At 39.7% G+C, this 72,089-nt stretch overlaps 1 protein-coding gene and 1 long non-coding RNA gene across 3 annotated transcripts; one reads left to right on the top strand and one right to left on the bottom strand.

Moving 5' to 3' along the window:
• Positions 1-12,679: 12,679 nt before the first annotated feature.
• LOC140116652 (uncharacterized) lies at positions 12,680-27,529 on the bottom strand. Its single transcript, XR_011852885.1, has 3 exons — positions 27,427-27,529; positions 13,747-13,856; positions 12,680-12,921 (listed from the first exon to the last, which is right to left on the bottom strand). It is a non-coding gene; the product is annotated as an uncharacterized lncRNA (long non-coding RNA).
• A 4,138-nt stretch (positions 27,530-31,667) lies between these two features.
• Positions 31,668-59,858, top strand: FOXP4 (forkhead box P4). 2 transcript variants are annotated; one of them, XM_072137360.1, is made up of 18 exons: positions 31,668-31,836; positions 36,135-36,319; positions 39,617-39,706; positions 39,793-39,915; positions 41,628-41,714; positions 42,144-42,294; positions 42,475-42,667; positions 43,030-43,137; positions 44,013-44,100; positions 44,206-44,289; positions 44,383-44,584; positions 45,857-45,934; positions 46,078-46,154; positions 46,937-47,038; positions 49,709-49,830; positions 54,795-54,861; positions 56,600-56,754; positions 56,873-59,858. In XM_072137360.1, the coding sequence occupies exons 1-18, from the start codon at positions 31,833-31,835 to the stop codon at positions 57,009-57,011; spliced, it is 2,055 nt and encodes a 684-aa protein (XP_071993461.1). In that variant the 5' UTR covers positions 31,668-31,832; the 3' UTR covers positions 57,012-59,858. The 2 variants fall into 2 exon arrangements, with proteins under 2 accessions (XP_071993461.1, XP_071993462.1); XM_072137361.1 differs by lacking the exon at positions 45,857-45,934 and having other exon boundaries at positions 31,672-31,836.
• Positions 59,859-72,089: the final 12,231 nt, after the last annotated feature.

The following is a 72,089-nucleotide window of genomic DNA, read 5'->3' as shown; positions in this document are numbered from 1 at the left end:
CATTATATCTATTTATTCACTGTGTGAACTCATTAGTCTTCACAGTTTCCTCTAACGTGGTTTATTTTTATGTATCTCATTCTAAGTCATCAATGATCATCAATGTATATGCAATAGCATCCAATTCATTTATTGAAAATAAAAATACAGTTTGAGACTTCATTTGCTCTTATTATAATGACCTGCTCTATTATCTAGTCTAGCTGTGCACATTATCCAAAGAAAAGTCCCATAATAAGAAAAATGGTATGGAAGCAAATGAATATTCTTACCACATATGGCATGGATAGTTCAGCATAGGGAACCCTAACCATTTAAGCTTACAGCCTATCAGTGCTGTAGATTTGTGACAGATTAATGTAAACTAGGCTGTAACTTGTAAAAGTAGTAATTTGCAAAGTAGTTTTTTCAATAAATTGCACATTTATACAAGAGACTATGAGATTCATAATCAGAACTGAGGATTATTCTCACAGCAATAACAATGCCTGTGGCTGCTCTTGTTTCTTTGGGGTTCTGGTTGCTGTAAGACTTTAGACACACAAAACCTGAGTGAAAACAAAAAACAAGGAGAAAGTTTCTCTCACTCACCCCCTTCCCTTTTCTTTTAAATGTGGAGCAGTAGGAGGCCTGGACACAAGAAAGGAACACAAGAAGAAAAGCGGGAGAAGCTCCTTCCACAGGAGCTGGCTGTGAATTTGCTGAAGTCGATTTCTCATTCGGACAGATTTTTTTTTTATTCTCAAAAAAATAAACTTTTCTTTTACTGCGGTTAAGTAAAAAATGGCACCAAATTGCAGTTATCCTGCAAGAAAGTTATTGTCCTTCTTATATGATATTAGGAAAACATCAGGTCATGTATAAGACAGTTGTAAAAGGGTTAAATAGCTTTGGATGACAGTATCCAGACTGTTTAGACCCATAGAGAAAAGCTTTGCATAAAATGGTTGTAAATGAAAGTATGTGTTCACTGGTGAGTAAGCACACAAATGGTGACCTGGTGGGTAGAAGCACCACCAGTGTGGTGCTCATTTCATGTGTGACCTAATGGTGATATTTCTGCTTCTTAGGGTGGTTACACATTGGCATTTTTTTTAAATTAGTGATTTTTCACTGAACCCATTTTGGCTTATGGGCATATACAGATTGGTTTTCTTTTCCTGTTGTTTTTTTTCACTGGTCAGCGGTCAGTTTAAAACCAGTTCTATTTGTATTCACTGACAACATTGGATCAGTGGAAAAAAACTGAAGTGTGAAAAGGTCCATTGAAAAGAATGGTTCAATAAGGCATCAGTGAAAAATCGCTGAAGCCAGGAAGCGAAAAACAATCTGCATGTGTCCATAAGCCAAAATGGGTTCAGTGAGAAATCACCCTTATATTGGGTTCCCTATAAAAACTTATATACTGAATAAGACACCTAAACTGTGGATCAGTCAGTCACTCGGATAGCAGACAATTCTTGTATCAGCCTACAGAGGGCAGATACATTCAGTGAATTGAACAGAGTATGTCCGGTGAAGCTTAGGTTGCTCAATGTGCACTCAAAATGGCAACCCTAAATCCTTACATATAGCTCCTCATCTCATGAACAATAGCATTCCTGTGTCCATATGTCTTTAACCCCTTCCCGCAGCCCTTTTTCGATTTTGCATTTTCATTTTTCACTCCCCACATTCAAAAATCTGTAACTTTTTTATTTTTCCATGTACAGAGCTGTGTGATAGCGTAACAAATTACACTTCAAAATGGTGGTATTTAATATTCCATGCCATGTACTCGGAAGCGGGAAAAAAATTCCAAATGCAGTGAAATTGGTAAAAAAAACGCATTTGTGCCGTATTCTTGTGAGCTTGGATTTCACGGATTTCACTGTGCACCCCAAATGACATGTCTACTCTATTCTTTGGGTCAGTACAATTACGGGGATACCAAATTTGTATAGGTTTTATAATGTTTTCATACATTTAAAAAAATAAAAACCTCCTGTACAAAATTTTTTTGGGGGATTTTGCCATCTTCTGGCGCTAATAACTTTTTCATTTTTAGAACTGTACTACCTTGTGATCACTTTTTATAGAATTTTTAATTTTTTTTTAAATGGCAAAAAATTTTGCATTACGGGTTAATTGCAGTGAAAAACCGTTATCATATTTTGATAGATCGGGCATTTTTCAGACCTGGTGATACCTAATATATTTATGATTTTGACTGTTTATTTATATTTATATCAGTTCTAGGGAAAGGGGGGTGATTTGAATTTTTAGGTTTTTTTATTATAATTTTTTTATTTTAACTTTTTTTTATTTTTACTATTTTTCAGACTCCCTAGGGTACTTTAACCATAGGCTGTCTGTACTACAGTATGGCAGTATATGTGGATTTTACTACTCATACATTACGATGTGCTTACAGCACATTGTAATGAATGGGTTAACCCGAAGTAGCTTCGGGTCTTCGTGAGACCCGAAGCTACCATGGCGACAGATGGCCGCTCCCCGATGATGTCACGGGGAGCTACGATCCACGAAAGATGGCGGCGCCAGCACGCCGCCGTCTTTTTTAAGCCGCCAGCACCTTTGCCGGCAGCGATCAGCGGTAAAACACCCGCGATCGGTGCCGGCACCTATCGCGGGTGTTACCGGTAAGCCTTTGCTGCGATATGCAGCAAAGACTTACCGGCTATGGAGAGGGCTCGGCCCGCGAGCCCTCTCCATGTACCGGGACCCGACATGTGACGTACTATTACGTCACATGTCGGGAAGGGGTTAAATGTGTGTTCTATTCAGATGTTGTCATATACCATGCCTAATGAAGAGACCTAAGTAGTCTCGAAAGCTTGCAATTGTTATCATAATTTTTTTTTAGCTTTTTTAGGTATCAACAACTGAGGACTCACAATTTTTATCTATTTAACCACTAACACGGCACAAAGAATCTTTAAGCTAAACCATTCAGTATTCTGCAATTCTCACTCACTAAATCTAGCACAATGCAGTAATTGTAGCAATGACCACACTTGGGTGCCACACATGAGCTTATCAAAGTTGTGGAGCCATAAACACAAATAGTGCTCCGATAGAGTAGTGTCTTCATTTTTTAGGATAAGGTACAAATGGAGAAGATTTTAACTTCATCCCCATAAGGATGGAGGTTTACTAGAGAGTAAAGCATCACAAGGTCCTGGAATGATGAGATCTTCCAGAGTGGGCAGTGAGGAAGAAATAGGACAAAAAAAGGAAAGGTAGGTGCCAGAAACTCATGTCAGGTAGGTAAAGAATCTAAAGCATTTATTTGTAACAAAATGATAATGCAAAACACAGAGGGTGTTGTCAGCTCACCTGGGATGCAGCACTTCCTAAGACCAACAAAGACATTTTTCCAACCCCCCTTAAGACCCATTGTGGCTGGGGCTGGAATAGGTACCCTTACTGAGAAACTTAGCGAATGGATTGACCATCACCTTTAACCAATTGTTACTTCTCTTCCAGGCTACCTCTGTGACACAAAACATGTAGTGTCACTTTTGGATCGATTTCCCTGGAAAGACACTTACCGTTGGCTGACATGTGATGTTGTGGGTTTGTATCCCTCCCTTCTGCATAATATTGATTTAAAAAATATTTCATATTTTTTGGCTTCCTACGGTAATTATGACAATGTGGTGAAGGAATGCATTTGCACGTCCATGGAATTCCTATTAGCTAAAGATTATTTTTCCTTTGATGGCCTTTTTTTCTGCAACAATGTGGAGCGGCCATGGGGGGGTCAATACTCACCCTCCATGGCCAACATCTATATGGCTGTATGGGAGGATAATCAATTTCTCTCCCATATCAAGTGTCGTTATATCAATGACCTGCTCTCGATATTGGAGGGGACTGATTCTCAAGCTTTGGATTTTGTTAACTATTTAAACAAAAATGATATGAATTTAAAATTCACTTTGGGTTTGGATGCCATATTTCTCTTCAGGGGGATGATACAGTACAAATAACACCTTATATCAAACTCACTGCTACTAATTCCATTTTGGATGCCACATCTTGTCACCCTTCCCACGTTATAAATAACATCCCAGTAGGTGAGTTGTTCAACTGTTCAAATCCCACAGATTTCCATAAGGTTAATCAAGGAGTACATTCAGGGTTAAGAAAAAGAAGCTATCCTATGTGGATGCTACATAGGGCTACGGATATAGTTAATAATATTCCAAGAACTAATCTTATAAAGAACGAAGGCAGGAGGAGCAAAATAAACATGTCTAATACAGACTGTCCTATAACATTTTCCACGCCCTTTAGTTCACAGTATTATGAGATAGTTTGTATAATCAAAAAATACTTACCATTGTTGTACACTGACAGTTCTATTTCTAGCTCCCTGAAAACCAATATTAGATTCATATCTAAAAAAGCACCAACACTTGGAAACATCTTGTTACCGAGTCTTTTTATTTCAAAACAGGAAAGAAAGGATACTTGGTTGTCCGCAAAAGGTTTTTACAAACGTGGCCATAACAAGTGTTTGTGCTGTCATCATGCAGTTCCATCAAAAAATTTTCAGTCTTCTCACACTAAGCAACAATTTAACATTAGGAGTAATATTAATTGTAACACCATGTATGTTGTTAATTTGATTACTTGTGAGATCTACTCCAGTATGTAGTAGTGGTGCTCTAAAAACACCCATCAGATGGCATCTTCCTGATGCATAAAATATGGAAACAGTCAACATTTCTATGGCCTCAAAACATTTTCAAATGTTCCATGGCGGTGATTGTAGATCCTTCTCTTGTCTTGCAATAGAGAGGATTTGTAGACCACCGCGTGGAGGTGATCAAAAGACAAAAATGTTCAATCGTGAAACATATTGGATTTTTTGTTTTGAAACCCGTGTCCTGAAAGGGTTAAACTAACGTTTAGATGTCATTTGCCAGTTGTAAAATTGCAATAACCTTTTTGTTTCATGGCAAATGTGCTAGGTTACATATGTATATATTTTGTATTAATACATGTTCTTATTTTACTTTGTGTTTGTATGCTTGCAATGCAATTAGGTTTTAGATTGAATTGGTCGGCGAGCCAGTCAGAGCCTATTGGCTAAGATCGGATAAATGATCTATTTCTATGCCTTGTATCCTTTAACTCATTGCGGCTCACAAATTTTGGAGTGGAGTTTGCTCTGGAGCCGGATCTTCATGTTTGAAAATGATAATGCGTCTTGAGGGTGATCCACGCTCTTCATCAGATCTTGGCCGCAATCCAGTGTTAGTCTGTCATTCTGACTAATATAGGACTGCCCCCGGATAGAGGGTGGATCACTCTCATACCCATTATCCTTTTGTTACAGATAAATGTTTCAAACTCTCTAGCCAACTGACTTGACTTTCTGCTACCTACCAGTCCTATTTCTTCCTCTTTCTTTAGCTTATAACATAGAAACCCTTCCACATTTGGGGGCCTGTCATATACCATAACGCCAGTGATAAGGTCCATCAGCCCTCCCCTCTTTATTATTGAGGCAACATCAAGAGGTGGAGCGAGACCCAGGTTGCTAGGGGGAACAATGTGAGCTTGTCCTGTACATCATATTTGGTGCCTTGACATATTTGGGTGTTTAAGCCCTTATATGGTGCAGAAAAAACTGTAAAAAAATGTGCATATATTTGTTATTAATGCATCCATAATTACACAACTGTCGTGCAAAGTATCCTGCACAGTGAACATTGTAAAAAACAATACAATGGGGGACATTTACTAAAGTGTTACCACCAGATTTGTGGCGCTCTCACTGCGTGTTCTGCTTAGCGATCTATGTATTAGCTGGTGGTGCCAGAAAAAAATACTTTTTCCGGCTGCTCCGACAAGGGGCTTGGCTTTGGCGGAGTAGAAATTCCGACACAATTTATGGCGGAGAATAGAACAAAAGAAATTTGGTCTAGCAAGGACACAAAACCGTGCGATTGCACTTAGCTTTTACTAGCGAACCCGGACTGTAGGGAACTTGGTTTTGAAAAATGTCGTTTAAAATCAAATTGCGTTCCACTGCTATTGTAGATTTTGGAATAATTGTACGACAGTCTTTAAAATGAAGATGGCTGCTGGGATGCCGGAGGCAAAACACTCCCCACATTAGGATGTCTGCTGCTGGACGAGCTGTCGGACGATGTCAGCCACTGCTGCATTGCCAACTGCGGTCATTGCTACACTCCAGAGCAGAGTACTCAGCTTGTTCTCTGACTTCTAGACACATTTCTGGAGCTTGGGACAGATTTTGGTCCCAGTGACAGAAAATGGTCTCAGTGCTAGAAATACATCTGCACAGCTCCACAATATTAAATATGTATCTCCTTTCAGAGAGCAAGACCGGAACCAAGCCAGTGCAGACACCAACACTTTATGGAAATGACCCCCAATATTTATGGCTTTTGTCCGGACACAAAAAAGTTATAAAAAGTTATATCTACCCAAAAGAGAACTAACAATACTTATAGCTTTGATGGTACTACCTTAGTACAGATAATACCAGAGAATATTTACACAGTTAGTCATTATGAATTTATATGATAAAAAGATAAGGACAAAATTGATGTTTCTCTTTGTTTGTCAGTTGGTAAGAGTTGATAAAAAAAATAATAATCCATTCTATATATATATATATATACTAAAAATAGAGTGATTAATAATGAGCACAATGGTCCTCATATAGCGAAATTGATGTAAAAATTAAAAAAAAAAACTAGAAAGAGTTAATGAGAGCCACTGCTCCATAAACACCCTCTATAGGCAGATACAAGTAGTGTCAGCTATCCCAGTGACCCCAAACTCCTATACCTTGTCCTTATTTACTGACAAGCATCACTTCATGGAGCTAGCCGCAGTTTAGGTGTCTTATTTTCTAGTTTTCAGTTAGTCCAGTAATAGCTGGAGCCCGTGCACACTAGTTTCCCCATTCCCGGGGCTTTGTTATGGGAGTTGCTGTACATAGCTTATTACTCCCTGTTTGGTCTTTCTTTGCTCTCAGCCTCGGAGCTGGTGTCTTGCAGAGCGGGCGGGAGGAGGTGGAGGGGTGGAGGAGGGGGCCGGCACTGGATTGTCTGAGTGGGTTTTGGCAGGGGAGGGGGCTGTGAGCAGATACACAGAGGTGCAGCTCCGCTCTTGTCTTTGTAGTGTCACAGCGGGGGGGCGAGGAAGGAGTTTTGAGTTTTTTTTTTTTAATTTTTTTTTTTTTTGCTATTCCTCAGTCCAGTTAGTGTGCGCCTCAGGAGAAGCAGGGACAGGCGCTCGCTCCTCACAAGTTCCCATCCTGTCGGTGATTTTATTCTTTTCCCTTCTTCTTCCCTCGTTTCCTCCCGCAGTGTCTTCCACCTGCTCCTGGGGCACATACATCCAAGCGTGTGGAGGATAAGCCCGGACTGGGCGAAGAACAAAAACTTCTCCACAACTTCTGCTGTTGATCCTTTCATCATCTGCATGGATTTTCGCAGATCGTTAGTAGGAAGATCCTGTGGGCGCATCTAGAGGTGAGCTGGTGCCGGCCATATGTCATATCCCCTACACAAGGCTAGAGAATGTGTCTAGTCCTCTCCTTACATGTGATCTAGACAATGACTGATCACCAGAAAGAAGAGCTTCATTCTGGAGATCCCGGTGACATCTTCATGTGGAGCCATCCCACAGCACAGATGGCCAGGACTTGAAAAAGTTTACTAAACACTTTGGTAAACTTGTCTGTGATGTGTAATGTTACTGCCAGAAACACACCATATGCTGGGTACCCACCCTGGCACAGAATGCACATGGTGGTGGTGGTGGTGGTGGGGGGGGGGGGGGTCCTTTCTAGAGATGGCACCCAGTGCACTCTCTTCTTGAAGTTTTACAGTTTAGTTCACTTTGGAGCCAGATATATATATATATATATATACTTGTTTACAGATAGATTGTTAAAAGTTACCTCCCAGATATAATCCACTGCAGGAAATCATTTTAGTGTCATTTTCTGCACAATGTGTGAGATGGGTCTTCTTTCTCTGACTATGGCAGCATGGGTGCAGATTTTCGGAGACCTGCCTGTCAGATCCCCCCCAGCCGCTAACGAGGTGACAGTAATCAAGAAATGATTGCTTCCATTATCTGTGTGGGTGTCTCTAAGCGTGTGCTTGCTATGTAAATATATGGAGATACATTGGGAATATAGATGCCAAGGTCTTCTTGGTTATTAGTCCAAGTGCCAACATAATTTGCAATAACACACACATTTCTATGTGAGAGAAGTGGTGTAGTTGTGTATTTTTCTATTATTAATGTGGTAGGGCTGGTGTGGGCTCCTGTTCTCAGCCCGAATGAGTAAAGCTTTGAAGGATTCTCTTATCCACATGGCTCTTTTGTGTTGTCCTCCTCAGACATAACTTCTGTGATTGTGAGTGCTGTCTTGGGAGTGGCATTTTATGAGTGTACCCCTGAACTTTGATATACAGATGTGGTAATGGAGTTTCTGTAGTCAATATTGTATCAAAAAGATCACACTTCATAGATTTCTAGATGGAAAAAGTCTGAACTAGTCCCTCATCCATCTGAAGTGGGACATTTTTCCTGGCCACCTCTGTGTGACCTCTAAAGACTAAACCTTCATTTATGATCCTGGTACTAAAGTGACTGTTCCTTCCTAGAAAGCCTCTTGTGTGGGTTTTTGTTTGTGTACTGTCGTCAGGATGGCTAGTATGCACACCTCTGTTTGTATATAGGTTAATCATTACATGTATAATATGTAACATAGAAAATATTACTATTAAAGTAGGAAAAGATTGGGATATTTTCCCATGTACTAAAGATTTCTTTTATTAATTTTTTTTTCAAAATATAGTAGCATTTTGTGTCTATTTATATATAACATTTTGTGTCTATTTATATATAAAGTAAAATTTAGAGAGGACTCTGTACTTTAATGTTTGAGAACAGTATGTACGCCAAAAGGAGTTCATAGCATGTGCATTGTTTCGTATATATATAAAAAAATAGACTATTTATTACTTATATATTACTGTATTTATGATGTCTTCTATTTATGTAAAGTTAGTTGCCAGAACAGGACTGGGGTCATTAGAAAATCTATAGAATGTACGAGAGCAAAAAGTTCATGGGATCTGGGACGAGTAGAGTGCAGGTGGAAAGCTTCCTATTTTGTGAAAAACATATAATCCAGTGATTGGGATTCATGCACTTGTTTTCCTATATAACAATACAGAGCTTTGTGCTCTGATGCTAAACTAAAACCTCTCTCTATCTTTCCTGCCACTTGGAAAACTCTAGGACTTGTTGAGCTTTCGTGTTCCACTCAGAGTTTTAATTTCCATCTGAAAGAAATTCACGCTTATTATAATAATAATTATTGTTATTTAGTATTGTCTATTATTTTTTCTGTTTATACTATTATAAAATAAAACATTTTGATGGCTTTCTGGAACTTTAAGACAAAATAAATAATTTCTTAGTTCACATGCATTAGACAAGGTATTGGGGGAATCTAAAATCCAATCCAAATTGTCTTCTATACCAACATTTAAACGTCTCTTTTACAAAATGGTTATGATCTCAGGAATCTGTGCATAATGATCTTGAAAAGTTATCTGTCTGGTATTCCCTTTATCTTATGATCTTCACAGATGAGAGCATGACCATTGAACCATCATCACATAAAAGTAAATGTAAAGATGGGGAATTTGCCTGCAATACTGTGGTTTGTGTATATCAGATGGTTGTGCTTATGTCTAGCGTATAGAGTAATAGAAATAAAATATTTGTATTTCTTACAACTATTACAATATTACTTCACTTGATCACTGGATTGTATCCATTATGGAACCTTACTATTTGTTACTACTTAAAGCATCATGATTGAAATTTAATGCAGGCCCTAGAATTTTTCTTTGATGTGAAGTGGACAGGTAGTTTTTAAATTTTTGTAAAGAGGTGTGAAAATCACAGGATACTGAAACATACTTTAGCCTTTACATGTGTGCAGGTTGTATGTATTTGTGTATGATTATCTACAATGTATATATCTATTGTATAATATATATCTGTAGAGTAAAATGCATATATTAAATATAAATATGCATTTTACCCTATTACCATTCCCAGCATCATCCAATATATTTGATTAAAAGTATAGTTTCCCCCCTGTCACTCATTTATAGTTCTCTAGCTTTGATCTAGTTGGTTGAAATATAGGTCTTTATTCCATTTTATGTGTTTTCTAAAAATAAAAAAATTCTAATGTTTATGAAACAATGATCACCCGCATCTTTACACTGTGCTCCTGCGATATTATTTTATAGTTTGGTGCCTTATTGCATCTTCAAAAGTGTTCCTTTTCTATCTATGGGTAATGTAGTCTGATGGGCTTCAGTAGTTTTCTGAAACCCTTCCCAAAACTAATGGCAAAACGACCCCTTAATTTATTTTGACAGGGTGGCAACAGCAGTAATCTACCATCTACATCTAAATAATGCATCAAATATCCTAAGTATTTAAAGAATCAATTCTTTATTTGGGCATTAAGATGCTGTGTGTATTTTACTGTAAAAGCTTATTTTTATTGTTTTGTGTTTAGCATTGCAGAAGTACACGCAGCACATGTATGTGAGACACCTGCTTAGTTTTATGGATAGATATTTTTATGTGAAGAAAATAAATAACACCTGTTGAGTACAAGGGTCCGCTTTATGTAGCATAGCTGGGGCTTTGTCTGAAAGTTTGTCTACAAGTGTGCTATAGCAGCAAAATGAGTTTTTAGCCTTACTTCTGGATATGGGATAATTTTGCTATAAAGTTTATTGTTATTTGCTACAGATCGTTGCATATATACGTAAATTCTGTACAGCATGTGTGCTCACTCTTATTGTCTTCAATCACCAATGATTCACCTTCCTTTTCTGAGCTTTTACAGTAGCAGTAGTTATCTGAGCATCTTACAAATATGCAGATCAATATTACATCTGTCCTTACAGATTACAGGTTAGGGATATAGGAGTTGCATAGAGCTTTACAAGGCCAAATTGACCAGCTACTTATCCCTTTCGGAACCTGGAGGAATTTTAGGGGTTGAAGATGGGATGTTTACACAGCTGAGATCAGTAGGACTGCAGGGAGGGGGCCATGATACTGCACGATCACCTACAGCGGCTCTGAGACCCTATAACTTTGGTGTGTAATGAAGCAGGAAATGTGCCATTAAAATCCAAGTGTGTACAGGGAGGCCACCACAGTATGTCTTCTGCTTCCCTGTGTGAAATTGTGTGGGTGATCTTGTCTGTGCTTCATGTACTGTTTCCTGCAATACTTTGTGACACTGCTTGTTTTGTTCTATTGTGTGACATATTTTATGCAGAGATGAACACTTTAAGTGCCCCTAAGTTGGAGTATGACATCATATTTCCTTTCCCATCCAATGTCCAGTTAAATGATGGATTGTGTGAGTAGTGCTTTGAATTCGGCTAGACTGCCTACAATGTGTGTATAAACTAGCGATACACCAGAATGTAGATTTCATTTATTGGACTCCTTTATATGCTGTGTATTATGGCATGTTGTGCCATCTTGAGTTAAAAAGTAACTCCTCTCTAAATTCTTATATCTAATATCTGTCATTTTGTTGCGGATAACCCTCAACAACCATTCGGGTTTATTGACTTTAAGGCATCTTTAGAAGGAAGTGAGGAAGATTATTGGATCATAATTTTTATTTCTTCTTCATTTTAAGTAGTAAGTGCAGCAGTTTTGGTTTGGTACTGATGGAGAGCTGCTTTTGCAGGTGGATTTAACAGCATCTTTAGCTGAAGTGATACTATAGAAAATGCAATGGATGATGTTTCAAGTGTGATGTCTTTTAGGACACTGCTGATGTAAACTATGTAAGAGCATAAAAGCGTAATATTGTAATACATATCTGTATTCTTGCATTGAACAGTGACAGATGTCCTTGTACATCTGTTTCTCTATGTTTTATGTATGTGAATATCTGTTCTGCTCTGCTTCTTTGTCCTGTCCACTGTAAGAACTTGAATTGTTTTTGACAAAGTTGTAACGGTCAGAAATAAAATGCTCCCTTTGAAAATATGTAATTCATTCCATAAGAATAACATATTAATGTATAAATGCCTCAGTAAACGGAAGTACAGTCATAACAAAAGTGTAGATAATAATAGTGTAGATAATAATCATATAAAATGATCCTTGCATTGTGCTCTCCTTTCACTTTAGACAGGCCCCATATCACTAAACACTATAGTGGCTTATTTTCCTAAACTTCTAAAAGCCACCATTAGTATGGAACTAAGGCAGTGAGTATTATCATTTCAAGAGATACACTTTATAGATGACTTGTTAAACTGTCTTTTATTTTCGAAAGTGTTTTATTTATTTTGGACAACTGAGCTGTGACATAAAATGACCCAAAGGTCAGAATTGTAGAGTCGGTAAGCCACACCTGAATTCAATCATTTCATAATGATTTTTGGAGTGTACCATTCATTTCTAAAATTATACATTCTACTTTAATTGAATTTGTATGATAGTTATTATGCAACAAGCGTAATATCCAATACAAATAATGTATATAATGTAATAATTTTATTTTAAAACCAGAACAGTCCAAACAAATTGTCTAAGGTACACTAATTTTAATACTCCAAAATCAGGACTTACTACACTGGCTTACCTCCCTTCCCCATGAGGAATTTTGAAGATGCAACCCCTTTGCAAAAAGGGCTGACAATATTGGCGCATAATGTCATGTAAGAACAAGAACGATTCCACTATCATAGGCATTTATATGTAAATACTTTTCATGATGAAATGATCTGTAGACATATAATTATTAAAGTCCTTAGGTGTCTGTCATCTCTTCTCAATTCATTCTTTCTGCAGGATACAACAGAGACATGCAAAGTATTAAAAAGATAACAAATAAGAAAATGTGTTAAATAATTTTCTTTAATATTTAACAGAAATCGCAGAAAGCCTAATTCTGCTAAGCTGATAAAACACCTATCACCTATACATCAAAGAGACGAGCACCATACTCAATATCATACGCTAAGTCCCCCTTTAAATAAAATCTCTTAGATTTTTCAAATATTAAAAAAAATGTGATTTTCAGTTTATTTTACTAGGCTGAAGTCCTTTTTAAGAAGAACTGATGTTTTACATAACATCAGTGAAGAAAGCCTGCACTACTCCAAATACTGCAGTGTTAATGAACCCTTTGTCCCACATCTTAATTCTTTCCATATAGTATCTATACATCTCAGTCTTATCACTGTATGCTTTATTTTGTCTGTGTATACCGGCTGCACATCTGTTTCTTGTCTAAGCATTCTGGACTGTCCTTGTACATCATCCCTCTGCTTATTATATCTGTTTGTTGTGTCTGTATATCCCTTGTCTTGTCTACTTTTATAAGATGTCTTGTGCCTCATAAATACATAAGGCTGCTCTGGAGCAGATACCTAACATACCTTTTATAATCTGTATCACTCTACACTTCATATACTGTCTGCTTTTTATGCATTCTATGAACTGTCAGGACTGAACTGAAGATCAAGTTGTATGATCAATATGATTATATAGCTTTAAAGTAATGAGATGAATGGAAACTTTATAGTATGCAGAAGGAATTAATCCAGGAAATATGTACCTTGTTGCTTTCTAAAAAAAAATAAAATAAAGAGGACTATAACTATTTACCGTTAACAACTTTTCAGATGATACTGCTTTGGAAATTTAGGCTCCTTTCAAACATACCAGCTTAAGAAAGTTTATATAATGTGCTATTAAGCCAAAGCCAGGAGTGGATCCTAAAATGAAATAAAGGGATGAGTTCTTTTTATCAACTGTTCTGGCTAGAAATCAAAAACTGCGGCTTACCACTGTGTTAATCTGACCTAAATGCAATGATATGTCAGAGAGAAATATTAAATCGGTTGTCCAGAGGTTAAAAAAATTATAAATTGCTCTGGAGGGATCTGTAAGAAAATAATAAACAAATTATACTCACCTTTCTCTGCTCTCCCATTGAGCCAATGCACCGTCTGGCACTGGCTTTCTCTGTTTGCACACAGAGGGCAGCAGTGACATCACATCGACATTGTGCGTCTGCTACAGCCTGAAACTCCTGCTGTAGCAGGCAAAAGGCCAGCAGTGACAGACAGAATTGCAGCTGAACTGGAGCACTGGAGGAGATGAGTATCACCCCTATCATTTTTGTACTGCCTGGAGCCATAAATAAAAAGTTTTTAATCCCCATACAACCCCTGTAATGTTTTAATAATTAAAGCAAAATTCTGAAGCAGAGGTGTAGCTAGAAGAGGCATGGCCCCATAACAGACTTCTGTATGGGACCCCCATCCAACCTCAGAAAATACGCATATTTGTATACTCATAAATTTATACACTCTTACACAGATTTATACACATAGATTTATGCACTGATGAAGAATCTGTCACAGATCTATGCACTGGCCAAGATCTGTGCCATTAGCTGCTGACCACAGAGAGGAAATAGACGTCAGGAATTAGAGATGAGTTATCCCTAGTACTGTTGTGCTGTAGTTACCTCCCTTTTCCTCGACATTTTGTATCTGAGCTGCCGATTCATGCTGTGTACTATGGAAGATGTGAACTATATACATGTTATGCTTCACAATGTGCAACATAATATGTATATAATGGTACACATCCTCCATGCTTTAGTGTCGGGTCAGATGCCAGGCGCCTTGACACTGTGGGCCCCATAGCAGCTGCAATGGCTGCTACTGCTGTTATGCCGCTGTTCTGAAGTATCATTAAAAGAGGGTCTTCTAAAATATTTATTGTAAATGAAAAACCATCTCTGCCATCCTGCCTGCTAAACTGCTCAGTTCACTGGTTGGATCTGTCTTTAGAGAAGGGAGGAGCATACACGCAGACCTCTTGAAAGATATAACAATGAAATATATTTCTTATCAGAGGTTTACATCTATACTGAGGGGTGGATTAAGACTGCCATGGGCCCTGGTCTTTATAAATATTTTAGCCCCAAGAGTCTGGAATTTGCTTCCTACATATGGTACTGGAATCAAGCTTTAAATCTGTGAAGGTCCAAAAATGGCTCTTGTACACATGTGTATTGAGATCAGATGTACTAAGATTTCATGGGTGAAGCTCCTTCTCAGTATAAAATTCACTGGGTGGTTTAAGTGGCCCTGGGCTCCCGCCAAAACCGCCTGTGTTATAATCCACTACTGTCTATACTGCTTAGTACAAAAAACTGTTGAAACTATATTCTAAAACTTATAGACAGTTGCCACTTACGTTCTGTTGCATCCTGTGTCTCTGCCTCTCCTACATGGCTCCTCCTTTGCTATTATGACATAATAAGTGAAATTATTTGTTTTTGTGTTGGGGGAGGGGGCGTTGAACCAAGGAATATTATTTAGAAAACAACTATAAAAGTAAAAACAAAAAATTTTACTCACATTATTGATCCTTACGGATCATGTTCTTGTACTTACTAGGTCTCCTTTCAGGATGTACTTCCTGCTCGTTTTTGAGCTGGACATTTGATTGCTGCAGCCAATGGCACCTTTTTATTATGACTACTATGGCCAATGACTGGCTGCAGTCACATAACAATATCACTGGAATTGGTGGAGGAATTGTCAGGTTTTTTAATTAATTTGGACATTCCTAGCAATTTCCTGTGATTTATCAATATAGTTTCACAATATTTTTGTAACAACTTGTGATGCGACAATTAGCTAGAGGTCATTTATCAAGGTACACAAGTTACAATTGAGCAAGAGAAATCGATTTATCCAGATGCACATACTTATGTATGTGCAATGATTTGTGATTAGAGGTTAAAGGGGACCTGTCATTCAAATTAACGCATCCAAAATAAATATATAAATAAATAAATATCCCTCTCTAGTCCTGATTGACAGGTCTCACTGCTGTACTGTACTTACCAGCCATTTACCAATTTTCAACTACAGACAAATACAGCTCTGTAGGAAATCCTGTGTCACATGTTACACAGTGCCTTGCTGGAATCTTGAGAGAGAGATCTGTTACTTTATTCAGCACTTAATGTCTTGTGACCACTGTGATATCATCTAAGGTCCTTTACCCCAACATTTGCAAAATCTACCCTGTGTATCTATCTGATTACATGAAATTATGAAGGCATGGGGAGAACTAGACGTCCATGCAGGCATGCCGTGATTTCATGTGATCAGATACATACATGGGGTAGATTTTGCAAATGTTAGGGGTTAAAGGACCTTAGATGACATCACCCTGGCTACATGACTTGAATTGCGGAATGGTGAGAAGCGACATGGGAGGAATGTCTGGACTAACATTAGGAGGCCACACCTCTGACTTGCAGCTGTATGCCAGGTAAACATTTCCTTTAACTCCATCTAAAAATAACTCTTTAAAACACAGTGGCTTTTTCCGAATGCAGTGTTATGAGGACCTCTTCTACAGACAAAGATGTGGTTTATACTTGATGCTTATATTCATGGGTCTTTGGGGAAACCAAACTTGATGGTAGGTGTTACTGATAAAATGTATTGGCTGTAGATAACTTTTTATTCCGATAATCCCATTTGGTGAATATGCGTGAATGTATCACATACATACACTCTAGCACATGTTTAATGAATTATCTGGTCCAATAAAATTATTATGTTCAAAATTATAACTTATGTAAAATATTACTACATCATGAGACTAGGACAATGCTGACATTTTGCACTTTACTGTGTAGCAAAGTAGTTATATAAAAAAATGCATGTTTTGTCATGGGCCAATAAATGTTCTTACAGTAATTAAAACCACAAGTGTTATACCGTATGTAGTGATGTAAAGGAATATAAATGGGTGAAAAATAGTGACTATAAATGCTGGTAAATACAGTTTTTCAACTACTAAAAATTAATAAATACAATAGTAATCTGAAAAAGATGTTTATATGTCAACTTTGCTATAACCACTGTATACCACTGTGATACAGAGCCTTAATGAAAATCTACCGTCAAAATCAAGCATGATAAACCAGGAACACTTATTCAGGCACTGTGACTCTGGTAATCTTATTTAATAATCTTCTTATAATGTCACGTAGTATGATGAGCCAGAAGTGCTATGGGGAGCATTTTCCTTGCCCTTCTCCCTCAGCACTTCCCACTCCCTCTGCCTGCTGTAATTTCACTGCAGCACCACACAGTGGGAGGGTAGAAGTGGGGGGGAGTGCTCCTGCGCAGTGTAACAGAATGGAGGTGCTCAGGTAACTCCCCCTTGGCAGTCTGGCTCATAAGCATAATTGATTTTAGAACAAATGCGGCCATGGATAACAAATATAGGAAAATGACCACAGTCACAGTGTAAGTGAGTAAGTGTCCCTGATTTATCAGGCTTGATTTTTATTTCCTTTAAATGCACCAACCAATAGTTAATAATTTATTTTAATCATAAGATCTAAAGATTTTATTACTTGTTCATCTGGTTGAGATCAATATGCATTCCAAAAGAGAACAAGTGTAGAACAAACAGCTATACAAATAGTTTCTATTGGGATGCTAGTTCAAAGAATAATAGGATTGGCTGTATGTTAAAAATACTCTTTATAATAATTTCATGCACTTCACTATCACATAATTGTCATTTTTACGATTGTAGATTTTTTGTTTCACATTCACCTTATCAGGGACCCACCGACTCACAACATTGCTTATCCAGAATTAGATACAGATTTGTTGTTACACTACATCTTATTTCTAATTATTTTTAGCACTTTGTACAAATTATACTGTGTGGTGATACAGCACTTTCTTTTTTGGATTCTGCTCAGTCGTTAAATTTTAATGACAATTTAACTTGCATTTTTCTCTTCCTCCTCCCTCACAAATTTTCCAGGTAAATGATCATACTATTAACATACCAAAGGGTAGTGATCATTGATTGACTTAATAGTTGGCCTGGCACCCACTCTTAATTTACAGTATTTCAAAATAATTTCTTGTACAGTATTTGGCTGTCCATGCACATTGTGATAGAATAAAAAAGACACAGCTATTATAGAAGAAATGTAACACTGCTGCAATATTTGGAAAATAAGGTGAGAATTCAGGGTTGGGTAGTGTAATAGGACATCATGAAAAAGCTATGCTCAGTTGGCATTCCTTGACAACATGGAGGGGGATTTTTGGTAGCTGCGGAAGTGTTCTCTATCATTTTCAACTGAACGTTATGGACAATAAGTCTTTTAAATTAGATAAATTTTACTGGCTAAATTCCAGCTTCCTACAAAGACTTCATATTCTTACTAACTCATTTTCCAGGCTTTGTGCTTACATATGAGATATTGTGAAGTGGGGAGGGGTAAAAGAGTAGATGGAGAATGTGCTCTTAGATCTGTTTGTTTTCTCTCTTCAGACACTCATTCCAAGAATTTGAACATTTAACCTTATTATCTTCATCTAAAGAGACTATATCACCTATATTTTTGTTTTACTAAATTAAATTAACAAATCATAAGTAGGTGAGGGGGATGTACTCCACGAATACAGCCCCCACCAATCCTGAAAACCATAATATAACCTTAAATCAGTGCCCCGATAAGCACCTAATACCCAGAAGAAATAACCAGAAAATGAAGCAAATACATAAACTTAATTTTATCAATCAGTAAAATTACACTTCAGCATAGTTGAATCAAAAATGTACCCACATACCTTTGGATTATATCAAAATATAACCAATATTGCACAGTATCTGTGTGGCCAAATCATATCAGCAATACATCACCATTGTATAGTAATAATCTGGCAACAAAAGCCCCACACAAGGACCACAAGCCAATGCAAGAATAAAAAGAGCAATGTGGCCCAGGAGAGGAGAACAACACCCTGACACATGTTTCACAATTTTTTGTCTAGCCGATATAGGGAAAATAATAATAATTATAATCATGCCTAAGTCCATATGATTTGCATTCACATGGATTATATGAACCTGTAGTCTGGAGGGGAATCATTGATTTCTTAGGAATTATGTTCTGGGCCTGCTGTGTGACCTGTGCAGTGGTTATTTTGTAGGGGGATGAGAAGGTGGGCTACTTTTGTCAAAGATGGACCAGATGTTATCGGCCTCAAGCCTCTAATAGACTTATTACCTGTCATTGTAATCCTTCCTGTCACAATAATGAGATGACTATAGAGAAGGGATCTATACAGAACACAAAAAGTGAGCCTATTGTACATTTAAAAAAAAGTTTCAGGATTTTTTATATAGCTAGTGACATGAAGATTTAAAAAAAAAAACAAGAATGTATCTTAAAAAATATGTTTTAACATGAAACCTGGTTTACAAAAAACAACCCACATGTATTGTGGACAACAGTTGTACTGTTTTGGGGAAAAAAAAATATTTTTTGTGTTCATTTATAGAGGCTGAAGGTTAGGTTCATGATACTACTATTATGAACAACATAAAAAATATAGTTCCATTTGAGCAGCTATTGGAAAACGTTCAGCTTATGATAGTTATAGGAAGAGTGCTAAACTACTTCCCAATTTAGTCCTCTTCAGACTACCATTGTGTGTCAGTTTTCAGTCCATTTTCTGTCAGTATTGTGTCCACATCAGTTTTTTTGTGTGTGTTGATTTGTTTTAATATCCACAAAAAAAAAATGTGTGCAAAGATGAGATGTCAAACCACTTGGTTCTACAGCAGCATCTTAGAAAATAATATCAGTGTACTGTCATTTTATTTCTGCAGACCCTTTTGCTTCAATGGAAGGCTGTGGTCCACAGACGAGAAAAAATTATGTGGTCTGCAATTTTTTTTTCTCATATCCATGAAAAAGAATGGACAATGGACATGTGAATAGCTACATAGAAGACAATGGGTTAAAATGCTATCTGCAAAAATTACAGATACACAGGGCATGGCAAACTGGTCCCTGTCCCCAATGGGGCCCACAATCTAAACAACCTAACAGTATGTTTTTGGAATGTGGGAGGAAACCGGAGTACCCGATGGAAACCCACACAAACACGGAGAGAACATACAAACTCTTTACAGATGTTGACCTGGGTGGGATTAGAACCCAGGACCACAGCACTGCAAAGCAGAAGTGCTACTCACTCAGCCACCGTGTCGCCCTATAGATATTGTATGAACGTGAAAAACTGTAGTCTGAAAAAGCCCTTATTGTCCGAAACCTGTGTGTAAAGTAGAAGCTATTAATCATTAGTATTGAAAGTGGTTGTGTTTTCCTAGTCTATGCTTACCTTTGCTGTAGCAATGACATAATGTTTTATACCGTGAACTTAAGCCATTTACTGACGAATAATACTATTATGTACAACATGTGACTGGAACTCAATGATTGGCTGCAGTGGTCACTTGGGTGAATGGACACTTGAGTTATACTTGACTTGCTATTTTATTCCAATCCCTACAGATCTATGGTATATAAAATCTCCTCAAAGACATTGCACAAATCTGCCTGACAGAAATAGTTCTTGCAAATCAAGAATATTGATCATTTTAAATTACCCTGGACAAACCAATTGTTAGTGATATGAAAATAGTAACAGCTTAAATTATTTAACCATAATGAATAAGGGTCTATTTACATTTCTGTATGACGTGTGTTAGCAATACTTTACTGTGCACATGGCCATTAAACTTCCTGGGTATTGAAAAAATAGCCATAAAGATAAGTACCATGAAACTTTTTTTTCCAAAAAATCAACTCCTTTAAATGACAATCGGTATAAGCCATATGTGATCTACTGCACGCATGCTACAGATCCATGGCAGAAATGGGGTGTCAACCTATGATTTCTGCCACAAAAAATCATGTCATATTTAAACATTGACTTAGATGCAGGACATTGTTTGTAAGCACAATCTAGAAAAAAAACTAAACCAATGACTCCTGGTGTGTGTTTTATTATTCCTGATACTTATGAATAAATTGACAAATGGTTAGAATTACGGTATTCCTCAATTTTACTAGAACACATCTTCATTTTTGTCGAAACACTTGCATTTTGTAAATAGGTACATACGTTTTGCCTTCTTTCTCATCATCCTTATCTTCAAAAGGCAAACAAATGTTTCTATTTCCGAAACATATTAATTTTAGTAAAACAAATATGCATCTTTAAATTTGTGGTTTAGTTCTATGTGTCTGTTTAACCAAACAAAGGCCCAAACCCGAATTTTCACATTTTTGGCTTTAATTTTTCTATCCTTAATCAACACTAGAATCCAGATGTTAAAGTCCTTAAATTGCTGCACAGCTTTTAAAAAAAATTGTGCAAAAAAACTGGTTACACAAATATATTGCAAAAAAATTGCAACAGACTCAGCAGCAAGATATCCTCTGAGATAAATTAAACACGCCCAAAACCCAGAAAAGAAGACAGGCGCAAAGTTCCAAAGTAAAGATAAATCTCCCACTTAATGTTTTGTGGGGAGTAGGGAATATAGGTATCAGACAGATGTTCATTCAGTTAACAGCTGTTTTGTTTATATGGCCAGCTTACACTGATGTGCATGAACACCTTGTCTACAGGTGGATGTTATCATCATGACAGATACCCATGCATTCTGAAAGTATACAGAGGTAAACTACTAAATCTCAAGTGGTTCTGTAGCTCAGTGCTCAAATTGTGCCATCACTTTGTGAGTGCAGTTATCGGATAGTGTTGACACAAGTTTAGCATTAACCTCCAGGGTCCCTATGTGGTGACATTTTATTCCTCGTTAGGCACCAAGACCTGAGTTGGAGTGGCGCACCTGCACCTCTTAAAGATATATATGGGATGGACAGTTTTGTCTGGTGCACATTACAGTTTGTTTTTACTTAAAGAGTAGGACTGAATCCTAAAAAGATTAAACTATTGCACTTCTCTTTTTTTAACCCACTCATGATTTTGAGTAAATGCACTGTGTGAACCTGGCCTTAAAGATACATAATTCATCAAATTGAATGCAAAGTACAGGACCATTTTTCTTTATCCACATCCCAACACTGACATTGTAAGAAAAACGCAGGCAATGTTATTAGAGCCTAAAGAAGGAGTTCACATGATTTTCCTCATTTCTGGCGTCTTTTTTTCCTGCTAGCTGCATGCATGCCCTCTTCTGTTGTACTTTAGGAAAATCTTATTGAGAGAGTTTTCCTATTGAGTGTTTAATAATTAAATGGGTGTGGGTATTTTTTTCAATTCTTCATCCAGACTTTCTACTCCTTTCACCCCCTCCCCAATTAAACGCTTGGAATGTACACGTTAAGCGAGGCACCAGTGTCCTTTCGTGCCCCTGATGATTCAAAAAGGATATTCATTTATGCCTTTTAAGCACCATTCCGATTAAAATCAGAAAGATTTTCTTCATCAAAATCTAACATCCTTGAAAAATTAATTTGATGCTTCTGTTATCAGTTAATTGAATCAGCTCAGGGACGAGGTTTGTGTGGAGGGTGATTAAAAGCGGCCTCTCTCTGGGCTTTCTTTTCCCTTTCTTATTTCAAACACTGCAACATTATGAAACCTGCCTTTTATTTTCCCATTTTTACACATTTTCACTAGAATAAGAGATGAATGAAGATTGTTTCTCTTGTCTTCTAAGCTTCAGGCAAAAAAGTCCTATAATTTGTAAGATGTCCACAAGGCCACTTAATTATAAGGAGAAGATCCATGTACTGAATTATCTATATGACAACAGAAATCTAAATAAAATATCACATTTTCCTTATAGATACCAAAGTCTTTTGGTATCTATTAAATGTAAACTTTCATTAGAAAGATACACTTTAAAACATCCACAGAAACCTGTTCTATGATTCTATGAGGGGTGTTTATCATACATTAAGTGGACAGAGAGGACAGCAGAAGGAAAGTGGGCCAGGACTCCCAGGACCGGTTCATTTACTGTAACACAATTCTTTGCCAGGCCAGATTCTCTTTGGCAGGGCTACCGCACTGTGTACCAGATCTTGATGAATTCCCTTCCTGTTTGTCTATTAAGCTATCATTTTAATATTACAAAGACTATTTTTCTGCATGGAAAGAACTAAAGCATCTTATGGTTCTGTAGATTTTTTTTTTTTTTGATGGAATACTCTGTAGGGAACACCCCCAACTTCTAACCCTTCCTATTTCCAATCTTACCTTAATAAACAATGGCAGTATTCAGAAATTAAAACTGTAATGAACTCTACAATATTATCTACAAGTTATTCTACAATTTTATTGATTCTCTGGGTTGCTATTTTATTTTTACATATTGGATCTGGTTTAATGTGCTTGATTTTGACTTCTGTATTGCTCCCTTTTAGTGAGTTTGACTTTACAAATTTGACTTCTACAGCTACAGATAAATACCCCTAGTAGCAAAATTAGTACAAAAATATTAAAGCAACTAAATTAATATAGCAAAATCTTGGTTGTTTCCATTTATAAATAAAGTCATATGATAAGGAATTCTTTGGTTTTATGTATCAGAACATCTGAACTGTTAAAAATATGTACATGTGCTCAGAAGCACATCACATGGCAAATTATACTCTGCCATTATTTATTTAACAAAAAGTATGACAAAATGTGAAAGCAGTGTGTGAAAAGTTAAAGGGGTTTTCAATTGACAGCAAGTCACAAGACAAACCCTTTAAAGAGAACCCGTCATGCAAAATAACCCCCCTAAACTAAATATATTTTCATAAACTGCCATTAGAGAGCATTGCCTCTATCCCTTCATTGTCCCTCTACATGCCTGTAAACCTAAGCAATGAGGTCCTAAAGCTGTATGCAAATGACCTGTGAAATGTCCAATGAAGCATTAGCATATTCAAGCTGTCCACTCTATTCATGAGTGGGAGGCACAGCCACACCCCCAGTGATGTGAGGCTGTTTAATGATGTGCTTCCTGGTGCTGGTGGCCACGCCCCCTGCAGCTTGTGTGTGCATGTGTGTGTGTTTAGGAGAGATACAGCAGCTCCAGGCAGCCATGTTACAGCAGAACATGTCAGATTCATGTGTAGCTTATGTCTGTGTCTCTCACCTGTATATTAGGAGGATGCAGCATGTCAGCAGATGCAGCACAGATACCAGCAATTCTTTACTATACATTACACACAGACATGAGCAGGGGGAGGAGAGGGGAGGGGTAACAGGGGTGACATCACTGCCTCTGACCATGTGACCAGCCTCATTTACTTGATAAAAAATATGTGATTTTACAATGAATAATGTATGAAATAACTAGATAAAGGCTGGGATGGGTCCTTGTGAGCTGCTCCAACAGGTAGTAGTGACAGGACAAGTGACACAGACCTGATGACAGGTGTCCTTTAAGTACATAAGCCTATGACAATTGGAAAAGACTGCGGGGGAATAGGACCTGCTCTGCCTTTTGCATCTGGAAACTAGAATGTATGTTAGCTGTAGAAAAATGGCTAGCACACATCCTAAAAGCATTGTTGTGTGCATGAGAAACTGCCCAATGTTCAGTAAAAAATCCAAGAGTTACATCTCATTCTCTTCTGGCCTCAGCAAGCAATGTTAATATCCATGTTCATGGCACTACAGTATAGTTCTGAACAAATGCCTGAAGCAGTGGGGATGTTTGGCCCTAATAAAACAGCATCATATTTGGTTCAAACAAAAACAGAATTTATAGGGGTTGTCCATGTTTTATCTATTTTAAATATATGGCTGTGGGGTCTAGAAAAATAATAAAATGCATATACTTACCTCTTTCCTCGCTCCCTTTCAGCTGTGGCACTGGGTGTCAAAGCCGGGTCTCTTTTTGTTTACAGAGACCCGGAAGTGCCGGCATGACAACAGCTGAGTGCCTTCTATAGCACTAGGTTCAGTATGTAGCAGGCACGTGGCTGTGGTTGGGCCGGCACTTCTGTGTTTCGGTAGTGACTGGCTATATATGCAGTTATTATGGCAGAGGTCTGATGGCAGGGGTATGATGATTTTAGCATGTTTTACAGCCACAGGACTGGGAATCTTTTAGTCAGTGAGTTGACCATTGTACAATAAGTATTGTATTGTATGCAATGTTAAAATTCACACATTTACTTATAAAAAAAATCACTCACATAGTCATATGCAAATAAGCTAAGAGGAGTCACTTGTTGTTTGGACAAGTCAATTTTAAAGGCGGAAGGGGGAGTGCCACTACAGATGCCTCTATCTTGAGCTCTATACTATTTAGAGCCATGTTTTTCATATCATATCTAAGATAAGAATCTCTTTTTCAAATTTCAAATTATGATTAATAGTTCTAAAGGTCAGGAGGTACAGGCAGTTAAAGACATAGGAATGTGAGCTCCAATTCCCTGCTATGTTTTTAACTGTAGATATCTCCAATTATGTAGCACACAGACCAACAAGCCTGTGTGTCCTCCATACCCAGTCTGTGATGATATGACAAGCAGGCAGGTGACTGACAGGCCTCTGTGTATACTGTAGAAAATGCCATCTGTCATTTATCAACTTAAGGAGAACTAGTTTCTCCTTATACAAATGTAATGTTAAATATATTACTCCTTTTAGTTAAATAGCTCAAAATATGTTACATCTTTTGTCTACTAGAGGCACAAGCTACGATGTTGCCTTCCAATATGGCAGCATATTTGGAATATGGATCTACCTTACCTTCAACTAATGTCAGGTAAAGAAGGTCTTTGATCAGATTCAAGCATATTGTAATCAATGCTGATGACTAGTGGAAGTTCTGGACACTTTCTAAGGAAAATAATGGTGCTATTAACATCATAAAGGTGAGGCCTACAATGGCCTTCAGGACATAGCAGTTATTTTGTTTTTCCATGCTCTACTTCTAACAGAAATAACTTTTTATTTTTTTTTATGATGTGGGCATTTTACTTTAGTTAAAAGGATTGGTACTATTTTGGGGTACATCAACCTTTTTGATCGGTTTTACAATTTTTGGGTAGGTAGGAAGCATTACATTGCAATTGTGAAATAGTTTTTTTATTTTTTATGCTCTCTACAGTATCAGTATAGTAATGGGGCAGCACGGTGGCTTAGTGGTTAGCATTACAGCCTTGCAGCACTGAGGACCTGGGTTCATGTCCCAGGGTCAACATCTGCAAAGAGTTTGTATGTTCTCTGTGTGTTTACGTGGGTTTCCTCCCACACTCCAAAACATACTGGTAGGTTGATTAGATTGTGAGCCCAATCGGGGACAGGGACCAATTTGGAAAACTCTGTGTAGCGCTGCGAAATCTGTGTGCGCTATATAAATAATAAGAATTATTATTATATATGCTTAGACAAGGTCGTTAAGGATGCAGCAATACACATTTTGTGGGGCTTTTTATGTATTCTATTTTTCAACACACTATATAGTTAGTTATGGGGAAACGACAATTTTCTTTTTCATTTTTAAAAGCTTTATATTAACTTTTTATTAATGCCCCCTGGAGGACCAATCTTGGGCTGGGCCTATTTGGTCTCCATACATGGCAGTTACAGAGATCTTGTTCAGACCAGCTGCCAGGGCATCACCCCCCTCTCCACTCTGTTTCCTCCATTTGTTTCTTTTGATTTTGCTACAGTTAAGAGATTGATCTACATGCACAAAGAGACCTCAGTGCTGGGAAGATGCAGCAGGGATCAGGCTGTATATAACAGCTAGTCTCCTGCTGCTGATCGTCTGACACTCTCACAGTGTCAGACCAAACATCAGGATGAGAATGTTTGTCCTCATGCGATCCGCTAATTAGGACAAGCATTTTCGTCCTGAGTAAACTGTAAATGAAGAGGGTGACAATGTGGCAGACAATAACAAATACACACAAAGCATCATTTAACTTCAGAATGAAGTTTTAGAGTTGATAAGCTAAATCTGCAGCCTTCCAAAAAGTTACACTATAGGAGCATAGAGAGGATTATTCACTATGATGCTGATTAATATATCTGACACAGTATAAGACTGTCTAGTTGTATTTTGCACCTTCTATTAGTTGTTGCAGAAAAGTCTGGCATTTTTTGTCACATTTTTGTTGCAACTTAGGCCAAGCCCCTGTTTCACGGAACTCATCCTTTTTTAGAGAGGGAGTACCCTTTTGGCGAACCAGTGTCTAAAACGTGTATGAAACCTGATCATGAATGTGATGCATTTTTTTTCCATAATTTTATACATGGTGAGAATTTAAAATAATAGTTTACATTGTAAACTATAGTGCATATGCTGAGGAGCCCTGGAATGCGTGGGACTGTCGGTCCCCACTCCCTTAGCGAACTAGTGATACTACTATATTCTTTACTTGTTAATGGGGTATTCCCATTTCAGCAAATTATCATTATAACACACGGCTCTTATTACCTTCTGTGATGTAACAGCCTGTGCATCTGCGTGACCATGGTCAGATTTCTGTCCACTGGAAGTAAACATAGAAGCTTTCTATAGAATGACCGCAAGCAGAGATCTAGAAAGCAATGAGGAAATGATACAGAAAGGTTATTAGAAACTTTTATAACTTTTTATAATGCAAACTATAACATTAATTTGTTAAAATGGGAATACCCCTTTAAAAGATGGATAAGGTAGTAGTGTGACACCTGGTTTACTTTAGTCTGGGGCAATAGATTTTGCATACACTCTGAATGCTGTCTGTCGGCCTCATAGTGTAGTATCAATATTAATACATTGTAAGCACCAGTTTATGGCCATACAGGCATTAGGGAGATGGGGAGTTCAGGATTAGTGTTTATTTCTACACTGTCTGAATCTGGATTCACATTACAGGCAGTACTCGGTTTACGTACAAGATAGGTTCTGTTGGTTTGTTCTTAAGTTGAATTTGTATGTAAGTTGGAACTGAATACTTTATAATTGTAACCCCAGACAAAAATGTTTTGGTCCCTGCAACAACTGGATTTTAAAATTATTGGGTTGTCCAGGATTAGCAATAAATCTTAATTGCAGACACCTGTGATAACTGTTATAGCTGTTAATTGTAGCCTAGGGCTAAAGTACTGTAAATTACCAAAATCAAGAGGTCAGTTTGTAACTAGGGGTTGTCTGTAAGGTGAATGTTCTTAAGTAGGGGACCGCTTGTATCATGTTTTTTAATTGTTTATCCTTGTCTGTAGTTTCTGTGATCAAAAAAGATTTTTTGTAATTTTCTAATGTAAGTAGTGATAAATTATGGAGCTGTTACATGCCATTGTTTGTTTTGCTTTTTTTTCATTTTTCTAAATATGCAATTGGACTTGTGGCTCATATATATTCATCTTTCATCTTGATTCTTTTAGTCATTAAAGGTAGATTCACATTTACATGTGTATTGTGCGTCCATAGCATATCTATTGCGTTTTGTCTCCGTCAAGTTTCAATCTTGCTTCCATTTTGTCTCTGCATCCGCAAAAACAAGGTTTAACATTACTTTTTTTCCCCAGAACCATCAGTGAATCAAAATTGACCAGCCAACAGTTTTTTTTTCGAACCCATAGATTTCTATTGCCTTCCATGACCGCATCAGTGAAAAACAATGGACTGGTTCCAAAATGTTTTCCACAGATCAGTGGAAAAAAAAACAAGCAGTGTTAAAACACACATAGGCCCATATTTACTAAAAATGTATAGTTTTCCTGTGTGGTGTGCGGGGGGCACCAGATTCAGGATTTCTGGTGTACGATCTTCATAATGCTTTTATGTTGCACCTTCAACATGGGACGTGCATCACAATTCTGTTGTACTTCATGATAAATGTGGGGCAAGGACTGAATGAGCACAGGAATGCCCATTATAGTGCAGTATAGTGCAGCTGTGCCACAAATGTATCCCATGCACCACAAATACTTCTTTAATACATGTGCAAGCAATTTGCACTGAAAAGAATTTGAAGTCAGACAGAAAACTGGTGCAGGGGCTTTAATAAATCTGGGCCAAAGAGTTCAATGGCGCAGCGAGGCATCCGTAAAAGGCACTTAACCACCAATGTGAAAAACAGTGCAAATGAGAAAAAGCCCTAATGGCAGGGGATTGAGTGTACAATCATATCCGTAAACCCAGCTATTTGTTAGGCCTATAAGCTAGTACTTGCAAGCACGTGCCTTTATATTACTCAAGACCTCACCATGCAGTCACACGTCACAATTTAATTAGGCGACCCTAATTAACAAAACTTGGCACTCGCCTCTCTCCTGCCCTTGTCTTCTCTGGCTCAGAATCAATGGCTTTGATATGCTAATTAGGGAGTAATTTAATTTCAAAGGCCACAATTAACAAGGGTGTTGTGGACATGCTGTAGTTAAGCGCCGTAATCTAATTTGCATTAGTAACAAGCAGGGACTAATTAGAAGCTTAATTAGACACTTAGCTGGCTCTCATGTTTACCTTTTTAATGAGATGGAGAAGAGAAGCTTCCTCATCTAGTACCGCACTACTTAACTTTCAAGATCTGGTATATAAGGCATTGCGGGCCATTCATTATAAGCAAAACAAGAACCATAGGACCACTGCAGTACTTGACATGAAGCATGTAGCATGGCCTCATCTGCCATGATAAATACTTTGATAAATAAAGGGAGAAATAGTAACTGTTTGAACAAGCAACTGCACCGGTCTATGATCTGTGTCCATTTCTAGATTTATGTGAATGAATGTCTGTGACAGAGACAGAAAAATGAACATTGAATAATAGATCCAGTTCTACTTTTAGATTCTATCATTGTTTCAGAAATAAAGCTAGTTTTAACAAAATCAAAAATACTAAAGACAGTTTGATAGTGCGTCTTACTTTAACACACTTTTGACACTTTAAGGTTCAGTTCACACTACCGTTTAAACCTCTGTTACTTACCTCAGTCAGTTTTTTCTATCAGTTGAGATAGATAGTTAGATAGTTAATCTATATATAGATAGATATAAGGGATACATAGAAGAGATAGACATGAGATATAGATCAATTATTTGGTACAATAAATGTTAAAAAATGGACAGTAATTGACACGTCTTCAGTTATGTTCAGTTAATCCATCATCCGTTTTTTATTGTTTAACATAATAAATAACGGAAATCCTGAAGGTATTGTGAATTTAGCCGAAGACACTTGTAGCATTTTGTGGTTTATGGCATTCTTCTTTAAATACAGCATTCTCTGGGTATGGCTTTGTTTGTGGTGTTTTCCTCATAAGCTAATCATCAAAGGAAATCTACCATAAAAATAAAGCATGATAAACCAATCTTAATATATTTGTTATACATGGAAATTATGCTAATGAGACAGAAGTGCTTTGGAGGCATTGCCAGAGCCCCTCTGTGATCTGGCTTCACAGGTTGTTACACTGTCAAGCAGAGCTTCCCCTACCCCTTCTCCATCTGCACTTTTCCCTCCATCAACAGCAGTGAGTTTAGCACACAGTGGGAGGGATAAGTGGTCCTGCATGGTGTAAAAACCTGTGACGCTATAGCACGAAGAGGCTTTAGTAACTTTCCCCAAAGCCCTTGTTACTCATGGGCATACTTCTAAAAATTGATTTTAGAGGTAAGGAGGCCATGGATAACAAAGATAAGAATATTTCCACATTCACCGTGCCTGTTCATGCTTCATTTTGATGATAGATTTCCCTTAATCCTGAATCCTTTATCAAATAATATGATTTTAAGGGTTTTTCACTTTTCTAACAACTTTGTGTGTACATGATAACTAACATGGTTTCCGGTGATTCAGTGACCTACATTTATTAAATTGTTTGCGCCAGTGTTCTGTCTGCTTTACACTGAAAGGAACATGCAAACTGCTTGTACACGTATTTATAAAGTGTAGGCGCCAGTATTGTGCCACAGCTGCACTATGTCTGCCCCGCCACAAAATTCTGCACCTAAAAGGGCGTTCCAGTGCTGATTTGTGCCTATGCCACAATTATTACAGTGACTCAACAGAATTGTGTTGCACCCTCTGTATTAAAGGTGCACCAGACACAAGTTGGTACACACTTCCCGAGGGTGCGCCAGATTATTTTCTGTGATAAAAGTGTGTTGTGTTTATTGATTCATAAATGTTTACATGAGGAACAGCCTTGTTTTGTAAACATTCAACATATACATTTGGGGTTATTGGTACATTCAGGTGTGCTTTTGGCATCCATTGGATTGGTGTACTGTATTTATCCAGTAAAACAGGAAATAATCAATATAAACATTGATTTTTAACAATGCAAGTCAGTGGGAGGATATTAAAAAGAGCAAAAGAGAAAATGTATCTTACTAATTTCTGCAAATAATGTGAGTGTGATAGGTATAATACAGTAGTGTATTTAAATGTACAATATATAAATATCATAATGGAGACATTTGATTGCATATATTTTACTACACTTTTATGGAAGGTTCATTACACTTTTAAGTTGTTATGAAGTTGGAAACACAAGTAATGGGCAGAGCAGGTTTTTCCTATCTGTACAGGGTGTGGGAGGGCAGAGTCCAAGACCCTTCACCCGGCTACTTGTTTCAGGTGTAGAAGTGAAACAATGAATGCGCCTCCTCCACCTTGTCCTTTTCTTATCGCAGTCACCCACTCCCTGCAGAATATGACCTGTGCAGCAGAATGTGGATTGGCCACTTTTGAGTGTCGGCTGTAAACTAACGCCCTATAATGTTTACTTACTTAGAGGGGCACTGATAGCTGGAGCTGCCCCCACCAGGGCAATGTGTTCACAGAACTTTCATGGATTCCTTATTTCAGTCAGCCTGCAGTTTGCATATGGTTCAGAGTTTTGCCTTCGATGTGTGAGTAAATGTATCTACTCTCTGCTTTTCTAATTTTGTCAATCTGTAACAAGTCTAACTCTTTTTATTGAAATGTTAAATTAGTTAACAATGTATAATACTGCAATTCTCCTTTAGACTTCATGCACATTTGGTTCCTGCTAAAACAGTTCTTCATGTGGTTGTATAGTAAACTGTTGTATTAATTTTACACAATCAAATATTGCCAACATATGGTTTCACAATCTAACTTATTGCAATTGGGGGTTTACCCCCAGATAACCTATAGAATAGCACAGACAAGGCAAGCAGTGGTTTGGAGTACCCTTAAAACCACATGACTCTGTTTCACATAGTGTCCATGGGATATTGTACAATCCTCTTCACTCGTGTTGCAAGTCTGGCTGCTGCAGTGGTATTCTGCATATGTCTGTGTGCTCAGAATGAGGACACATGTGACCTAGTCAATGCACTTGCCAATATTTCCCCACAGACTATTCCCTTTATTTTACTTCAAGGCAATGCGGGATAAATTGTTAATTCATACAAAACTATGGCACAATAAAGAATGAGGGACAATCTGTAACAAATATAGAGTTTATAGAAAGTAGCAATTCTCTCAGCGGTGGTCTGCATATCTATAATGCAATTAATATCTGCCGGGCTTTGCTACTGCTCTGTCATAAAACCCAATGAAACACATCAGCTAATGTTTTATTTCAGTTAGGAGGTTGTTTTAAATGTCTTCCAAATACCCTTTCACATGTTATAGTTATCATTACGACTGAAGGGAAAAGCAGGCAAACTATGACTAAAGGTAGGATTGGAACATGTCATTCATCAATGCTGCTTTGCTGCTACTTTTCATTAAGACTGGATTCACACACAGCATTTAACATGTTCTCTATGGCACTTACTTTGGTGTTTTGGTCGCACTTTGGGGTATTGCGGTTTTCTTTCAAAATTCAGAATACTTGGGAAGGCTTTCTTATAGGGAACCGGTCATTCAAATTAACACATCTAAAATAAATACTTCATAAAAAAAACTGTGATTAAAAAGCATTGGCCTTATTCCTTAATGGTTCCTTTAACATCATTCAGGAATTCATGTGATCAGGGGGGGTCCTTTACCCCCTAACATTTACAAAATCTACAACATGTATATTATATTATGATTATTTATTCATAGAGCACCATTTATTCCATCTTGCTGTACAGTCAATAAGGGATTCACAGACATTACATCAAGACAAAAAAAGTACAAATACAAGCCTACAGTTATCAGGAGGAAGTGGAAGGAGGCGTTAGGGCTCACAATCTATGTTGTCCCCTAACATTTGCAAAATCTACCCCATGTTTTTATCTGACTACATGCCACCATAGAGAGGAGTAGAAGTCCATGGAGGCATTCTGTGATTTCATATGATCAGACACATACTTGGGGTAGATTTTGCACATGTTTGGGGACAAAGGACCTTAGATGACATCACAATGGTTACATGACATGAAGTGCTGAATGGTGAGAAGAGACAGGGGAAGGAGCCGCTGGTGCACATACCTCTTTGACTCGCAGCTGTATGTCAGGCAACATAACAAAGTTGATTTTATGGGAATTTGAGAAATAAAATTTTTAGCTAAGGGTGGCATTTAGTTATTACTGCTCTATGGGAACCTATCACTAGCTGTATTTGTAAAAGATGTGGTGATACCCTTTAATGCTAAAGGTTTAAAACACACACAGATGTACAAGAATATGTCAGCTGTTTTAAAATTCTAATAAAGACTGAAGGGGTAAATTCATCAGCCATTATGCAACATGTGCTAATACCTAATACTCTTAAATATATAGACATGCAGCAGATTTGTTGAAGCAATAGTAGTTACTATAATGTGAATTGGGTTTGCAGAAATGTATATGCAGAAACAAATGCATTAAAATACATGGAACAGATTTCTTCCATGTATTCCCAGTTACTCTTATGGATGTGGATTGATGCTATGGAAATAAATATCTACAGGGTTGAACAGAACTATTAGTTTATATGGAGTCAAGGAACCAAATTGGATGTGCCAGAGAAATGTGTGGAAAATATGGTGCAATTTGTATAAAATGATATTGTGTAAACATACCCTTACTGTGGTGTGAGTTCCCTTGAAAAATTGAAGTTTCAAATCCAACTGAATCAGAGATCACATAGTTGTGTTTGCTTCCGGGCAGTATAATTTCTTGTAAGTAATATGTAATTTGGCCTAGAAAAAGAGCAGCACGGTGTGTATTGGCATTGCAATATACTCTAGAGTGAGTACCATATATACTTGCGTATAAGCCGACCTAAGTATAAGCCATGGTCCCTACTTTCACCACAAAAAACTGGTTAAACTTATTGACTCAAGTATACGCCGCTACAATTTAATAATGCCCAGCACAGCCCCCTCAGTATTAAGCTGTCCATCAGCACAGCCCCACTCAGTAATAAGATGTCCAGCAGCACACCCCCCCTTAGAAATGACATGTGCATCACAGCCCCCTTCAGTAAAAAAAGATGCCCATCACGGCCTCTACAGGAAAATAATGCCCAACACAACCCCCTCCAAAGAAAATAATTCTCAGCACAGCACTCCAAGGAAATTAATACCTAGCACAGCCCCCCAAGGAAAACAATGTCCAGCAAAGTCCCCCCAAAGAAAATTATGCCCAGCACAGCCCCATTAAAAATCATAAATCTAGTACTTGCCCTCTGGTGCCCTCTTCTCCTCGCTCCTCCCTGCTTCTTCTCCTCTCGGAATAGATGTGCCTGTGCCCGTATTGCTTGGAGAAGCAGCTGGGTGCAGCGTGGAGAAGAGGACCTGTGTGTGTTCTTTTTTTAAAGGGAACCTGTCACCAGGGACCTCATTTTCACTAAAGACAGGTTGCAGAAGCCAATCACACCTGCAGTGCAAATATGCCTTTTTGCCTTTTCTAAGCATTTGCATTACAATATAATTGTGTGTTATAACTTACTTTGCACCCTCACAAAATCCTGGGTTAGTCACAGGGGCTGGACTTTGGTTTGGATGCATTTAAAAAAACAACATGTGCCTTGTCTGTGTTACTCACTCCTCAGATCTTAGCTCCTTCACAGAGGTCACAGCCTGATCAGCCTGACATCAGTGGGTGAGGGACAAGCTGTACAGGAGCACAAGGATGCAGGCAGCCTGCAACAGTCACATGTTTTTTTTTAAATGCATCCAAACCAAAGCCCAGCCCCTGTGACTACCCCAGGATTTTGTCAGGATGCAAGTGTAAGTTATAACACACAATTATATTGTAATGCAAATGCTTAGAAAAGGCAGAGAGGCATCTTTGCACTGCAGCTGTAATGGGCTCTTACAATCTGTCTTTAGTAAAAATGAGGTCCCTGGTGACAGGTTCCCTTTAATATACTTTGACTATAAGCCAAGTAGGGATTTTTTAGCACAAAAATTGTGTTGGAAAAAAACGGCTTATACTCGAAAATAGACGGTAAATATTTAACAAAAAATAACCTTATTTAAATCACATAGAAAACAGACCATGATAAAAACACATATCAAATGTGAACATGTGTCCCTAGGGAAGCCCCAGAAGTGTGGGGAAGCCAGATCCCACTTGTGATACACCAGTGATATTGTTTGTTATACTGTGCAGGATTATTAACGTATTGTTGTGACACTTTCTGCCATTTATAGCCTATTACTATCTAGTGTATTAGGGTGGCATATTAGCACTTTGCAAGCAGTTTTTGTCACATCACTACAAGCATATTCATATACTTTTGTATTGTAGCTGAGTCGCAAATTACTCACAGGGGGTGAGGGATTCAGGGATAGTATTTATTGCCATACTGCCCTGGACACATGTCATGTTTGATGTTTTTTAGTGGGGTTTTTTGTGATCTGTTTTCTATGTGATTTAAATAAAGGTATTTTTGTTACATATATGTTCTATAGTTTTTGTTATGCCAATACACATCACTTTCCTCTTTTTTCCATGGTTATATATAATATTCTGATGTGTGGCTACCTTAATCTCTGAGTTGTCTGTGGAGTAGGGACAGAAAGCGCCTTAAATAAAGAATATAAATTCAGGAATATAAAAAGGACACAAACAGATTTCTTTAATAAAGTGTATTAAAAGTTCATTAATATCATTTGTACCATTGGTTATGCAGTAAAAAGTGTAGTTATGGTTTAACAATGGAGACACTACTAATGTCAGGATTGTTGTTGGAGTTTTGAGTTGGAGTTGTTGGAGTTTCGTTGTGCTACACTTGTGACTTATCGTTCTCTGTCTTACACAGGGTGTAAAAACGACATGATGGTGGAATCCGCATCTGAATCAATTCGATCAACTCCAACCAGTCAAAATGGAGTTGGCACTATTCCCAACCAGTCAGATGGAGGCGGAGCTAGGGAAGGCAGCGCCAGTGGGGAGACTAATGGAGAGTTAAGCACAGCAGAACTTTTGCATTTTCAACAGCAACAGGTAAAGCAAAGCAAAAGTAAAGTTCGGTTGTAAATCTTAAAATACAGTGTTTGCATAGCATTAGATATTTTGCATCACACAGCCTTTGGCACCCCAAGCTTTGGACATTTTGTGACTTTTCTAGTCTGTCTAGCAAAGAAGTGATAGCTATCATCATCATCATATCATCATCATCGAGCAGGGCAGAACTTTAAATAGTCCATTGTATCCAAAACTAGTATAACTCAATACTTAAAAAACATAAAAAAGTAACAAAGAAATAACAATTGATAGTCTTATACATCAAAATAAAAAAGTATCACAAAGTTTGCAAGTGAAACAAGTTTCCAAAGTACAATAATGTTTTTTTCCCATTTATTCCTAGTGTCATGGCTTTTCAATCCATGAAGTTCAATGACTTCTGCCTTTGCCTTTGATTTGTTAACTGTTCTATTTAGGGAGGAACTACAGCCACAATCCCAGAATTAATTTGTTAAAGGGATATTCCTATCACTTATTTATTTATCAGCTATATATATATATATATATATATATATATATAGTGTTTTTTTCATACATGTTTGTTAACATATTATTGAAAACAGTGTACCTGTATGAAGATAATTTCCCATAAATGTATTCATGTTGTCCATAAGAAACAGGGTACGTTTCCTTGCATATGGCAGCGGGACATGTAGTAACTTTCAGCATTCTGAAGCATTTCAGTAGTTTATATAAGTTTAATTCACATTACTTGGCTCGTTACCAGCAGTCCCACGGAAGGGTGGGGGGGGTTTGCAACTGCAGTCTGTGTGTGCCTGTGTCAGTCTCCTCTCCTCCACACTCAACCAGCTCCCTCATCCCTCACCACTTCCTGTCATGTGCATTGAGCAGGCAGGGGAAAGGGGGAGATCGTTTGGAGGAGAGGAAGAATTCATGAGGAGACATAGGCACAGACAAGCTATAGATGCCTCGCCCCCCTGGGACTCAGCACAAGCTACTGTCAGGGAACCAGGTAATGTAAAATACACTGTTATAAATTACTGAAATGATTCAGAATGCTGACAAAGGCAATTTTGAAATCTGCATAGCATAGGTCAGTGATGGCGAACCTTTCGGAAACAGAGTGCCAGCTACAACCAAAACCCACTTATATGTCGCAAAGTGCCAATATGACAATTTAAGCAGTAACCTATTGATCTCTGCTGTATAACATACTTCAATAGTATTGGCGTCTTGAGTTCACCAATACAATTTAAAGATGATGAAGAAATATGGATTGTAGGGGACCCAAAGCAGGAGCTCCAATGACATTCCATCTCTATCCACACCTTCTTGCTCCTCCTGTAGTCCTGGCAGCCAAGGATGTCGCTTTAAAATAGCTGAGCATGGCATATCCTGGGCTGTATTGGACTGCAGGAAGAAGCTAAATGACATTTAGTTTGCTTTCAAGGAAATGCACATTTCACACATGCACATTTTTAATAGCATCCATTTGAAAAAATGTATGTATGTGGCAGATGGATTAAATTAAATCTGAATGTCTCTTTGGTAATACCATTTTGGCCTATGGACACTTACAGATTGGGTTTGCTCTTGTGATTTTTCACTGATGCCTTACTGAACCATTCTTTTCAATGTGCTTGTTCATACTTTTACCACTGATCAATGGCCAGTGGAAAAACATTTAGAACCTTACATTTTATGTTCAGTGGCAACAATGGATCAATGGAAAAAAACTGATGTGAAAAAACACATTGAAAAGAACGATTAAGAAAGGCATCAGTGAAAATGCAGAGAAAATGTATATGTATGTGTCCATGAGTCACTAGTGAAAAATCTCTAGTGTGTGGATCTTTTCACGCTGTGCGCCTCTGTTGTGATGTGATGCATCAAAAGTAGAGCATGTCCTACTTTGATGCAAGTCCAAGGAAAAAAAGCCCATTAAAAAACTGACAGAGGTAGGATGCATCCTAGTGCAATTAGTTTTTGTGTGTGAGTTTCCAGAAAGTAGCTGAGAACAGAGAGAATCTGACAGAGGGGAAAGATGCTACAAAAAAATGCATTGTTGCATCGCACTCAGACTGAACTCAGCAGTTTTGTGTTGGACTTTGTACTTTCTTTTTAGTGCAAACTGCTTGCACAGGTATTTAAGAAGTGCCACATTTGTTTCGCACTCAACCCTTTTGTGGCACAGCTGCAGTAGACATCATGCAAAATAAATAAGGGGGTGTTGCTGTGCTCGGTCAAAACGTGTGCCAGATTTAAAGGGAACCTGTCAAAAGGGACGTCATTTTGACTAAAGACAGGTTGTAAAAGCCCATTACAGCTGCAGTGCAAAAATGCCTCTCTGCCTTTTCTAAGCATTTGCATTACAATATAATTGTGTGTTATAACTTCTTGAATCCTAACAAAATCCTGGGGTAGTCACAGGGGCTGGGCTTTGTTTTGGATGCATAAAAAAACATGTGACTTGTCTGAGCTGCAGGCTGCCTCCATCTTTATTGTCCTCTACAGCTTGTCCCTCCCCCACTGATGTCAGGCTGTGACTTCTGAGAAGGAGCAGGAGGAGGAGCTGTACAGGAGCACAAAGGGGGGGGGGCAAGCTCTGAGGAGTGAGTAACACAGACAAGGCAAATTTTTTTTTAAATGCATCCAAACCAAAGTCCAGCCCCTGGGACTACCCCAGGATTTTGTGAGGGTGCAAGGTAAATTATAACACACAATTATATTGTAATGCAAATGCTTAGAAAAGGCAGAAAGTCATGTTTGCACTGCAGGTGAAATAATCTTCTGCAACCTTTAGTGAAAATGAAGTCTCTGGTGACAGGTTCCCTTTAACATGCAAAGTCCAACAAAATTGTGTTGCATGCTCCACGTAAAAGGTGCACCAAAAACAAAAGTGGTGCACTCTGTCGGAGCTGTGCAGTGGGTGCCAGGTTCATGAAGAATGTGCGCCAGAAATCCTGAATCTGGCATCCACTGCACACTACACAGCCAGACTGCATTTAGTGCAATTTGCACTGTTATTATTAAATGTGCCCGAATATTACCAAAATCTGAACAAGATCCAAACAAACGTGCACGATTCTTACTGACCAAAGTCATACAATTTTCAATACAGTTTGTGGACAAGAGGCTTAAGGGTTTATTTGCTATATACATAAACATGGGTATGGTGTCAGATTCAGCTTTTATGGTACTGTTATGTAGGTGTCTACAATGAGCACATTCCCCATATCTGTGAGAGTCTTACAGTCAAAAGGTTTGCCTTTTAGATCTTTTGTCCAAGTTAGCTTGAACTTATTTTTCCTGTAGGCTCTACAGATGGCCAGGCAACTTTTGCTCCAGCAGGCAACAGGACTGAGCACTCCTAGCAGTACTGAGAACAAGCAACCTTCAGTCCAGGTAAAACAATTACACAGGTCTGATGGCAGGCAGATGGTCTTTCACAGGAGTAGTAAAATCCTATATTTTCTGTATCATTACCACAGGTCCCAGTTTCAGTTGCTATGATGTCCCCACAGATGATCACACAGCAACAGATGCAGCAGATTTTGTCTCCAGCCCAACTCCAGGCTGTAATGCAACAGCAGCAAGCTCTTATGTTACAGCAGGTAAGATTTGCAGAAATATTAAAGTATTGGCTGGAATTAGTTGCAATATAATTTCAATGAGGAAGTGGTGAGTCTAATGAACATTTGCCTGCTTTTCATGCCATGCTTTTCAATATCACAATTTATGCATTTGGACATGCCATAGTGCAGTGATGGTGAGTGCCCAAACTGCAACCCAAAACCTGCTTATTTACTGCAAAGTGCCAAGATAGCAAGGAACCTATTGCAAAATTCTTGCTCTGTGCTGTACCAAGGCTTTTAATGGTCCTGAGGAGACCAATATCTTTGTCAGAAGGAGTGGAAATTTGGATTGCCATTGGAGCTTCCCTTGACAGCCCCCTGAACAGGAAGATTCAGGGGTCCTAGAGAAGAAGCTCCAATTACAACCTGACTCTGTCCACACATTCTCTCTCTTCTGCAGACCCAGGTAGACCAAGAACATTTTAAAATAACACTGGCATGTCCTGTGCTACCTGAGACTGCAAGAGGATCCATTAAGACAGTGATGGCCAACATTTTAGAGACTGAGTGCCCAAACAATAACTAAAACCCACTTATTTATCGCATTGCCAACACAGCAGTTTAAGCAGTAATTTATTGTTCTGCTTTCTGATGATAGACACCTATAACTCACTTGTTTGCCTTTTCCTTAGGTTTCTAAGACACTTTTTTATTAATGTCAGGAGTGTTCTTATCGTAGAAATATAAAGTTACTAGCTGTAGCTCCTTGCATTGCCCGGGATAGTAAATAACTGCTCTTAGCTATAACATAGAATGAGTTAACAAAAATATTTTATTTGTATCTATCTCTTTCTCTGTCTCTGAACGTTTCTGTCTCTGACTGTCTCTGGCACTGACCGTCTCTATCTTTGTCTGTCTCTGACTGTGTCTGTCTGTCTCCGCCTGTCTCTGTTTCTGACTCTGGGTTTCTCTTACTGTCTATTTCGCTGAGTGTCTCTGACTTTCTCCGACTGTTTCTGTCTCTGACACATTGGGGCAGATTTACTTACCCCGTCCATTCACGATCCAGCGGCGCGTTCTCTGCGCTAGATTCGGGTCCAGCCGGGATTTGTTAAGGCAGTTCCCCCGATGTCCACCAGGTGGCGCTGCTGTGCTGAAGTTCCCCGGAACGTGCTGGAATACACCGAGCCGGGCTGAGTGAAGGTAAGTGCAAGCTCCGCGACACATTTTTTTTTTTAAATGCGGTGGTTTTTCCAAATCCGTCGGGTTTTCGTTCGGCCACGTCCCCCGATTTCCGTCGCGTGCATGCGGCAAAATAGCAACCAATTATGGCTCAGCTTCTAACTGCCACAGCAGCAGCAGACAATGGCTCCTGTATATGGCGGTTAATAAGTGTATTTTTGAAAGTGTGAGGTTAAAAGTGCTGAGGGAGCAAAGCAGGAGACAATGAAACAGTTTGCGTAGCTGCAACACTGAGGGGCTCTGATAACAACCCCCAGAGCCCTTCTGGTTCCTTAGCATAATTTTAAAAGTTGATTTTAGAAGGAATGAGGTCATGTATAACAAATATGAGAAGATTACCACAGTCACAGAGCCTGGATCTATGAGTAAGTATCCCTGGTTTATCATGATGGATTTTGATGGTATATTTTCTATAATGTGCTTTATTATAAAAAAAAAATGGTCTTCAGAGAAGATTTCAGTCACTGTTTCCTGGTCATTATTGTTTATCTTTTTTTTAATCTTGGCAGCTTCAAGAATACTACAAGAAGCAACAAGAACAGCTTCACCTCCAGTTACTTTCCCAGCAACAAGCAGGAAAACAGCAAACGAAAGAGGTGAGCAATGGTCAAGCCGAATATTCCTTCAAATGTTGCAACATATGACTAGATCTGTTCTATTTGTGAGCTACATTATATAATATGGAAAGTGAACAGCATTATACTTACCAAACATTATGGGAGACAATTAGTTATGTCCATACAGAAGACATGCATTGACCTGCTTCTGAATAGCTAATATTTGAATGATCTGTGGATGCCGATAGCTTTCCTTTGTACTACAAATTATTTCTGTGGTCTTCATGTTTCACTGTACTAAGCTTAACTCTCAGGAAGCCATGAATCCCGCATGTATTAGTCACTGAATGCAGAACTGACTGTGCACCTCTGTGTGTAAATACCTGCCTTTTTTCCATATGTTGGTATAGCATGGTATAAACACTTGTTATTGCTGGTGTAATTCTTACTGAGATATCTGATTTCCAGGCAGCGTTGGGGAATAAACATCTAGCATTCCAACAACAGCTATTACAGATGCAGCAGATACAACAGCAACACTTGTTAAATCTACAGAGACAAAGCCTGGTAGGACTGCAGCCAGGCCAAGGACAAGTGACACTGCCAGGACTGCCACAAGGTTAGTATTAATAAGAAAAAAAATAGGAATAAGGAAGGTTGGACTGATGTTATTACACTGACAATAATTCTACAGCCTGCAGTACTCATACAGCACATGGCGGGAGAAGGCTTTCTATAAGGGATATGAAGTTTTAGCCTTAAATGTTTCCTTAAACAAAATTTTGGATTTTCCTACCAGCTGTGTCCCCATCAGATCTTCAGCAGCTCTTGAAGGAGATGAGTAATAATCAAGAGGATTCCAATAAACAAGATAACTCTGAACTGAGCAGCACAATCTCTACCTCATTCTCAAGCAGCAAGGTGTCTCCTCCCATAGTTCATACTTCCTTACCAAATGGTCAAAGTGCCCTACAGAATCCACGGCGGGACAGGTAATTATAAGCCTCTAATTATATAGCAGCATAGACTATATAAGTGCTATATACATATGCTTTACATCTAAGACAATTAACAACAGTATAAGGCTTCATTCACACAGCCGTTGGGGGACGTATATATGGCCCATAGGCCAGCAATGGGCGCACGGCACTGTAGCGGTTGGATACAGCACACATGCAGTACCGTTCTGTATCCTGGGAAAAGATAGGACATCTCCTATCTTTCCCTGGAATATGGCACCATGCACCCTGTTTCTCTATGGAGAGGGGCGGGGGTGAGTAGCGCCTTGGTACAGTACGGCGGGCAAACGTTCGTGTGAATTTAGCCTAACACAGTACTGCTTTCTTTTTTCAAGTTCATCACATTATGAGTTGCCTCCCAGTTCACACCCACTTTATGGACATGGTGAATGTCGATGGCCAGGCTGCGAGGCTTTATGTGAAGATATGGGACAGTTTATCAAGTGAGTATCAACAGTAAATCTATGTCATTCTTTAAAATCAGTGATAGGATTCCTCACATACATTGCTTATATGAAGGTATATTCATATTATTATATGGCAACTTACTAAAAGCCACTTTCCCTAAATTGTTTTAGCTATGCAATACAATTTGCTACTTGGCAATAGATCATACAACTGCCCTTTTATCTACATGGACAATAAGTTAGGGAGCTATATTTTATTATCGGTTGCTAAAGAGAAAATGCATTGTGATTGTAGAACTACATTGAAATCTGAACTACACAGAACCTGCACCAGCTCATACCTCACTGAATTACCAGCACACTCAAGTAGGGTATGAAATATCATTTCAAGTTTGATAGCTTGTTAGCCTTTTACCTATAATAAGCCATTCAAAAGATGAGATTCTTATATTTAAGTTGATACCAAAATAATGATTCGAGGTAGTATTGAGCCTACAATATGGGCATCTGAAGTGACACTCAGCCTCTAAAAGTGGCACATCTCAAGCTCTTTTGCATAAGACTTTGGCCACTCTTTGTAATCTCTTTCCATTCTGGCTAAGGCTACTTTCACACAAACGTGTGCTATCCTTGGCCCAGATGCCTGGTGCCTGGCAGAATGTACGTGGAAAGATAGAACATGCTCTATCTTTTTCTGGGGAACGGTACAGTAGGTAACTTGATAGTCCTGTTTAGATCTTTTACAAGTATGCTTAGGCAATGCAGCTTTTCAAGACACGTACGACACTTCCATGTTTGGATCTACAGTTCAATAGTAGAAATATACACAAATTCTAACAAACTATGTTTTCTGTCATATAGAAACTTGACATCCAATTTGATATAATACTTGCCATATCTGTTCTATATAGGCATCTTAATACAGAACATGCGCTAGATGATCGCAGCACAGCTCAGTGCCGTGTACAGATGCAGGTGGTCCAGCAGCTGGAAATACAAGTAAGTGGGGAAAAAGTACATTCTCAGTTAGTATATTAGTAATATAGGAAAAAATAAAATTGCATCGCATTATACTTTTATCATAATATGTTGTTTTTATTTCAGCTGGCAAAAGAGAGTGAAAGGTTACAAGCAATGATGACGCATCTGCACATGAGACCTACAGAACCAAAGCCCTTCAATCAACCAGTAAGATACCCTTATAATCAGAACCACCATCCATTCTCCTTTTGATACTAACTGGTTGTTCATAACATAGCATCTGATTTATATTTTTTTTAGCTTAACTTGGTCTCCAGTGCAACCCACACCAAAATGTCTCCGGACAACTACCCAGATGGCTTACCTCAACCTCCAACTTCTGCAACAGCCCCCATCACTCCAATGAGAGCAGGTACTTCTGTGATCAGCTCATCAAGTCTACCTAGTATGGGACCTGTACGAAGAAGAATAGTGGATAAGTTCAACACTCCAATATCCTCAGGTGAATAGTGCTTTATTTTACCCCTCAACGCTACTATTTTTTAAATGCGTACAGTATTGTGCAAATATTTTAGCCAAGTGTGGAAATATTCTGCAAACCAAGAATGCTCTCAAATAAAGAAGGGTTTATGTTAAAGGAAATCTACCAGCAGGATCAAGGATTGTAAAACAAGCACTGACATACTGGTGTGTGCCCCCTCTGGCAGAATCTGCTCTTCTTTTAGCTTTTGATGCCCTGATTTTTACAAGAAAATGCTTTTATAATGATGCAAATGAGCCTGAGGGGCTCTGGGCTCCATAGGTGTTAATGGAGCCTGGAGCCCCTCGGGTTCTTTTGCATAATTTAAAAAACTTTTTTTCTTAAAGACAAGGGCATAGAAAGCTTAAAAAAAGTGGATTCTGCCAACGTATAAGTATGCTTGGTTTACAATTCTCGAATCTGCTGGTAGATATCCTTTAAGTGTTTATAGAAGAACAAGATAAATCTGAATCAATCACCCTTTAGTTAAAATCAATCTGTCTCTTCATGTAATCCGAGATAAACTTGATGGACTACTTTTTCTTCTTTATGCTGAAAATAGTTCTTAATGACATTTACTGTATGTTTGGGGTTGTTGTTCTACTACAGGATATATTTTTAACACATCTACTTTGGAAAGCATTCTTTATTTTCAGTAGTTTTCCCACACCTACCTAAAACTTTTTCACAGTGCTGTACATTATATTTTTCGATATGTATCCTCTAACTGATGTATTACAGGCCATTTTATCTACAATTACAAAGCCTTGAATATGTTTTCCTTGTATTTACTGTTGTGCATTATAAGAATAGACACATTGCTGTTTGTTTAAATGTGCAAAATTCCACTTAATAGCCTTCTATCTGTCATGCTCCCTAGTAGAAAATAATGGACTTTTTCACAACAGTATTTAAGGAAAACTTCTAAGCAAAAGCTAAGATTTCCATATTTACTGCAGTTAACCCCAATTCCACATGATACTCAGAGGCTGGAATTTGAGCTGATATATGCAGGGTATTTGCATGGATGGGTGGCTTTATTTGTCTTTGAGTCTCCTTGTTACATGGAGGGAAATGATAGTTGCCAGTGAATTACTTTTCCTGACTAAAATAATGGCTCTGTTGGGCTAAGTAGTTAGAAGTAGACCATTTTTAGTATCTTTTATTTATAAAGCTCGAACATATTGTGCAGAGTCCTCATTTTGTTAGTCAGCAAATACATTCACTGGGACTAGCTTGTTCCATCCATGTCAGTTCTGCAGGCACAGAACCAGCTGTACAGTGTGAGGACCCCAGCATACATCTCTACATTCCACAGCATCCTGGACCCCGGTGAGTGGGACATAAAACTGTAATTTTAAGGTTGATTGAAAATGTACTTAAATACGGTAAAGACAATTGTTGTACATTCCCATTCTCGCTGTTTAATAAATTGTGAATATACACTAACAGAAGTGTGTGTTTCTCATTTTTAGAACTTGCTCAGAATCATGAGTTTTATAAAAATGCTGAGGTGCGCCCACCTTTCACATATGCCTCTCTTATCAGACAGGTAAGAACATAAAAGTTAAATGTATAAGTTAAGTATACTTAAGAGGATCCTATCACATAGGAAATTTAGTCCGTCTGCTCTATTCTAAAGCAGAAGGATCTAAGCATAGTTTTGTAAGAAATGTGTAAATTGTATGTTCTTCATTTGAACTTTTGCTCATTCCGAGCATAGCAGCTCCATGAGTGGTTCTACCCTGTGACTAACAGTGAGTGTGTTGCCATCAAGGGAAATCTACCATTAAAATGAAGCATGATAAACCGGGGATACTTACTCATAGATCCAGGCACTGTGACTGTGATAGTCTTCTTATATTTGTTATCCATAGCCTCCTTCCTTCTAAAATAAACGTTTAAAATTGTACTAATAAGCCTGATGGGTTTTTGGAGGGGTTACTAGAGCCCCTTCGTGCTGTAGCTTCTCATGCTCCACCTTTGCTCCCTCAGCACTTCATCCCTCTCACTGCAACAGAGGAAGTTGGTCTTGGAAATGCACAGCTGCTAATAAGATGTTTTTAGGGTCCACTAAGAGAACCTAAGAGCACTGAGGCATCTTTATCCAGCCACTGAGTAGGACTGCCCATTAAGCCTAAAATGAGATTTAGATTAACCATTATAGTGTACAGTATTATTGTTTTACAGAATATAGTCCGTCAACACTGAGCCCAGCCCTTCCTGCTCTATAACATGATGACTGCTGGTCATATTCTATTTTTTTTTAAGTCTTAGGTTTTCTTTTACACATACTTGAAATATTAACCACTTTGCACTCGGTTTATTTAACAGGCTATTCTAGACACACCAGACAGACAGCTTACTTTGAATGAGATCTACAATTGGTTCACTCGCATGTTTGCATATTTCAGAAGAAACACAGCCACATGGAAGGTATTGGAGACGTCTAAACTTATTGTTGACTTGTAGGGTTTTGTAATTGATTTCATATGCAATAAATCACAGTATTCACAACCTCAGTAATTTTGTATGTTGGATAAAATTGCAGTAACATTTTGACATTAAAATACCATGGGGCACATTTACTTACTCGGTCCAGTCGCGATTCAGCGGCGGGTTCTCTGACGCTGATTAGGGTTCTGCTGGGATTTACTAAGGTCCGTGCGCCGATATTCACCAGGTGTCGCTGCTGCGCCGAGGTCCGCCGAAGTTCACCTGCTTTTTTCTGGTGTATGTGAGTGCTTGATTTTGCGACACAAATGGCTTTTTAAATTCTGCGGTTTTTCCGAATCCTTCGGGTTGTCCGGTGTCCACGCCCCCCGATTTCTGTCGCGCGAAAATCGATGGCGTGCGCCACAATCCCGTGAAATACAGCGCAAAGCGGAAATATTCGGGAAAAACCCGACGGATTCGCGGCTGCGGACCCTTAGTAAATGTGCCCCCATGACTTAAGACCAACCAAGTACTAGTCTAGTGCCTTAAATTTATATGCAGAATTTATAAATAATGAGGCATAATTTGTGTGAAAAAGCATATTATAGAACTATTCTACGTTAGAGGAGTGTGCTATTGAAGACTTATAAATTCCCTATCCTCAGTATATGGGATTAGATCATTGGGGCACCAAATTTACCAATTACAAAAACAGGGGTCCCTTTCAAATAAAGTAGTAGGTTAAGAGTTGTACTATGGCTCCTCTTATTTCTGTGTGACTGTTGGAGATAGCTGAGCATTGTACTTGGCTATTCCTCCCCAATGGATAAATCTCCCTGTCCCAAGTCGCAAGGGCTCACTTTTTCTACTGTCATAAGGGCTGTGGAGTCGGTAAGCCAACTCTGACTCCTCAATTTACCTAACTTCAACTCCAGCTCCACCGAAATGGTGACCAACTCCACATTCCTGTTTTCCTGGTCCCTCTGGCAGTACTGAGATAAAAATCTTTCCCAGTGACTTATTCCTTTGATCTGTATCAGAGGAGCTTCACTACTGAGTACGAACATAGTGCAGCCACATTACTCTAAAAGCCCAGAAGTGGATGCACAACCCACACCGATTGGCCACATACAGCTTGTCAAGCCATGAGTTGCGGTCCGCACCCTGTTGACAGTCAATGAGTGTTTCTATGAATAATGGAAGTGTTCATTGGTGCAGAAGGCTGGGTGGCAACAAGTGCAGCTGAGAAGTCCTCACTGTTCCTAGCTCCTCTCCTGCCACTCCACTCTGTGTCCTGACACTGGTAGTATGTTTCAGGGTATGGATACAGAGCAGAACCACCCAGTGGAGCAGGTCAGGACCCAGGAGTAGTAAGTACCTGTACTGCTGTCAAGGTCCTACCTTTTCTGGCGCAGCTCTTCTCTGGGTTTTAACGCTGATGCATATAACCAGTGTGGGACACAGAGCTGTGTGGCACATGGAGAGAAAAAGCTGCATTGTGTTGCAGAGAGCAGAAAAGGAGCTAGGAAAGGAGAGGATTTATTTAAGGGGTCTTCAATATTATTATCTGCTATTGAGTCTCCGTCATTATCTGTCTGCTCTGGGGGTCTCTCCATTATTATCGTTGCCTGCTCTGGGATATCTTGTATATATGCTAAGTTGTCTGAAGTAAAAATTGGTGTGGGATAGCAAAAAGTCACAAATTTGGTACAATCAGTATGGGGCTTGCCACAAGATTTGAATGTGACATAACATCAGAAAGAAAAAGCTCTGCATTTCTGTATGATCCTAGTGTGGCATATGGAGGTACTGGAGACACCACATAAACCTCTTACTTTGGAGCTTGTATAATGTGTCAGGAGAGCAAATTACTGATAAATGTGTGTCAGTAGTAGGAAGCGTGAGAATGCTCATAAATAAGCCACTCTGCAGAGTCGCACCTCTGGCCTTAGAAATGGATTAGTTGTACCTGTAAAATAGCTGTACTTTCTTTACCACCATTGTCCTTATCTCTGCTGTGTATTCATTTCCTCCCCTTCTCTTTCCCCCTGCTTCTCATTCTTCCTGTAGCCCACTCCCTCCCTTCTGTCTGAGCTCTGGTTGCCTGACCCCTTTCTGACCTCTCAAATTGCTGTTAATGTTTTAGCCTAACGAATTAGTCTCTCATCTCCAGCCAGGGCTTAGAATGAGAGAAGGGGCGCTGCTTTGAAATTGGGGTCATATCATTTGAGTGTGGGAGTGTCAGGAAAGGGTGGTGATATGCACGTGTTGCCATCTTTGCCCTGCTATTAACTCCTTGGTAATCAGAAATGGCAGCTCATGAGACTCTTTAAAATGTTCTCTGTTGATTAGAGGCAAATTAGTTTGAGTAAAAAGAAAGCCGAATATTTCATATCAGCTACTTGCTGCATTTGTCTCTGGAAATACACTGTCACAGATTAACCCATGCCCAACAAGCTCCACAGTTATTCGGTCTATAGTGATGTCTCAGGTAAATGTATAGGCTAATTGGTTTTCTATAAATAATGACATTATATCTGGTGGGGTTGAAATATAAAAATGAGGCAGAGGGACCAGAGTAAGTATGCTGCCAGCACAGAGTTGTAAAATTGCTGATGTTAATACAAATGATAAATGAATAAGTGGCCTAAATACTTTATTCTTCTGCAGAATGCAGTTCGCCACAACCTCAGCTTGCATAAGTGCTTTGTGCGCGTCGAGAATGTGAAGGGTGCCGTGTGGACGGTAGATGAACTGGAATACCAAAAGAGGAGACCACCAAAGATGACAGGGTAAGTTAGTAAAAATAACACTGACGGTGTAAAAGAACGTCCATTTATGGAGTATTACTTGTGGAGAAACAGATTTCATGTTTGTGTTTTCAACCGGACATCACTTACAGCTCTCTTGGTGGCACGCTCATATGTTGTGTTCAATTAGGTATACCGTATATACTCGTGTATAAGCCGAGTTTTTCAGCACAAAAAATGTGCTGAAAAACGTCCCATCGGCTTATACACGAGTCACAACGAGTTAAAAAATACTTAAAAAATAATAAACTTATATATTCACCCTTCGGTGGCCCCCGATGTCCTCTTCTGCTGCGCTGCTCCCCCGATGTCCTCTTCTGGCTTCCCGGCGCCTCTTCTGCCTTTTGTACATCGCGCTGGCGCCGCCATTGCTGTCTCCCGGGCGCCGCTGATGACGTCATACTAGGCGCCGCCCGGGAGACAGCAATGGCGGCGCCCAGCGTGATGTACAGAGGACGGACGCGGAAGCCAGAAGAGGACCCGCGTGGACATCGGGGGAGCAGCGCTGCAGATCGGGGCCACCGGAGGGTGAGTATATAAGTTTATTATTTTTTTAATGCTGGGCTGGGCTGTATACTACTGGGGGCAGGCTGGGCTGTGCTGTATACTACTGGGGGCAGGCTGGGCTGTGCTGTATACTACTGGGGGCAGGCTGGGCTGTGCTGTATACAACTGGGGGCAAGCTGGGCAGTGCTGTATATTACTGGGGGCAAGCTGGGCAGTGCTGTATACTACTGGGGGCAAGCTGGGCAGTGCTGTATACTACTGGGGGCAAGCTGGGCTGTGCTGTATACTACTGGGGGCAAGCTGGGCAGTGCTGTATACTACTGGGGGCAAGCTGGGCAGTGCTGTATACTACTGGGGGCAGGCTGTATACTATAGGGGGCTGGCTGGCTATATACTGGGGGGGCGGTTTGTGACCAATCCATTTCCCACCCTCGGCTTATACTCGAGTCAATAGGTTTTCCCAGTTTTTGGTGGTAAAATTAGGGGTCTCGGCTTATACTCGGGTCGGCTTATACTCGAGTATATACGGTATATGTTTGTTCTTAATAGATGTAAAACCACATTAAAACTTAAAGGGAATTGGTCATGGGAATTTGGGTCCATTAGCAACATGTTATCCAAGACAGCGGCAAGATCACAATAATGTCCTTGTATATTCTGGTAGATTCAGTATAGTGCAGAAAAAGAACCTTCAATACTGCAATCAAAGCTCCTGTAAGAAGTCACAGGGCGGAAAAGAATCATACTGGAATGTCCCTTCCTTGTGGCAGTCTCTGAAAGTAGCTTATGATGATGTACTAGTCCTATGGGACATCATTCAACCAAAGTAGGGTCAGGCCATCATCTCACTCTCCTGCATAATAGGTTGATGATGGCTTGTGGGCATAAATCCTCATGACAGGTTCCCTTTAAAGGTTATGTGTCAATTTAGAAAAAAATTGTGTTAATGTAAACACATTCAGAGTGGTTGTGGAATCGGTACAGTATTTTTTGTGGGTCAGACATTGGCTGCGGGACCTCAAGTGGGCTTACACAAGACATTACAAAAATGGATTTATGGAGCATGGAACTGATATTTGATAACCATGTGATACAAAGCAATAAAGACAGGTATAAATATATCTCTGTATAAATAAATCCAAAGTAAAATAACACAAATTGAGAACATTTCATTAGCCAGTTTATGAAATTGTACATCAATAAAATGCATACAGTACATTCATAGATTAACCCACCATGACCGTAATAAATATAGAAAAAGACATAGAAAATAATAGAGACCATATACATAGTGCTTCTGGAATAAGACAATCATAGATATATTCTGACCTTATAGAAAGGGAATTATAATAAAAATAGGCATGTTGGCATTATTAGCATGAATAGAGTATTGTATATGAGAGCTGTTAATTTGAAACTACTCATGGTACAAGATTGGAAATCGTGGCCCTCACTGGTTTTGTTCAGTTTGAGGTTAAAGGAAATCTACCATAAAAATCAAGCATGATAAACCTGGGACATTTACTCATAGATCCAGGCATTTCTTTTCCATGGACTCCTTCCAGCTAAAATTGAAGCTAATGATGCTAATGAGCCAGAAGGTTCTCTGGGGGGAGGGGGTTGTTGTGCTGTAGTTTTACAGTTACACTGTCAACCCCGACTATTCCTTTAGCACTTCCCCCTTTCTCTGATTTTTGTGATCTCACACAGTGGGAGGGGAGAAGTGCTCCTACATAATGCAACAGCGAGTGAAGCTAGAACATAGACGTCCTTTGGTATCACCTCACAGAATCATTCAGGCTCATTAGCATAATTTTAAACGTTGATTTTAGAAGGAAGGAGGACGTGGATAAGAAATATAACAAGATTGCCACAGTCATTGTGCGTAGACCTATGGGTACGTGACCTTGGTTTAGCATTCTTGATTATCATGGTAGATTTTGTCCGAGAGTAATAAAAAATTGCGAGGTGACGGGAGAAGGGGCTACAAAAAAAATAAATGTGTCCATCACCGCAGTCCCTCCGCGAAAAAACTCCACTCGAACACCTTCTGGGCGGCCAGGCACACCCACCCCTCACCATTTCTCAGCACCTGATACAGTACTGGGACAGGTGATGGGTCGTTGTGGCCGGTCGCCTGGAAGTTGCCCAAGCAGAGCTTCCGTGCCCCAGTAAACAAACACACGAGGAGCGCTGGACAAGATGAGTAAACATTAATATTACGTGCAGCCCCTCACCATCCTTCCAGACACCTCACAACATTTAAAGGAAACCTACCACTTCTGATGGTAGGTATTAGCTGTAAACAGCGGGCACCAGCTCAGGGTGAGCTGGTGCCGGAGCTTACCTTTGTTAGTGTTTTAAACCGCTATATTGCGGTTTAAACACATTTTGATTTACAGCCCCGAGGTAGCTTCGGCGCTGCGCACGGCCGTGCGCGCGTGACGCCTCCGGCACTTCCTATGGAGGCACGCGCAGCGCCGAAGCTACCTCGGGGCTGTAAATCAAAATGTGTTTAAACCGCGATATAGTGGTTTAAAACACTAACAAAGTTAAGCTCCGGCACCAGCTCACCCTGAGCTGGTGCCCGGTGTTTACATGTAATACCTACCATCAGAAGTGGTAGGTTTCCTTTAATTATAAATATAGAAAGAGATGACGGCACTCACCGGTTCCAAAAACATGAAAAGCGTCCTTTATTGGTGGGGAAGCCTGCAGGGGGGTAAACAGACAGGTTCCGGCAGCGGGGCCGTTTCACGCACTGTGGCGCTTTCAGTATCGTTGGGGCTGTGCCCGCCAGAGACTTTTCTCCATTTAATATGGTTTCCTTTAATTAGTCTCAGACAACCCCTTTAAGAATGAATGATGCAATCTGATCCACTATTTCACTATGTAAAGGAAAACTTGTGAAGTCAGGTATCTGCAATTTATCTGGCAATGGAATCTATTATAATTTGACAAACAGATCAAAAAGTTATCTGTTATACCCCTCATGCATCTTATAGAAACACAAGCTATGACAAACAGTCTGCGCTTACTCAGGTACAGCTGTCCCTTATAAAAATGAACAGTAATATAGCTGCTATGCCATGAGGAGCCACCCTACTATAGCATGTTTCTCCCTGCTTTATTGAGTATTATGTCTGGGCACTTGTCATGTTTTCTTCATTGGAATAAAATAGTAGGTTAATTAGTATTACATTAAAACTGGAATAAGTACATAGAAAAGTGTTTGCCTGATGTAGGGAGGATAAATACCCTGAGGCCCTCTGTACATGATGAGTGTAGATTATTGTTTGCACCTTGTGTGTCATCGATCACCCGCCATAGACAACTGAAAAAGAGTGCCCATGCCACAAATTAAACTTGTGTGGCTCAAGCTGTCAACTCGTGTATACGGCTGTGGTATTCACAGCCTTGTGCATAAGCCCAGAGAAGAGAACGGGTTTGTGTGCTGGCTATTGAAGCAAAGACTAGAAAATGTGCTTGAGGGATTAAATTTAGCTTTACTAAGGAAAACAATATAAAGCAACATATTCAGCAATCAACATACTCAACAATCCTGTATAACACCAACATAGAATCTACTTTGTAACATGCTATGTTTTGACACAGGTTCCAGCAAGAATTATAGTGTCACACCATGCTTTTCCAGCAGATGGCAAAAGAGTTACATGTCCACAAATACACATAAATTGAGTTCATCTTAGTCACATGAATATGCTTTATTTTGTCTACATGTTAATGATCATAATATCAAAGAATATTTATATAGAGATGGGTGACACAAATGCCTGGGAGTGGCGAAACATGTGGGCATTTACTCCCCCTGCCCTCCCTTCACCTGCTTTCGGATTGCTTGCAGACATTACTGTGTTTTCACCAGTCATTCTATATGTCCTTTGTGATACTGGACAGGATTAAGGGGTGTCCAGGGACATTGATTTAGAGCTGTTTTTGTACACATTTAAGTGTTTTTAAAGGAAATCTACCACTTTACCAAAGTAACAAACACCTACACATGCTCACCTGTCCTCCTCTTCATCTTGATTCCGGCTGTGGTCTTTGCCAAGTATGACACGTCGGGATCGCCTAGAAAAGAGACTTAGAAAAAGCAGGCCAGAGCGTAGGGATGAGATGTCTGTCAATCTAGGCTGCTAATTATCCATGCACCTCCCTCTCCCAGCACGCCTCACCTCCTTCCATATTGGAGAGGGAGGTGACATCACACAGGGAGCATGCATAATTACCAGCCCGGAGCTCCGGATATCTCCTCCCTGCACTACTTTTTATAAGTCTCTTTTCTATGTGATCTTGGCATGTCAAGACTAGCGAAGACAAGCGCTGGGATCAAAATGAAGAGGAGGACAGGTTTTTTTCAAACGTTTTTACTTACTTAATTTTTATAATACTTCATAGTATTTTACTATTTATTGCAGGAGCCCAACCCTTGTTAAAAATATGATTTCAGGCCTTGGCTACGGAGCTTTAAATGCAAGCTACCAGGTGAGATGAAACTTTTGTGATGTGGATACAGGTTTGTAAACCTGTTGACTATGCAATATACCAAAGAGATCAAAATCCAGCGCTTTTACTTTGGTGTGTGTGTGCGTGGGGGATGTATTATCATGTGTCAGTGAAAATATCTGGCATCCCACAGCATGCACCTCAGTATAGGGTGCGGTCACATGTACGGATATCGCTGCATTTACAAACGCAGTGTTAGCGTACGGGGCATTGCCATGGTCGCAAATATGTTTCTATGGAAATGCAAGTGATTGGTAGCCTGAGCCCGGTGTTTGGCATTGTTTTAACCCCTTTCCGACATTGGACGTAGTGCTACGTCACGAACAGCAAGGACCTGCCGCATCGTGGCGTAGTACTACGTCCAGCTTAACACAGTGTTGTTCAAGCCAAAAGTTAAAAACACTTAATAAAAACATTTTTAATAAAAAGAATTCATTAAATAAAGTGAAAGTCCCCTTCTTTCTACATACCTAATAAAGTACAAAAAACACAAAATCATGAAAACTCCACATATTTCGTAGTATGTGGGGATTTTCCTCCTTATTCATTACAATGTGCGAACCGCACATTGTAATGAATAGGTTAAAACGAGACAGGTCTTCGGAAGACCCAAGGCTGTCATGGCAACCAATCTCCGCTCCCCAATGATGTCACGGGCAGCCCTAATCTTCGCCATGCGTCGCCATCTTTTTATAGCTGCTGGCAGCTTTGCCGGCGGCGATGTATGGAAAAACACCCGTGACCGTGGGTGTTACCGGTAAGTGTTTGCTGCAATATGCAGCAAAGACTTACCGGCTATGGAGAGGGCTCAGACCGGTGATGTGCTATTACGTCAAGGGTCGTTAAAGGGTTAATGCAAGACACCGGTTTCTGTTTAACGATCGCATGTGTTTCCATAAAATCGCATATGCAATCGGCAGAGGCCCGTCCTTATACACTAGCGCTGTGTTTGTAAACCCTAAGGGTGCTGTCAGAAGTAAAACTTTGGGGCAGATTTATCAAGTGTCTGAAAGTCAGAATATTTGCAGATGCCCATGGCAACCAATCACAGCTCAGCTTTCATTTTACCAGTTCTCTTGAATATTTTAAAGGGGAGCTGTGATTGGTTATACAGAGTGATTGGAGAAGCAGAATACTGGTATATGTAAAATCCAGACAGTTAACAGATAACATGTTATGACTAGTGCTGGGAAATGTCCCACAGCTAAACTATGAATGTAGAAAAGACTGAACTCTCAGTGAAAGCCCAGTGCAACAAAGTGCATCTTATTTTACTACAGGGTCCTAGCATCATATGTGATTATTGATTTCTCATGCACAGTATAGTCTTTAATTTCTATAATGTATATTTAAACAATATTAGTATAATACAATAGAATAGTATACATTTTCACTCCTTGTAAATGTGTAAAATTACTCATGCAACATGGTAGCTTAGCATGTATCCCTTGTCTTGTAGTGCTGGTATCAAGGGTTTTAATCTGGGACTACATCTGCATGGAGTTTCTATTCTTTCCTTGTATTTTTGTGGATTTTCCCCTAACTACAAAAATATAGTTAAGAAGCAAACCTTAGTTTGCACAGGAGATGAATGCCTTTACGAGAGGCACTGACTTCACAACTCTCTATGCTCTTTAAGTCTTTTTTGTGAGAAAAGCATATTAGAAATGTTTGTTGCTGTTGTACTTCACTGTTAACTGTATTTGTTCTGATCCAGGCAGCACTTGCAGAAAGTAGTTTCCCTCTGCTAAACAGCCCACCACTGCACAACAGTTCAGGCAGTGGAATCCATGGTGGGCATGATGACGTCACCAGCACTGGGGAACCTGGAAACAGTAATGAGAGCAGTCCACGCCTTTCTCCTCAATACAGGTGATAAATCTAGCAATAGAATCAGCAATTGTTACAGTAATTATCATTGCATTAAAACATTAGGAAAATTGTATTGGTGGCGGACAAAATTTTAATCCTTACTCTTTTTTTATTATAGCCAATCGGTTCATGTCAAAGAAGAGCCAGCAGAAGAGGATGTCAGACCTGCCTCTCTCTCAGTTTCTAACCAGAACACAGCGCTACCAGAAGACCATGACTTGGAACCAGAGACAGCTATGGAAGACTTGTCCTCATAATTTTAGTGCCCAAGTATTACCTCCCTTGCCCCAAAGTCCAGCACTTCCATCAGAGACCAAGTTGTCCCTTGAACCCAAACTTTACTCTAATAAAACTGAATGAGACTTGAACGTGACTATTTTCAACCCCATTGGGTCTTCCTCAGTCTGGCAGCACTGCAGTGACTTATGAACAGAAGAGGGATGTTCCACAATCCTTTTCTCATTAAGAAGATATGGAGTGGGTACTGATACTACATGGCCAGAGATTAATGGCAGAAGGGGACTCCTGTGTTCTTACCCCTTCTCCACACTATGGAGGTAATGCCTCCTTTAAAAGATGGTTCAGAGGAGCATGCCTGGACTTCTCTCTCCGTCCCACTAAGCATGCAAGACTGGGTGTCCCTCATTAAATTACCCTTTCTAGCTCTTTTTTTCTGGTCACTTCTAAAGGTACCAAAAACCCAGACTTTGTTATTTATTTTCTTTGCTTGTTTTGGAACAATGTTACTGCTGGCATTCCTCACACAAACATGAGCATATGGTACGTAGGTTAACTGATGAGTTTAGACAAATTCAAAATACCAGCTTAAAACATCCAGAATGCACGCTTCACTTGTAGACAAATGCATATGTGGAGGACTATCAAAAGCAGTGTTGTTTGTGCCTTGAAGGGAATATGTGCACCGTGAAATAGGACAAATGCTGCTGCATTTGTCTACAGAAGAAAACAAAAACAAATGAACACCAGAACTTATCTCTTCTAAAACTTTCCAAATATTTTTTTATACTTGTTCAAAATAATCCTCCAGGAATGGTGCACACAAGAGTTTTAAACATAATTATGCCCATTTATTCATAAGTTGCACACACACAGTACTTAAAGGGAAAGTGTCATCAGAAAATGATCCACTGTTTAAATCACATTTTTATGCTAAAAATATTGTAAGGATTTGGGCGGTTTTTAAATTTGCTATGTCATTATCTATATACATTTTTTAAATCTACAATCTTGCAGATTTTATATCCAGCCACAAAGGAGTTTTCCAGCATCATATTATTGATGGCCTATACTTAACTGAGCTGCAGCTCCCAGGTTCCAACCACTACACAGAGCATAAAGTTGTGCTTCGCGCTCCATTCTTTATGCTAAATCCATTGCTGGTGGCAGCCAGATCAGCTAATGGCCAGATAACTAACCAATTTGATAATGATTACCTACCTACTGTAATTGAAAAATTTAAAAAAAACTAAACACAGTTTGACATAGTCCATAGACCTCTCTAAAGTAATTTCATTTTTATCATGGGCAAAATTTCAATTGAAGATTACAGGTAAATATGGATAACATAGAATCCGACATTAAAATAGGTAACAGTCACAGTTTACTTCTTCCCCCTCCCTCCATAAGGATCACTGCATAGATCACAGAGCATTGCTAGAAAATCCCCAATAAAATAATTTGTCACTCCCTATTGTATATTGTCCTCTATAGTATCTGAGGCTGTTGTAAAGTATATAATTAAATGCTGGAAACAGATGAGATGGCTGTTCCTATAATCATGTAAGAGAAATAGATTTAAAAAAAAATATTGTGTCAATGTTGTTTTAATAAGAGCAATACATATCGGTGATACATTCCCTTTAAGGCCCACATAGCTGTCGGTAGTAACAGTGTTGTATGTTGCTAGATATTTTTGTATAGGGATATTTTCTAGTGAGATCCATGGCAGAGTGATATCTAGCCTCATACAGTGTACACTAGTGAACATAGTACAGTTTTCTGTTTGATGAATAGAGTTCAATTATCAAGACCCATTCAGAAAAATCTTCCAACAATGTGGCTACATACTAAGAATGTTACGTTATTTGGGACCAATAATGTTTCATATGGTGGACAAAATCCAGTTCTGCATATGACTTTTATGTTGTCACATACACATGGACATTTACATATAAAGCCACTGCACTTACACATAATGTGTTATAATTTCCCATCACTTGCCTGTTAAATGTTTGAAAAATTGCTTCCCTTTTTATGTGCATATGACCTCACAGAATTTCCCACAGCTCCTGTACAAGTGAAGGGTTATAAGGACCTGTGTGTTAGTGTGCTTCAACTTCTAATGCCTCCCTGACCAAAGATACCTCTTCTTGCCAAATAAACCAAAACCACCTCTTACTTTGGCTTTATGGTCCTGGTACAAGTATGGAGGTTACCCCAAGCCAAAGTTACTTGTGTATCAGCAACATTTAATGAGACTGACTCTATGTCATTCCCCCATTTGCCCCATGATAGAGCCCAATCTCACCCCACGCTTTATGTCATTGATCTATATATACATTGTAAGGCTTGGTGATGCATAAGCTGCTGCCATCCTGCACTTTGTGCAAAAATTTGTTGACTTTGTGTATGTGTGTAGACGACAAGGCTAGTAAAAGCATTCATTTTAATTCTAAAGAAGTCATATCATAGCTTGAATGCGAGTTACACGCCGATGTATCCAGAGACGCCAAGCGTGAAAGTTGGTGGACATACATCGATTTTATGTTTTTCAACATGATCAGCATTTTAAAATGTAAATGGCATTGTGTGTGTACACACTGCAGCCCATACCAAGTCCGTTCCCATGGATGTTCCCATATGTTGTGTCATTATGCTGCTGGTGGGTGGGAGGAGGAAGAGAAGAGAAATGGCAGAAGTTGTTACCTCATCAGTGCAGGGGTCTCTGTATAAAAGATCCAACACTGTGCCAGCTTCACGTGTGCGCCTGGTACAGAATCCTTGTGTACAATAGGTTCTAGGTGCATGAAAAAATATGTATGGACATTGGCATATAAAATGCAATAAATATAACTATGTCACAACTCTGTTACTTTTATAAGCAAAGAAACAAGGTACATTTAATATATTTTGGGGTCTTTTTTTACATCTGGACATATGAACATGAAAAAGGCTTTCTGTATGCTCCACATTTAAACATTATTCTTTTGCCTATATACCAGTGGTGGTGAACCTATTGCCCTCTCCGTGGGCAACCAGGCCATCACCAAAGAGGATGCATGGTATCTGCATGGATTCCCAGACAGCCCAGGACTTGCTGCGCATAGTGCTATCTCAGCACTGCCTAAGACTACAGGAGGAATGAATAGGTGTGGGCAGATCTAGATTATCATTGTAGCTCTAGGTCTGAGTTCTACTATATTGGTGTTCTCAGGATACTGATACGATTGAAAGCTATGACAGAGAAGGGAGAAAGAAGTTACTGCTAAAACCTCCATGTTGGCATTTTGCGATAAATAGAATGGGTTTTAGTTATAGTTTGGGCATTTAGTCGTTAAAAGGTTCGCCATTAGAGATGATCGAGCACTAAAATGCTCGGGTGCTCGTTACTCGAGCCGAACATTTCCCGATGCTCGAGTGCTCGTTTCGAGTAACGAGCCCCATTGAAATCAATGGGAGACCCGAGCATTTTTCAGTAAAATTACAAACTGAACGAGCACACTGAAAGAACACAGTGCAGAACAGATTGCAGATGTTCGGGAACATCTGCGATCTGTTCCGGAGACACGCGTGCAGAACGGTGTTCTCCGCAATAGTATTTGAAGAACAATATGTGTAGAGAACAACTTGCAGATGTTGCCAAACATCTGCAATGTGTTCTTCACACATATTGTTCTTAAAATACTATTGCGGAGAACACCGTTCTGCACGCGTGTCTCCGGAACAGATCGCAGATGTTCCCAAACATCTGCAATCTATTCTGCACTGTGTTCTTTCACTGTTTTCTTCAATTAAATGATTAAATTAAATGTTTTAATTGTATTTTTTTACTGTTCTTCACTTCTTTTTTTTTTAATTAAATGCTCGTTATCGAGCAGGGCAAATACTCGTCCGAGCAACGAGCCAGTCCGAGTATGCTAATACTCGACCGAGCATCAAGCTCGGACGAGTATACTCGCTCATCACTATTCGCCATCATTACTATATACTGTGGTACATTTACTAAGGGTCTGCGGACCGCATTTCCGTTTCTCGCCTCATTTAACAGGGGGTTTTGGCGCAATCGCGCTGACTTTCATGCAACACAAATCGGGGCCGTGGCTGTAGGACAACACGACTGATTCGGACTAAGCGCAGGATTTAAAATTCAAATTGTGTCTTATGCACTCACATACACCGGGAGGAAGATGGTGAACTCCAGCGGACCTGAGCAGGGAAGCGACACATGCAGGATCTCGGGCGCACGCTCTTGTTGATTTCGCACCAGACTTCATCCTTGTCGGACAATGCACCTCGGGGATCGCGCAGGGACCGGGTAAGTAAATGTGCCCCACTGTGTATTTCCTTTGACATCGTGTCATTCATATCAGACTATGGTGAGCAAGTTCATGGTGAGCAAGTTAGCTTAACTATATGGTTCTGGAGTAGGGGAGGAAACTTGTGTAACAGGGGTAAATCAACACAAATAACAGGAGAACATGAAACATTAATGTTCAAGTTGTCCTCAGTTGACCAGGATCCTAATATTGCAGAGCAAATCCTTATTACGAGATTTTCAAGACTTTAAACCTTACAATGTCTGAGATGAAAATGAAAGGGGGTCATCTAAGCATATCTGTAAGAAGAACTCTTACTCTCTGACCCTGGTCAAAAGTCTCTCACTCAGCTAAGCCAGTTACTGTACTGAAGTCACTGTACTGAAGAGATGCAACCATGTCAAAACAATGCTGTCTATAGTTGGGAATATGTTCCTTCTGTAAAAAATATACTAGTTTGGCTTTAATCCCACATAATTTCATTAGGCTTCCTGAAAGTCAGGCTTGTTGGTGAGCTGGCTGCCTTAAAAGGTAGCAAAAGAGGTGTGGTTTTCCTTGTCGCATCCTGAAAACTTATTTGCATATTTCCCTTATCTCCCTAAGTGGAGCATCATTGGCTTCAAGTCTACACACGCCTGAGAGGCAGCCTTAAAGTCTTCCTAGGAAAATTATTACTTGACCCTTACATTAGTATAGTGAGCAGAAGGCAACTACTTCTGAAGAATAGCTTTTTAAAGATGTACCTTACTCTGAGTGCCAAATTGACTTCTTTAGAACTAGTACTAGTTCTAACTAGAACTAGGAAAAAGTGTTTGCGGCACTTTTTTGTCACGGTTGTCCGATACTTTCAAAAACAGCGCACCTAAAGTGCTTAGTTGGAGTTTGTGCCACAATTCGTCAGAGCAAGTGGCAAAGTGTAGAAAGAAAAAAAGGTGCTACTGTGTCACATCCTGAAAACAGATCATATTAATTTAGACTTCCTGATTATATGGATTGCATGGCAGTATGGGTGCATAAAGAATCTTCCATAACAGTTTCCTTGAGGCTGCGTTCACAAGCTGTGATTGACTTGTGTTTTTGAAACGCAATTCAAAGGAAGCGTGGGGTAAATATGCATTTACACTGAAACACAATCTGGAAGGAGGCCCACATGGAATCTAAGGATGTCCACATTGGCTGTGGATAGGGGGCAGGGCCGGCATTACCCCATAGCAAGGTGGGCAAATGCTCAGGTGCCCCAACCCCACGAGGGCTCCCTAGCCATCTGAGGTATGCATGGTGCTATGGCAGGGGCCTCCATCTGCACAGAGCAAGGTTTTGGGCACTCTGACCCTGGATCCCTTCACATCTGGCAACACTAGCAGCAGAAGAAAGAAGGCAGGACGAGGCAGGTAAGTATAAGAGGGCCCCCAGTATATAAAATTAATTGGGGGTGCAGTATATATAAGTAATGAGGGGGCCCATTATATAAAGTTCATTGGTGGGGGGCAGTATGTAAATTCATGAAGGGAGCAGTTTGTATAATTAATGAAGGAGCCCACTATATAAAATTATTTGAGTGAATCAGTATGTAATTCATGAAGGAGGGTAGTTTATAAAATTAATTAGGGGGGCCCATAATATAAAATTAATGGGGGGCAGGATGTAGATTCAAGGTGGCCCATTACACTTAATGAATGGGGGTCAATGTGTATAATTCAGAAAAGCATTCTTTAGTACTGTACTAAAGCACTGTATATAAATAATTAGAAGGGGAATGAAATAAGTAAATTAATTTATAAAAGGAGGCCACATATAAAATAATTTAAAGAGGGACCATGTATTATGTAAGTAAAGGAGGGCACCACTTATTTTTAGCAGTACAGTATTATTTATTCAAGGACTGTACTATAATAATATAATATATTTGGGGGTTATAATGTAATTTTTTGGTTTTGTCATTTATATTCTTTAGCAGCATAGTGTGCACAGATGACATCATACTGTTAGTAACTGTGGTATTTTTATGCATGCAGTAAGTGGGATGTGCTGCCCGGAGGTGAAGACATCTACCAGAAAATTCTGCAGCCAGATTTTACAATGATTCTGGAAACGAAGGAGAATAATCAGCAAAGAATCATCCGTACAGCTAAATGTGTTGTTGGTACGGTATTTAAACATTTTTAAAGTGTGCATAACCTAATGAAGACAGAATTATTTATGCTTGCTATTAAATAGGTAGTCATAGCACATCCCTCCCAGTAGATAGGTTGTGCCAGCACATGCCCCCAGTAGATAGGTAGTCACAGCAAAAATAAAAGGGAATATTCAACTACCTGCTCTCCCTTCAGTGGCTTCTAATCAAGTAGCCACAACAAATACCTCCCAATAGACAGGTAGCCCCATCACATGCCCCCTGGCCCCAGAAGATAGGTAGTAATAGCACATGCCCCTAGTAGATATGTAGCTCCAGCACATGCCCCCAGTAGATAGGTAGTCACAGCAAAAATAAAAGGGAATATTCACCTACCTGCTCTCCCTTCAGCAGCTTCTAATCACTCCCGCGCTCTTCTCTATGACCCAGGGGCCGCTGCCATTGTTGCTTAGGCAATGGCGCTTGGGTCATAAAGAGGAGTTGATGCCGCTCTACTCTAAACAACGGTGCGGCCTATTGGGAGTGCTTAATATCCACAATCTGACAGAACCCACCAATGTAGCAATACAACGCTCCCTGTATCAAGCCAGGAAGGTCATAGCTGCTCACTGGATAAGGCCCAGACCTTATGTAGATCGCATGAATGCGGTTAGAAGCTTAGAATATGGTACATATGTTAAGAGGAACTGTGTCCCAAAATTTGAGAAGATATGGGGAAGATGGCTAGATACTCCTGGTTTACCTTCAATTGCCCTGGTTGGAATTAGAGCAAGTCTAGAATATCAGCTATCACTGGTAAAATATGAAAATGAAGATACATACGATACAGATAGTTTCGGACCACAGGGTCCTGGGAAGGAGCCGGCTCATGGGGAGGGGTAGGGGTTTATAAAGGGGTATTATAGGGACCATGTTGGTGTTTAATATGGGCCAAAATGCAAAACGATAATATGACATTGGACAATGTTGAACTATTCTGGAGGTATTGTACAATTGCAGTGATGTCAATGTTTACTGCCTGCGGCATCTATCTTCTTTGTCATTTTGTAAAAGTGGGGCGGTTTGGGAAAGGGGAGAAAAAAAAATGTTAATAAAAATAGCAGATTTTAAAAAAAAAAAAAAAACAATGGTGCGGCGATGGCACCTTGGGCACACAAAGGATGCAGGCAGTGGTAACATCCCTGCCTGCATCCAGTAATCATCGCTGTGTGTGTCATAGATGTACACACTGCCGATCGCTATTAATCAATGATGCAGCCGAGGAGAGGTGATTTAACTAATTACATCATTGTTAACATTTCCGCACACGTTAACAATGAGTAAACACATGGGTTTTGTTAACATATATGTTAACATTGCATTAACAAATGTAAACAGTAATGTAATTAGGCAAATCACCTCTCATCAGCTGTTGTAATGCGTTTCAAACGCAACCAAAACGGAACGTGTGAACGCGCCCTAATTGGTTTAATGAGTTGCTCAGTACATTGAGTTTAATATACCCCTACAGAGGGCTACAGAGGGCTTCCGATCAGCTGACCGATCAGCTGAGGAGTTGATTGGCGGCACCGCCTCTGTCCCCCGATCAGCTGACTGATCAGCTGATCCATTGACTGACCTCATTGGGGAGTGGGTGAGGCATAAAGGCTTTAAATCCCACTGCAGTGGCGGGCGCCATGACCATACTAGTGCTGGAGGCTATGCTGCATGCCAGTTAGTTTAGTCCCTGAGTTAGCTAGTGAGGAGGCTGTGTGACTTGCTAATTGGTGGCCATACAATACAATGTTATGGGCTAGCACTTATTGACACCTCTGATGAGCTGGATGAATATGAGTTGTTAGTGTGTGACCAGCAGAAACACATCAGGGAGCTATTCCTGACAGGTTTCTCGGGATAAAAGTGCTGAGGTACGTTGGAGACATCAATATACAGGATAGCATCAGATGTTGAATATAGGAAACCTTAATATATCCCTTTCTCTGGAACATAAACAGGTCCAGGAGGTAGGGTGTTATTTCGGGATCGCCCATCCATTTAGTGAGCAGGGCCACAGCGTTCATTGGAGTAGTACCCATTTCAACATGCTATAGCTGTTTTGACTCTGTCCTTTGTCTTTTACACGCAACCGACGTATTGCAAAACTACGTAAGACCCGTGCTAATATACATACAGTTTTCCATTTTATTTATTTCTAATAAAGATTACATATTTCATTTTGGAAAGGTCACCCCTCAAGGAATGTATCTAGGGTTGTACGAGCACTTTAACCCCTGAGATGCTGAATTAAATGTAATACAATGTAAATGGGGCAGCGTAAAAATGTGTCATGATTAAGCCCAACTCATGCCACTGGAGACAATCACTGCAAAAATCATTCTGGGGGTTATTCCAGGTATGGCAATATCACACAATGTGGCAGTAATCTACAGGCTGGGTACATGGCAGGGCTCAGGAGGAAAGGAGCGAAATTTAGCTTTGGATCTCCGCTTTTATTAGATTGGTGTTGTAGTGCCTGTGAGGTACCGGTACAATAGAAACCCGGGAGAAGTGACCCCATTTTGGTCTAGGGCTGTATGAGCTTTTAACACCTGAGATGCTGGCCCATATGTAATATAAAGTGAATGGGACAGTGTAAAAATTGCATTGTTTTCTCAAATGTGCCATTGTAGTGACAAATGTATTCAGCCTAACTCATGCCACTGGGGAAAATCACCCCAAAAATGTATTATGCGGGGTAACTGTGAACAGCAATACCACATATGTGGCAATAATGTACGGGTTGGGCACACGGCAGGGCTCAAAAGGGAATAACTGGCATTTGGAGCGCAGATATTTCACATATATTTTTCTTTTTGGCATCATGAAGCATTTGTAGTTGCCCTTAGGGATCAGTACAGTAGAAACCCCCGAGAACTGACCCTATTTTGAAAACTAAACCATTCCAATGTATTAACATTTTAACCCCACAGGTAATACCCCAAAGAAAATGCATAATGGATAGTGCATAGAAAAAATATCGATTATGGCATCTTGTGCCCAGCTCCTGCCACAGGAGACAAACACCCCAAAAATCATGATGCAGATTGCTTCCAGAAGTACCTGCACTCCCCCCTTCCGGGTCTCCAAATAGAAAATGTTTAATGACCACCTATTAAAATTCCAGAAAAGTTCCTTTCTGGCCTGCACACTGATATAACACAAGCATTATACAGTGCCATCTGCATGATGTGCTCGGCCAGCTTCTTGTACCACACCCTTGATTTCCGCATGGCGTTATATGGCTGAAGCACCTGGTCTGACAAGGCAACCCCTCCCATTTACACATAATCCAATATGCAGTCAGGTTTGGGGGTTTCTATGCTGGTATCTCGTACTGGGACAGGGGTGGTGGTGTGCTCATGTAGTATGGTTAATACAAAGACCTCTCTCTTGTCCTTGTACTTAACACACAATACAGAGTTGCTGCATAGTGCCAGGCAATCGTGCCTTCTAAGTTTTTGCAGCAACATAGAGAGACATCTCTGATTTCTGCGTACAGTGACGCATGCCACAGTATTTCTGTAAGCAAGGCACTTGAATAGTGTAGTGCTGGTGTAAAAATTGTACAGGTGGAGGTGGTAGCCCTGGTCCAGCAGTGGGTGCACCAAATCCCAAACTACCTTTCCAGCAATTCCCAGAAGGAAGGGCATTCTGGGGGCACTATTGTGGAGTACTTCCCTTCATATACCCTCAACTTATACATATACTTTCGCACAACTTATACATGTTCGCACCATACCACGCCCTCTTATTGGGCAGGTACTGGCTGAATTCAAGTCTCCCTCTAAATTGTTCCAGGGACTTGTCTATGCTCACATGTTTGGCGGGGGTATATGCCTGGGCAAACTTGGCACTAAAGTGATCTAATATGTGCCTGACCTTAAACAAACAATCATAACTGTGGTCATCTCTGGGTGGGCACTGTGTGTTGGCATAATGCAAAAACTTATGGATGGCTTCAAAGCGCATCCTGCTCATCGCCATGCGGAACATCGGGGTGTGGAACAGAATGTCTGTGCTCCAGTAGTCCCTGATCGATGGCTTCTTTACAATCCCCATAAGAACTATTATACCTGTTACAGTGACAGGGGCGCCGCACAAGTCCCAGGCACTTCTCCAGCATAAACCCTACAGCGCTTTCTCGGGGGTTATTCCAGGTCAATGGAAGATGAGATGGAGGAAAAGCAAAAGAGTATATCATCCTCACTCCTGACTCTGTGTCAGAGGCCAGCATGCTGTATGCCTCCAACACGATGAACTTCTTCTGACACACTGTAATGTGCACCAAAAAATTAGATAATGTGCACCCAACTAAACGGACAAACCGCACAGCCGACACACAAAAATATAGATAATGTGCACCCAACTGCACAGACAAACCGCACAGCTGACACACAGAAAAAATTAGATAATGTGCACCAAACTACATGGACAATCCACACTCCTGGAACACAGAAAAAAAATTAGATAATGCACACCAAACTACATGCACAAGCTGCACAGGTGGCATACAGAAAAATTGGATAATTCGCACAAAAAAACAGACACGCTGCTCAGATGGCACACAGAAAAATTTGATAATCCGCAGCAAACTATATGCACAAGCTGCACAGCTGGCATACTGAAAAATTGGATGATGCGCACCACACTACTTGGACAAGCCTCAAAGCTGGCACACAGAAAAATTGGATAATGCACACCAAACTAAACGGACAAGCCACACAGCCGTCACACAGAAAAATTAGATAATGCGCACCAAACTACATTGACAAGCCGCACAGATGGCACACAGAAAAATTAGATAATGCGCACCAAACTACATGGACAAGCTGCACAGCCAACTCACAGAAAAATCTAATAATGTGCACCACACTACACAGATAAGCCGCAGAGGTAGCACACAGAAAAATTTGATAATGCGCATCGAACTACACAGAAAAGCTACTCAGCAGGCACACAGAAAAGTTAAATAATATGCACCAAACTACATGGACGGGCCTTACAGCTACCACAAAGAAAAACTGGATAATGCACACCAAACTACACGGTGTCAGGATTCGGGATGAGTGGATCCTCTGGACCACCGCCGAAGGTCGAAGGTGGTACTAGCCGACACCTGGGACCGGAATCTAAGTGGCACCTGGTCTTCACCATCAGGCCGTTCCACAGATGCGACTAGCCTGCGGTGGCAGCCGATATCGAGGTACTTTAGCAGGAGACAGTTTCGTGGTCAGATTCAGGCACAGGGTCAGTGCAGGTGGCAGAGATGCAAGGTCAAGTCCAATCTGGGGTCAGCAACGGGAGGTCCAGGCAAATGGGAATAGGAACACAGGAACCTGGGAACTAAGGAGCATGAACACACAGAAATACAGGAACATGGGAATAAATTGTCTATAATAATTTGCAAAGCCCAGATATGAATATCACGTAGTCCCACTGAGCGTGGCCACTGAAGAACCGCAGATAACTTGGAAGGATCCATCTGTAAGCCATTATCGGAGATTATTCAGCCGAGGATTGGAAGGCTCTTCTGGTGAAACTGACATTTCTGCAGTTTGGAGTAGAGATGGTTAACCCTGAGCGGCTAAGCACTTGCCGTACGTGGGGATGGTGGGACTAGAGATTAGCAGAATACACAAGGATGTCATCCAGGTATAACACAACACAACTGTACAACAAGTCCCCTGAAGATGTCATAGACAAACTCCTGGAAAACGGCTAGTGCATTACAAAGTCCAAAAGGCATAGCAAGATATTCAAAATGTCCATCATGGGTGTTAAAGGCAATCTTCCACTTGTCCTCCTTTCTGATGCGGATGAGATTGTAGAGCCATCCTTCTTGGCGACAAAAAAGAAACCTACGCCAGAAGGAGAGGAGGATTTGCGTATGAAGCCTATTTGCAGATTCTCTTTGATATACTCCGACATGGAGGCAGTCTCGGGTACCGAGAGCGTATATACGAGACCCCGCGGAAGAGAAGAGACGGGCAGCAGGTCAATGGAGCAATCGTAGGGATGATGTGGAGGAAGAGTCTCAGGCTCTTTCTTGGAGAACACATCTGCAAAGTCCAGGTTTGAAGCAGGAAGCTCCTCCAGAGGCTTGGGAGACAACATGGAAGTCCTGACAAGTAGCGTATGAGGGATATCCATACAGTGTGAGGAACAACCCAAGCCCCAACAGAGAATTTCCCCAGAAGACCAGTCCTGCACAGGGGCTGCAACCAGGGGAGACCCAGCAGGAAAGCGAAAGTGCTTTGAGGTAGCACAAACAAAGAAATTCTCTCTATATGTAAGGCACCAACAGGAGCAGGGGTTCAGATGGGCACGGAGAGAATCTGGCCGCTGACCGAGGCAATGGACCATGATTTCTCAAGACCAACCACCGGGAAGTGATGGTGGGAGACCAGAGCAGCGTCCACAAAGTTCGCTCTAGAGCCTGAATCCAGGAAAGCAGTAACCTGGATCTGGGTACAGAGAGTTCCATAGTCTCACTGCTCTTACAGTAAAGAACCTTTGCCTATGTTGATGGTATAATCGCCTCTCCTTTAGGCGCAGAGGATGCCCCCTTGTCCTGGTCACAGGCCTAGGTATAAAAAGATCTTTGGAGAGATCCTTGTACTGTCCGTTCAGGTATTTGTACATTGTAATGTGGTCTCCCCTCAGTTGTCTTTTTTCTAAACTAAATAACCCCAAATTTTGTAATGGTTCAAGTTTGTATACAGTAAAAAAAAGTTACAAAAAAGCTTCCAACATTAAAATAAAATGACAAATGAATAAAATATAAGCCCCTAAAATGTAATTTTGCCATACAAACAATATAAAAACACAAATACAAAAAAAACCAAACACATATTTGGTATCGCCGTGTCCATAACAATCTGTATAATAATCGTTATTGGACATGTACGGTGAACGTCCTAAAAAATAAAACCCGAAAAAAAGTTCATTTTTTTTATTAATACCCTTTAAAAATGCTCTAAAAAGTTACATAGGTTATACTGTTGAAAAAAGACACATGTCCATCAAGTTCAACCAAGGAAAGAAAGGGATTGGATGAGGAAGGGATTTGGGGGAAACAATTCTATATTACATAACCGTCCATGTTATTTAGAAGTAAAAGGCATCTAGACCCTTCTTGAAACTCTCTGCTGTCCCTACTGTGACCAGCGCCTGAGGCAGGCTATACTACAGATTGATAGTTCTCATAGTAAAAAAAGCCCTGTCGTCTCCAGTGATTAAACTTTCCACCATATTTTTTGTATGGACCATTCATATATTTATATAAATTAATCTTGTCCCTCTCCCTCTTAGTGGTCTCTTTTCTAGACTAAATAAATCTAGTTGTTCCAATCTTTTCTTATAACTGAGACCGTCCATACCCCTTATCATTTTTGTGGCTCTTCGTTGTTCCCTTTCCAGTTCCAGGCATCCTTTATATGGATCGGTGCCCAGAACTGGACAGCATATTCCAGGTGAGGCTGAACCAATGCCTCGTACAGTAGTAATATTACATTTCTATCCCAAGAGTCCATACCACTTTTGATACATGACAAGATCTTGCTGGCTTTAGAGGCAGCTGATTGACATTGCATGCTGTTATTTAATTTATCATTTACTAGTACCCCGAGGTCCTTCTCAACAAGGGACTCTCCCAGATTTACTCCCCAAAAGACATATGTTACATGTGGATTATTAGTCCCCAAGTCTATAACCATTACACTTATCCACATTGAACCTCACTTGCCAAATGGCTGACCAAACACTCAGTTTGTCCAAGTCACCCTGCAGCCTATAAACATCCTCCATAGACTGTATTACACTACACAGCTCTTGTCATCTGCAAAAATAGACACAGTGCTATTAATTTCTACCTCTATATCATTAATAAATAAAATAAATAGTAGTGGGCCAAGCACAGAACCCTGGGGCACACCACTTTTAACTGGTGAACATTTTGAGTAGGAATCATTGACCATAACTATCTGTATACGATCCTTCAGACAGTTTTCAATCCAATTGCATATGATTGCTTCCAAACCAATAGACCTTATTTTACCCATCAGGCTATGACAGTGTCAAATGCCTTTGCAAAGTTCAAGAACACAATATCCACAGCAGCTCCTCTGTCCAGGCATCTGCTCTTCACAGAAGCATAATTAGGTTAGTGCGACAACTTCTATCCTTAGTAACTTATTATACTATTTGATGTCACATAGTCCAGTATATAGTCTTTTAGTAACCCTTCCAATATTTTCCCCACAATTGAAGTTAAGCTTACAGGCCTGCAATTGCCTGGCAAAGTTCTAGATCTTTTTTAAATATTGGCACCACATGTAGGAATCGCTGAAGAATTTATACAACAGCACATCAATAACAGAACTGGGTTCTTTAACCCCTTAGCGCTCAGCGCCATATTAGTACTGCGCGGGCTGCCGCTATGAGCGCTCAGCACTGTACTAGAAATAATCTACTGACATTCCCGCCAGGGGATGTAATTATTGTATTGTAATTATTGAAGGGTTAAGGTGACCAGTAAGAATTATATTTTTTGATTGCCTTTTTTCTTCTCATTTCCTGACCCTTTAACTGTAGCTGTAAGCCCCGTG

Source organism: Engystomops pustulosus, chromosome 2 (genome assembly GCF_040894005.1).
Source record: "Engystomops pustulosus chromosome 2, aEngPut4.maternal, whole genome shotgun sequence".
NCBI classification, from domain to species: Eukaryota; Metazoa; Chordata; class Amphibia; order Anura; family Leptodactylidae; genus Engystomops; species Engystomops pustulosus.
This window is presented reverse-complemented; position numbering and strand designations above follow the sequence as displayed.

Excerpts from the sequence above, each read along its gene's own strand:
- FOXP4 (XM_072137360.1), top strand. Across the intron at positions 42,668-43,029 it reads CAGAATCCACGGCGGGACAG|TTCATCACATTATGAGTTGC; the intron begins GTAATTATAAGC and ends TCTTTTTTCAAG. Across the intron at positions 54,862-56,599 it reads CTTTAAATGCAAGCTACCAG|GCAGCACTTGCAGAAAGTAG; the intron begins GTGAGATGAAAC and ends GTTCTGATCCAG.